We start from the raw sequence: 72,089 nt of genomic DNA on the forward strand, positions 1-72,089 counted from the left end.
CTCTCTGCAGACCTGGACAAAATCACAGACTGGGCAAACAAGTGGAACATGTCTTTCAATCCTGACAAATCTCACACTCTTACGATGTCTCTCCGAAAAGACTGACTGGACAACCCTCCCATCCACTTTCTGAATAATCCTCTCCAAGAAGTTCGGTCACTCAAGCTTTTGGGTCTCACTGTCTGCCATGATCTTTCCTGGGAAAACCACATTTCCAAGCTGGCCTCCAAAGCCAGTCGCCGACTGGGCATCCTCCGTCGTGCGAAGTCCTACCTTGGCACACCTGAGCTCCTCACCACATAAAAGGCTTTCATCCACAGCTCAATGGAGTACTGCTCTCCCCTCTGGGCTGGTGCTCCTGCCTCACACCTAGCTCGTCTTCACGCTGTTGAAACCAAAGCGTTCAGAATCATTGGAATCTCCCGCGATGAAGCTATCTCCAAGGGCCTTTCACTTACTCACCGCAGGCAGGTTGGTGGTCTTTCCGTCTTCTACCGCCTCCTCTCCGGCCTTGCTCCCCCAGCTCTCTCTTGGCTCTGTCCCCCAAATATTCCTACAGGTCGCACAAGATCTGCCTGAATCCCTCTTATGGTTAAACTGCCAAAATCAAGACTCTCTGCTCACCTTCACTCCTTCATTCCTCTTTTCTCCCACCTCTGGAACAAACTCCTCCACTATCTTCAATCCCACTCCTCCCTCCAGGTCTTTAAAACAGCTGTTCACCACCATCTCTTATCTTCCCCCATCCAAAACCTTGATCTTTTCTACCCCCGCTAATTTCACCCCAAATCCACTTTTTTGAAATACCAACTTCTTTCCTGGAAGTCCTTGGTGTCCTTGTGTTTTATACTTCTTCCACCCCCCTCCCCCTTCTCACGCCTCCTCCCCCCAAGCCCTCCCCCTCCCACACATCTCCCGATGTCCCTGCTCTCAAATGTTGTTTGTGTGCTTCCCCTTCTCTCCCCATCTTGTCTACCGCTCCTCTTTTTATATATTTTGTTTGTCTGTTTGATTTTTTTTTTTGGTGATAAATGTTAGCTCTTTCACATGCCTCGATTCTGTATACAAAAAAAAATGTCCGATTGAGACGAAACTTTCAGGGTCGGAGTGATACCCTTGCAGAATGTTTTTGTGATAATTGTGACGTCATGCTATCTTGGATTGCAGCTATCTTGGATTAAAAGTAAATAATTAAATAATTATTTATCAGAAAGCACTGAATGGGAAAATTTAAAACTTGGCACATTGTCAAGTACTCCCAATGGGGAACAAAAGCATGATAATGATGACATCATAGGTGAAGTGAATATACAAGGTGAATACCAGACAAAAATGTTTTTATCGAATTCCTCATCCTAAAAATATGAAATTGCATGCACATGATCGATGACCCATTTTGTATTGAAATATTAAATTTATGACATCATAGGTCACATGGTTTAGCAGCCATATTGAATTGAAGGAAAATATTAAATAATTATATCTCTGAAACCGCTCACCCAATCGATTCAAAATTTTACAATTATCATCTAACATATAGGTTCTCAAAGTGGTCCCTACCGCCCCCCAGTGGGTGCTGGGAACTTTCAGGGGGGCGCTCCAGAGTCCACGGGCGGTAGGGAGGCGCTGGCAATGATTTGGGGGGCACTGGCGATTTAGAGGAGCAGCGGCGATTTGGAGCGCTCATTGGGCTTCCTGCAGTCTGAACAGGTTACCCGGCGCCATTCGGCAAATTGGCTATCCAATCAACGACCACATTCTTTCCCCCTCCGCATGGTTTTTATGATCACATATTCACTGAGGTCGTGTAGGTATTTTCTTGTCCATACATGCTCACGCAACAAACATGATAGTGTATGACACCAGTGAAATACTATTGGCCGCTTCCATGACGGCCAATAGTAAAAACTATTGGCCGCCAATGCGACCAATAGTACAACACTAATTTTTGTCACGTGGTGCCATTTCAACCAATTGGCTTGCAATAATCTTTTTATGCGGGATATAATACACTCAATTCGTGCTGCACTATTCAACGTGCCTGGTTCAACTTTACAGCCTGGCCTGGCCAGCACAGACATTGGGCAAGTTATGAACAGACAGTGTTAGCGCTGGTGTTAGTCTTTCGACATTTTGGCGTGTTGATTTCGTTATTCAAAAAAGCTTCACGTCCGGTCGGCTTCAAGATGTCGGCCTCAAAGAAAAAGTGTCGTCAGTATTCCGTTGAATACATCAAATATGGATTCATTCCATCTCCGACGAACAAACAGTTACCGATGTGTTTGTTGTGTGGTATCACGCTGTCCAATGAAGCAATAACCATCTCGACTGAGCGAGCATCTGAGTAAAAAGCACAGTGATAAGGCTCGCGCAGAGGTCAGCTATTTCCAATCGCTGAAAGAGAAATTTGAGAAGCGATCCATTGTAACGACGATGTTCAAAGCCAGCCAAAAGCTCGTGGATAAAGGACTGGAAGCGTCGTATAAGCTGTCATTGCTCATCGCCAGATCTGGAAAACCGTATTCAATCGGCGAACAGTTGATCAAACCAGCTGTTGGGGAAGTGATAAAAACCGTTATGGGCCAGGATCCGAATCCAGTTCTCTCGTCGATTGCGCTCAGCAATGATTCCCTGGCCAGGCGGATTGATGAAATGTCATCAGATGTAGAAGATAAGCTGTATCGTGAGCTGAGAAGCACACACTTCGCCATCCAGCTGGATGAGTCCACTTTGCGTGACAGTGAAGCTCTGTTACTCTGCTACGTTCGCTTCATCCGTGATCAGGAAATGGTGGAAGAAATGTTGTTTGTCCGCTCTCTCCAGACCGATACGAAGGGTTCTTCCATCTTCCAAACGTTGGAGAAGTACTTTACTGATAAGAACATACCGATGGAGAACATTCTCGCTTGCGCGACGGACGGGGCACCAGCGATGGTTGGCCGCCAGCGTGGTTTTATTGCGCTTCTGAAGAACCAGGTACCGTCTGTGTTCGCCATTCACTGTGTCGTTCACCGCCAGCATCTTGTAGCAAAAGCTCTCAGCACCAGACTTCATACATCACTCCAAACAGTAATCAAAGCAGTGAATAAAATCAAGGTGTCATCTCTGCATGATCGGATGTTTCGTCAGCTTTGCCAGGAGAACGATGAGGCATTCAAGCGGCTCCTGTTGCATACCGAAGTTCGATGCTTGTCCAAAGGTGCTTGTTTGACCCGTTTCCTCAACAGTGGTCGAGTTCTGTTGGAAATTCATACGGAGCTATCGGAGAAAGTGAATGCGATTGAGCATGATGTGGCTTACCTCACGGACATATTCAGTATACTGAATGATGTCAACAAACAACTCCAGGGTGACCATATGACGCTCATTAAAGCAAAGAAAGTGATCGGCGCGTTCGTAACCAAGGCGACTCTGCACAGGGAAATCCTCGGCCGCAGAGATATGTACCACTTTCCCCGGTTGGCAAAGGAAACTGCTGTTTCTGATGAAGAGCTGCTCGTTTATTGCAATCACCTTGAGAAGATTCGTGGAGATATGGAGCAGCGTTTCAGAGACATGCTAGAACTGTCAGTGCCAGCATGGGTGATCAACCCATTCAAATGTGACATTCAAGATGTGAAGCGCGAATTACAGGATGAAACTATCAACCTCCACAATGATGATGAGGCGAAGGCAAGATTCTCGCAGCATGAATACGGCAAATTCTGGATTCTGGAGCGGGACGAATACCCCGCAATGTGGACAGAGGCAGAACTGCTGCTGATGGCGTTCCCCACATCATACCTCGTTGAAAGAGGGTTCAGCGCCGTGATGGTGCTGCTGACCAAGTATCGAAACCGCCTTGACATTACCAAGAGGGGCGATCTGCACCTCTACCTCACTGAGATGGAGCCAGACGTTCGTAATCTCGCAGCGAGTCACCAGGCCCACCCTTCACACCAACGGTATTTGGGCCTGTGATAACAGATTCCCAGTTTGCCTCACCTGGACCTGTTCTGCTGAAACATTGTAGGTCGTGCAAAATAAAATAAAAAGTAAAGTAAAATATTATTCAGAAAATATTTGGCTTCTGTTATTTTTGCTTCCTATCTATAGTCTAGTCAAATTTCTGGGAAACGTGAATTCATGAGGCATTTTTGAGTAAAAGCAAGCAAGCCACTTTTTCTGGGGTAGTTTTTCGTGCTGAATACGAATCTGTTGTTTGCCAAGCCCAAAAATGCGTAATTAGGTCACTAATCAAGGTCAAAGGTCAATGAGTGCAAAATTCAAAATTTTTGAAAAAATGTTTTATTTTACATCACCTATCTGTACATTTCAATTATTTTACAGTATTTTGTCTGGTAAGGTTACTACAGCTTTTCACAATTATGAAAGTAAAGGGAATTGTGAAGGGAAAAAATCAGATTTTTGTGAATATATCCGTAATGAAGCAACTTTTCGTTTTTTGACATACTGTTTTAATTCACTTGAATTGTTGCCTTAAATACCATCAGTGAAGTGGTTTACCTGAGTCCTATATAATAGCAAGATTGTTTTCTACACTAAATGTCAATATTTGACTAATTAGCCACTTAATTAAGGCTAACGGTCACAAGGCGCAAAGTGCACTTACATGGCACAAGGCGCAAAATGCACTTCATGGCAAACATGTTTGGAGTGCAGGCAGTTGATCATTATCACATGTATTCTTAATTAATCCTGAATCAATTGCAGTCTGTCAGACTGATTGGCTGGAAGGAGGAGCCATCCAGGGGAATGCCAATTAGCTTAACTGTGTAAGCTCTGACCCCCCCCCCCCCCCCTACTTTGGCCTGTTTCGACATGGTGTTTCACTGGCATTGCACTTGCAGGCCTCAGTGCAGAACTGTTTCCCCCACTTCCGACAAGAGCAACTATCAGAACTGCAACCTTTCTTGCAACCACACTGAGTAAGTTCTCGGCATCCCTTTGGAATTGACGGTAAAGTTGTAAGAACCGGTGACAACTTGTCATCAACGAGTTTCCATCCACAATCAATCGGCGGTGGCAGATCTGTCATTGGATTACTGGCCTCTCTCCAAATGAAACTTTGGTAGTTTGCACGCTCTATGTGGAACTTTGCTGCATCACTAGATGGAGGTAGGGTCTCCGTTGCATGGCATTTGTTGAACAGTTTAATGCGGGCTTGATTACAGTTCTCAGATGGTTCCTTGTAGATATGGCAAATGAACTTTTCAGCATCTTCTGTGACCTTCTTTGATGGTGTCGGAAACTGCTGTTGTTGGATCTTTTCAACTGCTGTTGGTATATCCAACGTTGACGTATTGGATGGTTTGATGTCTCCAAGACCGCTTTCAGCAGATGGCCCCCTCTGCCAGGCAGCTAACTGAGTAGCGTGAAATGTATTTTTGCCATCTAGGGTAGAGTCATTGATGTCAATATTGTCGCCAGAAAAATGCACAAATCGTCCCGAAACCAGGTTGCTGGTAACAACTGCCCCAGTTTCTTGATCAAGCGCTTTCAGAGTGTTTTCAGCCATGGCAGTGTCATACCTAAGAACCCGGTTATAGCTGATTATGTGCCCAGCATTATGGAATAGCTCAACTAATTTCTTTGATCGAGTTGACTGGTGCAGCGTCATACCCATTCCAACGTGTTTAGGCGGTGCCTTCTTGTCTCCACATACACCATAGACCATGTCTTGTCCAATGCTAAGGACCCTTCTCTTCTTCACCCAACCAGTTTCAGACATCTCACTTTCGTCAAACTCAGCATCGACACTACTTTGGCCTCCAAGCAAGATATTCACAAACATGAGTACAGATGGTGGTACACTTGCCAACTCTGCTTTTTCGCTTACATCGCAACCTTCGAATGCAGGATGTGACATGATATCACTGCGGAGTTGCAGAGCAACGTGCACTAAAGACAGAAAATGATCATCCTGTTGTCTAAATATGGGAATATAGTCTGCACTGTTCTGACCGCACACCATTTCTGAAAGAGGTATGTGACTGAAATGTCGTGGAAGAAGCAAAGTTTGTTTCTCTGAAGGCGCCAAATTTCTTAGCACAAGAAATTCATAAATGTCCCCAATGCAATTCGACAAAGTTTCTTTAAAAGTCCCCAGTCTACTAAGATACGATGTAGGAATTGTGCCGTCGCACTCACTGGCTAACTCTTTGTACCTCTCGAACACTGCAGATAGTTCAAATACGTGCCCTTTCTCAGCAGAGTGACGCAGCTCTTGACACAACCATGATATCGCCATGTCTGCTGATTTGCTTTCAGTTTCCGCCCTTTTGACATCCCTAAAGAATTTACTAAGACAGTTAACATGGTAACATGCCTCAGCTGAGATTAAATCATTCTCATTTGCAGTACGGACTAAGATGTTATGTACAAATTTAGCTTTTTCCGTAATTTCATTACTCATTTTGAAGGTTGTGACACGACTTGTCTTCTGCTTCTTGTCAAAGTTCTGGCAGAACATACACAATGTCCAGTTCATCTTAGTGAACGACACATCCTCACTCGAAAACGACACATCCTCACTACTGCGTAAAAACGGACATGCTTCAGCCGAAACACTCTTTCTTTCAGGATCTTTTTCGTTTTTCACTTGTTCCTTGGCTAGCTTAGCATTTATTTTCCCCTTGTGTGTGTATGCAGAGTAACATAGCTTATGCCATTTAAGTTTGGGGAGACTTTCTGGAGGCTCTGCAAAGAGAGTCGAAAGCCTGTCCACGGCTGATCGAAATTCATAGTGTCTAAGTTTGCATCGGAGCTCGGTCGCCTCTCTGATGGCAGCAATACCCTGGTTTGTCTGGTTGAAAATCGTATCTTTGACCTGGCTAGTTCCCTGACAAATGATACAAAGTTCAAACGACACATCCTCACGCTGTCGCTTGAGGCTGGCAATAGGTTCCATGGTTGGCCTGAGGGGAGAAACAGAAACCAAACTAAGCACCAGGCACGCATGTTCTGACCATGAAAACTACAACGTTGTATGATATACTGCAACAGCCCTTAAATGATCGAATAAGCGCAGGCAGTGTTGGCCCGGGTTTTAATCTTATTCTCAAAGACACAAAGTAAAGCTTCTTCAAGACAAAACATCTAACCGATATCACTAATTCATTAGTGGTAGATGCATTAGGCACTCATCGTCAATGCCCATGCCCTGCCTGTCTTTTTGCTACTGTTAGGTAAATGTACATGTATGTAGGCCTGCCTATGATGTGAGATGTCAAGCATACATTACACATTTGTATGTACATGTATCTCACCAAAGAAGAATGCATTCCTTTACTTTCATTTGATTTTATATTTCATTTTTTAACAATCTTAAAAAGACCCTTACCTGTACTCCTGAAATGTTTAATGCCTGATGCCTAGGGTACGAACTAGATGGCTTATGCTAGGCTATTAGATTCATTCTTCATCATTAAGGGTCTATTGAAGAACACCCTGCTCTGTCTGAATGGAAATGATTTGACAAACATGGCAAATGCATTGGGGTCAGAAAGATGAAGCCACTTTCACTGTTGAGTGAAAGGGATGGTTTCAAGTGCAAGTAACTGTTACGTCATTGCAAGACTTTCGCACTCATTGACCTTTGACCTATGTTGTTTACCGGTGACATTTAGATTCTGTCTTTATAAAATCTATCTCTAGACCATCAATAGGAGCATAAAAACTCTGCCCCATTGTGCATTTAGAGGTTAAACTGCAAGCAAATTACGCAAAAACGAATTGTCGCCCCTTACAGAGATAAAGGCAAATGAGCATAGATGTGTCCTCACGTTTTCCTTTAAAAATAAGATTTTGAAAAGCTTTAGCAACCTTACTAGACAAAATATTGTAAAATAATTGAAATGTACAGATAGGGGATGTAAAATAAAGCATTTTTTCAAAAAAATTGAATTTTGCACTCATTGACCTTTGACCTTGATTAGTGACCTAATTACGCATTTTTGGGCTTGGCAAACAACAGATTCATATTCAGCATGAAAAACTACCCCAGAAAAAGTGGTTTGTTTGCTTTTACTCAAAAATGCCTCAATCATTCTATAAAGGCACATTTTCAGATTTTTTGACTAGGCTACTACATAAATTCTGGGTGTCCGACCACGAACGATAGGACAAGGGGGGCATTGGGCTGGTCCAAGAGGGCAGAAGGGGGCAGTAGTCCAAAAAAGTTTGAGAACCACTGATCTAACAGCACTGTTGCATATTGTTTGAAAATGATGATGTCATAGGTCACGTGGTTTGGTGGCCATCTTGGATAGAAAAACGAACCGTATCCGATCAACACGAAACTTCACAAACGTGATCCCCTACCCATACATATGCAGAGTGATGGCATCTATCCGTTGTGGGACTATGCGGAGGCATATTGGCAACACAGTTGCATTGTTCTGGTTTTTTCTACATTTATGTGTTAATTTGTCGGTATATTACACGGTAAATTTCTCATTATACATGGGACATAAAATGGAAGAGTGCTGAACCTGCAGACTTGATTTCGCCAGGGAGGGGGGGTAAGGGGGGGAAGGAGGGGGGGTGAGGGGAGGGGAGGGGGGGAAGGGGAGGGGGAAGGAGGAGGGAAGGGTGGGGAGAGGAGGAAGGGGAGGGGGGAAGGAGGAGGGAAGGGTGGGGAGAGGAGGAAGGGGAGAGGGGAAGGAGGAGGGAAGGGTGGGGAGAGGAGGAAGGGGAAGCTCTTTTACGGAGAATTTAGATCTTAAAGGGGAGGAGGGAAGGGGAGGGAGAGGAGAGGGGAGAGGAGGAGGAGGATGGTGAGGGGAGTGGAGGGGGGAGAAGGAGGAGGGAAGGGTGGGGAGAGGAGGAAGGGAAGCAGTTAGAAGTGGAGGCTCTTTTACAGAGAATTTATATCTTAAACGGGAGGGGACGGGGGGGAAGAGGTGGAGAGGGGAGGGGAGGAGAGAGGGGGAAAGGAGGAGGGAAGGAGGGGGGAAGGGTGGGGAGAGGGGGGAGGAGGGGAAGGGGAGGGGAGGGGGGAGGCAGGAGAGGAAGGGGAGTGGCTCACGTTTGAGTGAATGTGACTCACGTTTCTGAGTGAATGTGACTCACATTTCTGAGTGAATGTGACTCACGTTTGAGTGAATGTCGCTCACTTTTCTGAGTGAATGTGGCTCACGTTTCTGAGTTAAGTGTGATGCCTGATCAGGAAGAAGAAGAAGAAGCGATACTACCAAATTCGTACACTTCCGGAATTGTTTGATTTGTTTGTATTAAAATGTCTGGTAATTGTCTTGTATTTATTTATGCGAATGTGTACTTGTATATAACTGTCATTCATTTAAAAAGGCTTCGGCACTATCGAGCGATTTTTTTTTTTTAACTCCAAAAAAACTAACTTTTTTTTTCAAATTTTTGTTTTTGGCCTAAAACACCCCCAGGCACTCACTGATGAACCTCTGGAAGTTTGATGAAGATACGTTCAGCCATCTCTGAATAAAACGCGGACACAGACAACTTGCGTTTATATATATATAAATCGGGATGTAAATTTAATTCAAAAATTGATCCAGACGTCTATTCTCTTTGAAACATTCAAACCGACAGAGGTAGTTATTTATCACAGCATCTGTAGAATTTTCACCTTTTCACTCAACTCCGTTTTGCTGTTATTTGGTGGAGCAAAAAGTCAACTGAGCTTTATAGATATTTAGATTCATAGCCCCGTTTATTTCAGCTTAAGTGGCGACAGTTTCTCTATGCAAATGTATATCGTGTAGTGCCGTTCTTGGTGGAAGTGGGTATTACAAGTCATCATCATCAAAAAATGCGCAATTTGGTGTCTGTCTGTCTGACCTTGTTTGACCATGATACATTCGATCGTTACTTATCCTATCTCAACCAAACTTGACAGGAGGACTAAGGGTCACAGGATGAAGGTTGTAGCGAATTCATTTGTCCCCTCCACAAGGGGGTTTTCCCCGCTAATGAACTGCGTGTTGAGGTGTATATCCATGTTGAGATAGCTTTATAGTGGCGTTTTTCCAAAGCCGCTTCTAATAACAAACATAACAACAACACTAAATATAATAGCACAATATTAATGTTATTACAAAACAATATTAATACTAACAAGTCAGGAGACGACGATGGTTCACGAGCGAGCGGTATTCAATGACAAAGGACGGACTATAACCGAAACAGGCCCGGACAGGCCAGGCCCGGAAATGTCAAAACGAAGGTTACTGACCTTGAAATGAGAGAGAAAATAATGTATAATCAGTTATGAGGTTAATTATCTACACAATACCGAAAATTCGGTGAAAAATGAAAAGTGAAAAATCGAGTTCTGTGGGGCTAGACACATGACATTGGCCGAACCAAATATCGAAATCCCTGTCAGATTCCACCAAACCCCTCGGAGAAGATGTAGCTTGAAATCGATTACCCCCTAAAAAGACATCTTTTTCGGGCGTGGCTCCGCCCAAAATGGGCGCAATACGCCCACTCTAGGCAGGACACAATTAGATCATGATATCAACCTCCCACCAAAGTTTCATCAAGATCAGATATCATCGGGTAGTTATGCTGTGGACAGACAGACACACGCACAGACAGACGCACACACATGACGAATATAGTGGTCACTTGATAACTCATGAACCAATAACATCTACCCTCCCCAAGGGGTGTTTCCTCCTTGAACAAACACCGTGTTAACGTGTATAAATAACTTATTGTGCCATTTTGGTGGGAGCACCCCTACCAGAAATAGAAATATTATAAAGTACAAACACGTATGATTACCTTTTGAAACAGTCACTAATGCTGTTTAACAATAAAGCGAAAGGGAGCAAATCCATGGTGTGTTCTGTTACCAGATAGTGAGTTAGTGCTTGCCAAGCCTGCTGTTCCATAACGATTTTGAATGGAGTGCTTGCTCGAATGTTTAAACCACTTGGCGAGCTCTCTGCAAGAAACTTGGTAAATGAACATACCCCCGATGTTATTGAGGCCCGACCCTAGATCTAGTATAATTTATATACCCCAGAGAGGAATGGTCCTTCCTGCCACTCCCGTATGGAACAGGTGTACTAGTCGTATAAAAACATGGTGAAGAAAGCCTCTCGACCCACGTAGATATACGTCTTAATAATTGCGTACTGTTTGAACGTCAGTTGCACCATGACTACGTCTATTAATTACGTATTATTAGAACGTCACTTATAAACCTCGAGACTGCTTAAACCTATAAACCCTTAATACCTGCAGACCCCTTTAGACCCTACATACTCCTTCAGACCCTTTTACATCATTTAGAACCCTTACCTGCTGTTGGAACATACCATTTAGTTTTGATATTTTATACCCAATACCCCTTCAGATCACTTAAACCCTTTTTCTTTTTTTTAGACCCCTTGATCCTTTTAAAGGTTTAATCCTTTTAGCCCCATTCACACCCGTTAGACCCTAACTACTATTGCAGCATACCCTTTAGATCTTTAGAACCCTTAGGCCTCTTGGACCTGTTGACCTTTTAAGAGCTTGAGACCTTTTTGACCCGAACCTCTATTGGAACATACAGTGCTTTCAGAAAGTATTCACACCTCTCAACTTTTTCACATTCTGTTGTTACAGCCTGAATAAAAAATGGATTCAATTTTAAATTTTTTTTGTCATTGATCCATACAAAATACCCCTTAATGACAAAGTGAAAACATTTTTAGAAATTTTTACAAATCAATTAAAAATGAAAAGCTGAAATGTCTCGAGTCAATAGGTACTCAACCCCTTTGCAATGACAATCCTAATTGAACTCGGGTGCATCCAATTCCTTTGATAATCCTTGAGATGTCTCCACAACTCCAGCCTCTAATCCCCATCTGAAACCTATATCTTTTCTACCCCCATTAATCCACCTCAAAACCACCTTCTTCAAATTCCGTTTTCTTTCCTGAAAGTCCTCGTCGTGTTCATCACCGTGTACCCCGCCCCAGCCCTTTTTCTTCCACAGATCTCTCGATGTCCCTGTCCCCAACTGTTGTTGTGCTTCCCTCTCTCCCCCCCCACCCCCCTCGTCACCCGCTCCCTTTATTATATGTTCTATGTGTTAGCTCTTAAACGAGCCTCGACGAAGTGTACAAAAAAAACAAAAAAAACCACGTCTCTCGCAACCTCTCCCCCAATTAGTCAACCAAATCCCCCCAGGATCCTCAGTCCAATTACCGTTTACGGGGTGACGGGCTTTCAACCGGGTTTCACGCCCTTGATGCAGGAGAGAAGAAATTACTTTGGGTTGTGAGGGTATTAATTGTGGAGGAGGTAATCGACTTGGCCCTCCCGTCTCTGCAATACGCTCTGCACCTTCTCGCCAGAATTCCGTTCCACCAGCCTCGTCCAACAGCTGGGCTCAGTTCAGCCTGGCTAAGTCACGTCTCTCCTCATGCACCGATGTCACCCCCTCCAGGATCCCCATGATCTGACCGTCTGGCAACCAAGGTCTGGTAAGCGCATTCTTGTAATCTACCCAGTATTCGATGACGACCACGTATTCCATGATGTGGAAATATTCTGAGTAGTCCTATAATAATTGTGAATAATTTGTAAATACAGTAATACTGGAGATGGATGTATTAATGTGGTTTAACTCCTTTTGTGTCCACATGCACACAGCGTAGTCTTAAAAGAACACACTTTGTCTTTTAGAATGCTCACCCTTCAGCTCACTGATAAGGGGACATCTGGACCTTCTTATCTGCTTCCTTGCAGTGGGAACGAACTCCCGACTCTGGTTCACAAGTAAAATATGCTTTCGCATTTCAAATATGTTTTCTCCAGAGTCCAGCACATTAATCTTCTTACTGTCTCGACTTTAATATCCCCTCTATGTTTCACTCCTCTTTTATCAGACCGGAGCCCCCAAAGGCATATCTGTTACTCATCAATTGCCCCAGTCTTGGAAGCAAAGTGTATATATAGTAAAGGCTCCAAGGACCAAATTCAGAATTCTCTTCATATGTAGCAGAGTGCATGTAGCAGTTTTCCGTGATCACGTATTTATCTTCCTTTTCATGTTCCAGCTCTGTGGTAAATAAATTTGTACTCTGAATCTACTTGAAGTGGTTCATCTTCTACAATGATGACCCGGTATTTGATGACGACGACCCGGGTTTCGACCACAACCTGGGAATCGACGACCACCTGCTATTCGATGACGACCACGTCTTCTATGCTGAACTCAAACTCGCGGTGGTTTATATAGCGGCTTGCGCTTTTACGATCATGCGGCTTTCAGGATATACCTCGGACTTTTAAGCCGGTCGCCTTACGGGAAATGCAGGTGGCATGGTCGTACCCAATGCAACGCACCGTAGTAGAGGATTACCACTGATTATGGTGGGAAATAGCCCTCCTGTCTTTCGTCTCGACTTCATAATTCTTAAGCAAAAGGGGGATAAAAGAGGGAAAATCCTAGCTAAACCCTCACAACACTGTGTCCTGTGGGACCCCATGAGACAAAGGTGAAGGACAATTTGAATGAATACTCAGGACATAACTAATCTCAGGCCCTGTATGTTGGTTGCAATTACCTTCAAGGCCGGTTCACAAAGCCGTGTGTGTGTGTGTGTGTGTGTGTGTGTGTGTGTGTGTGTGTGTGTGTGTGTGTGTGTGTGCATATATACAGTGCATTCAGACCCCTTCACTTTTTTTCACATTTTGTTATGTTGCAGCCTTATGCTGAAATCGTTTAAATTCATTTTTTCCCTCATCAGTCTACACTCAATACCAAAAACACGACTTTAGAAAGTTTTGCAAATTTATTAAAAATAAAAAACGGAAATATCACATTGACATAAGTATTCATACCCTTTGCTATGACACTTGAAATTTAGCTCAGGCGCCTCCCATTTCTCTTGATCATCTTTGAGATGTTTATACACCTTGATTGGAGTCCACCTGTGGTAAATTCAATTGATTGGACATGATTTGGAAAGGCACACACCTGTCTATACAAGGTCTCACAGCTGACAATGCATATCAGAGCAAAACCCAAGCCATGAGGTCAAAGGAACTGCCTGAAGAGCTCAGAGACAGGATTGTGTCGAGGCACAGATCTGGGGAAGCCTACAAAAAAATTCTGCTGCACTGAAGGTTCCCAAGAGCACAGTGGCCTCCATAATTCTTAAATGGAAGAAGTTTGGAACCAGGACTCTTCTTAGAGCCGGCCGCCCGGCCAAACTGAGCAATCGGGGGAGAAGGGCCTTGGTAAGAGAGGTGACCAAGAACCCGATGGTCACTCTGGCTGAGCTCCAGAGATCCTATGTGGAGATGGGAGAAACTTCCAGAAGGACAACCATCACTGCAACACTCCACCGATCTGGGCTTTATGGCAGAATGGCCAGACAGAAGCCTCTCCTCAGTGAAAGACACATGAAAGCCCGCTTGGAGTTTGCAAAAAAGCACCTAAAGGACTCTCAGACTGAGAAATAAGATTATGTGGTCTGATGAAACAAAGATTGAACTGTTTGGCCTCCATTCTAAGCGTCATGTCTGGAGGAAACCAGGCACCGCTCATCACCTGTCCAATACCATCCCAACGGTGAAGCATGGTGGTGTCAGCATCATGCTGTGGGGGTGTTTTTCAGCAGCAGGGACTTGGGGACTGGTCAGGGTTGAGGGAACAATGAACGGAGCAAAGTACAGAGATATCCTTTATGAAAACCTGAAACAGAGCGCTCAGGACCTCAGACTGGGCCATAGGTTCACCTTCCAACAGGACAATGACCCGAAGCACACAGCCAAAACAATGCAGGAGTGGCTTAGGGACAACTCTATGAAGGTCCTCGAGTGGCCCAGCCAAAGCCCTGACTTGAACCCAAACGAACATCTCTGGAGAGACCTGAAAATGGCTGTCCACCAACGGTCCCCATCCAACCTGACAGAGCTTGAGAGGATCTGCAGAGAAGAATGGCAGAAAATCCCCAAATCCAGGTGTGCAAAGCTTGTCGCGTCATACCCAAGAAGACTCGAGGCTGTAATCGCTGCCAAACGTGCTTCAAAACTAAGTACTGAGTTAAGGGTCTGAATACTTATGTCAATGTGATATTTCAGTTTTTTCTTTTTAATCAATTTGCAAAACTTTCTAAAATCCTGTTTTCTCTTTGTCATTATGGGGTATTGAGAGTAGATTGATGAGGGAAAAAAATGAATTTAAACGATTTCAGCATAAGGCTGCAACATAAAATGTGAAAAAAGTGAAGGGGTCTGAATACTTTCTGAATGCACTGTGTGCATATATATTGTTACGGAACCCCACGTCGGCCTCGGATCCCTTCTCGAGGGGGGGATTAGTCCCCTCGTTTGTGACTGACCGACGTGGTCCCTGAAGCTGCACAAGCTCCCTCCAGAGGCAGGTGAGCAGCTTCGTTCGCGACCGCGGATAAGATGTTAATTTGCCGAGCGGATGGCAGCCGCGGCACAAACCGTTAACAAAGACTAACCCGATCCTGAACGTTGGCCAAATCGTGCCACAGGTATTCAATGGGGAAAAGACAAAGACGGATGTGAAGAAGAAGAAGACGAAGGCAAAAGGTTGGAAATACGACTATTATTTATTATTACTATTTACACAATGAAAGAAACCAAGGAAGAAGGAAGGATAATAAAATAATGTAGAAAGGGGGACGGACCAGAAGGACACAGTGCAATTTCTAGCTTATACAGACTTACTTATAACCCAGGACAGAACACACAAAACAAACTCACATACACAAAAGGATGGAAGGACAGGAATCGTTTGGAGGGATGAGCAGGTGGAATCACAGGGCACAGCGAGCAGGTCCACTCCGGGCGGGAAGCGAGGAGCCGGCAGCTCCTTGTATTTGGCTTTACACCGCACACTGGCAGGGTCACTCGCTGCCCCGTCAGGGCTTCACACGGCTGGTTGAAACGGGGCTGGTTGAAACGGGGCTGGTTGAAGCGGCTCTCTGCAGAAATCAGCTGGGTCACGCATCTGCCGTATATCTGACGCAACTCTTCCAGAGGCTTCCGCGCGCGCTTATATCTCCCCCGGGCGATCAAACCGCCGGCCTCCAGGACACGCCCATCGGTGAGGTCGCCTCGGCCCTGATTGGTCGCGAGGGCTCACCGATCCCGCCCTTAGAGGAGGCGTTGGCAAGGCCACGCCTTGTTCCCGGCGCTGGGCCAACTCCTCCCACCTGCTCCGAGACGACCTCGTGGCTAATGGAGTCTTGCAGCGAAAACAACAACCCACAGCTGCAGCAGAATTCAGCGGACCGCTCAATGCAGTTGGCATTTGAGGAAAGGGGAATCCAATGGAGGTTCTGGGGAAATTGAAAGGGGATACTACCTTGTCTGGATTCGGTGCAATGGAGTGTCAATTAATGGAAGACACAGCCTTAATCTAATACACACAATAAGGAGATAACTACTGAACAGGGAGATCTATGATTTGGCTACGTGATTGTATATGACCTAACTAAGGGATGCCCTTTTGACCTTTATACACAACAACTGGAGGAAGGAGGGTGATATTTTACAACACAAAAAAAACACCATTCTCAAATTCATAACAATATATATACATATATATCCAAACAATACACAAGGGAAAATTAAGGAATCGAACCGATGTCCTCATGAACCCATGAGCCGTACCAGTGCTCTGTCCCTGTGCTGTCTGGGTGACCCCTGAGCAAGCACGTAATTTTCCCACATAGAATTACTACTCACATTTCGCCACTGCTTCCGGGGCTCTCACTGCAAACCATAGGAGCACCAACTACCTGTTCTCAAGATTTTAATGGGCCCAAAATATTAAGGAAGGCCCAATCTTTTAAGAAAATCTGAAAATTATTTGGGCTTGCCAATCAATCTCTTACGATTATACACAATTTTTAGAGCCAATCAACAATGATAATGGAAAGTGCAGCATTTATTGTTTAATCTCACAGAAAAAAAAACCTTTAAGAAAATGCTACAATTAACAATATAAAACAAAGTTAAAAGGAAGTCAAAACAATACAGGAGATGTTTTAAGCATTTTAATATACATTTCAAATTCAACAGCTATGTATTTGTAAACATTTGACAAAGTTCAAAAACTCCCCCTTCTGTGTTTGTTCCAACAGTCCATTCTGGATATATATACATCTGTTACGTGGAAATGTTATGTGTTACGTGGAAGGTGGAGGTGAGGGGGGGGGGTGGGGGGGGGCATCCATAGCTCAAATGTTATGGACCACGTTCTTGTATTACATATCTGTCAAAGGTAAGTCATATGGTAAAACCTGTGTGAACACATAATGTTCACAGGGGGCAGTTATTGTAAGCAAAGTAGTACACTGGGGTAAGATTGTATGGTGCAAAACCCTCCGATACAGACAGAACCAGGTAGAGGATTCGGGCACAAAAAACACGCGCCTCTTTTAATGGGACACCGTCATGAACTGCTTGGCTGGTGGACCACAAGCACCTCATCCTGTGCCACATCATTCTGCAGTCACAACCAGCTCGTGCCTGCCCTAAGTCTTCAACTGTGTTTCCCTTTCTTGGTTTGAGTCCGGTATTTTGGTGCCATAGCAGATCGTTTATTTCCTTATCCATTTAACAATATCACGTCTGTTCCCACCCCCCGCCCCCACCATTTTCATTCCTTTACTAACCTCCTTTAACGGTCAAATCCGTTCTGTATTTATTCATAGTCATGTCTATTCTTTCCCCCTTTATCAATGAAAATAAACATTTTCGCAATAAGAACCGTTTCCCTGTCTTTCGATCAACCGCCAATTTTTGGAATTGCATTTCGGCGATCCTTGGGGTTTTTGTAAATGGTAAAGAACGCAGTGAGAATTACGAGATAATTTCAGCAACTCACAGAAGTTGTATAAACTCCCGGCTCAGAACGCCTGCATTAGCGAGGTGTCTGACATGACAATACGCTTGTCAGTCTGTCTATCTATCTATCCCTCTGTCACATATCTCGATATGACGGAATCTCACACGATTGAATTCAACGTTGAGGACTTGGAAGAAGAGGAATTGAGGAATCAGGGGTTGGAGAAGGAGGAGGGGTTGGAGAAGGAGGAGGAGTTGACGACTTGGGATTGGAGGTGGAGTTGAGGACTTGGGGTTTGGGGAGGAAGAGGAGTTGATGACTTTGGGTTTGGGGGGGGGGGATTTATGACTTAGGGTTGAGGGGATCGGTGGAGGAAGAGCAGATGACTTGGGGTTTGAGTGAGGAGATCTGAGCGCTTGGTTTGGTGGTTGGAGGGATGATTTAATCAAGCAAAACTTTTAGGGAGCACATGGCTGGATGACATTAAATCAATATGATATTCAAATGTTCTTTGCATAATGTTATTGAAGTCACATTTTACATTACGCAGCATTTCCACAGGTCTGCTAATTGTGTACAATTGCAGAATATCAACATGGGGAAGCAACTCTGCTTCTGTCCCTCTGCTCTGCTTCTGTCCCGACCCCGACCCCTCACCCAAATAGTCATCTTGTTGGTAATTCATGTGACATACAAATACATCTCGTCAATCTCACATGGCAGGTAGTTGGGCTGTCTGGATAAATGGTGAGAGATCCACTTGCACAACAGTAAAGACTTCAGAGAGAAACCTTTGGGATCCTTTATTTGGATCAACAGTATCCTAAAGATTATCTCAATAGACTGTGCACCAATTGCTACCATCATTTGGCATGAGGCCACCAGTGATGAGCAGTACAAGATCAACGAACCACCAGATGCCCAGGCCTCCCAAGGTTAGCATCTTTCCCACAGCTGTACCCGTGTGGCCCAAGCAGAAGCGATCAACGGCAAAACATCCCAGGAAAAAGGAATACAGCAGAGTCGTCACAAAATAGTGTCCAGTGTATCTGCAGAGGAAACATGAGATAGAGAGATAGAGATAGAGATAGAGAATACATTGGGTATATTAGTCCCCCTCCCCAACCTTGCATTCCTGCATACACTGCAACAATCTATCTAGGAGAACCCCAAACCTCAACTTCTGTTTCCTGCCCTCCCATGTTGTTGATGTGAAGTAACTGAACTTGTAATAATCATCGGCCAATCACTTGAAGAGAAGAGTGTGTTACAGTCAATGCTGATCACGGGAAGATATTCAGCAAAGTAAAGTACTTTCGGGCATCCGCCAAACCAACGCATCCGCCAAACCATTGTGACACTCATACCTCCAGTAGAGTGCGTACCTCCACCATGTGGAACAGTTTACGTTTTGTATCCCACCGATAGGCTGGATCTGGACCTGAACCAAAATCTAAACTTGTCCTTGTCACCTAACCAACTCATCCACCCAGTTTTGTCATGACTAGTCCACAACTTTTGGAAAAATCATGATATATATCATATTTGACCCTATATCTCAATGGTGAAGAACCACTTTAAAACTTATTGGATCCAGATCCAGATCGTCACCAAAATTGAATCGATTCTTCCTTGTTACATACCAAACCTGTCTACCAGGTTTCATCCGAATCCGTCCACAAGTTTTTGAGATATCGCATTATGTATCGTTTTTGGCCCAAACTCAGTGTTGAAGAATCACTTTAAAATTATAGTATCCGGATCCAGATCTTCACCCAAATCTAATCATTTCGTTCTTGTCAGCCACTCAACCTATCCACCAAATTTCATCCGAATCCATCCACTACGTTTTGATATCTCCTGCTCACAGACAGAGACAGCGGTGAAAACATAACCTCCATCCACCTTCAAGGACAGAGGTAACAAGAGAAAAGTTTGAAACGGTTAATATTGAGATATTGAGACAGTTGTGGGTGTTGTCAAGGGTCAACTGTGTTAAAGCAACTTTGACTAAACTGCCCCCTGTTAAATGAATAGAATCCACATTTTGTGATTGTTGAGGTCCTGTTTGTAATTTACCTCTTCACCCCTCCTCAAAGTTTCTGATTAGGATTTCTTTATCGAGAGTACAATTAAATATGCCTCTCGCTGTGTGCAGGACCTCTACAAATGCTGTCCATTCCAGGGCCTTGGATACAATTTCAGCAAGCAACTCATAAGCCATCACAGGATGATGGGGGTCTGTCTTCTTCTGCCTCGTCAAGGTCTCCATCTCAACCTGTGCTGACCATGGTATCGGAAGACAGAAACGCCACAGACTGCTCTACCAACACTTTCTTCAATCGTCCCAAATCCAAGTATCCCATTTACTTCCACCAATTTGTGCTTCTTTTTTCCTCTTCTCTTCAACAAATTTTACGACTCGGTCGCATTCACTCATACTTCTTAAAGGGCCTTTGCACTGCCATCCCCTTTGTGAACTCAAATATTTTATTTTATTTCTACAAGCAAATGCTAGTTATTCACAATTGATGATGAATGTTAAGATACTGGCCGGGTTGCCCAGTTTTACCGCAAAGGAAATAGGGATAAGATGATGAAGTTTTGTAATGGTGCGGCACTAACAGAAACTGGCATTGTGAAAAGCAATGTCATTCTGACATAAGCTGCGATTTGTACTTTTGCAGTCATGCATACCACTTCCCAGGAGTTCTCTACCACATCATCTCCTCTACCTTCTTTTTTTTTTTTTTTGTATACTGAATCGAGGCTCGTGAAAGAGCTAACATTTATTTCACAAACAAATCAACCAGACAAACAAAATATATAAAAAGAGGGAGCGGAAGACAAGATGGGGAGAGAAGGGGAAGTACACAAACACAACATTTGAGAGCAGGGAGAAGTGTGGGAGGGAGAGGGCTTGGGGGGAGGAGGCGTGGGAAGAGGGGGGGGGGGGGGGGGAGAGGTATAAAACACAAGGGGACCGAAATTAGCGGGGGTAGAAAAGATCAAGGTTTTGGATGGGGGAGGATAAGAGATGGTGGTGAACAGCTGTTTTAAAGACCTGGAGGGTGGAGTGGGATTGAAGAGAGTGAGGGAGTTTGTTCCAGAGGCGGGAGAAAAGAGGAATGAAGGAGTGAAGGTGAGCAGAAAGTCTTGATTTTGGCAGTTTAACCATAAGAGGGTTGCAGGCAGATCTTGTGCGACCTGTAGGAATATTTGGGGGACAGAGCCCAGAGAGAGCTGGGGGGGCATGGCCAGAGAGGAGTCGGTAGAAGATGGAAAGACCACCAACCTGCCTGCGGTGAGTGAGTGAGAGGCCCTCAGAGTTAGCTTCATCGCGGGAGATTCCAATGATTCTGAACGCTTTGGTTTCAACAGCGTGAAGACGAGCTAGGTGTGAGGCAGGAGCACCAGACCAGAGGGGAGAGCAGTATTCCATCGAGCTGCGGATGAAAGCCTTGTAAGTGGTGAGGAGCTCAGGTGTACCAAGGAAGGACTTCGCACGACGGAGGATGCCCAGTCGGCGACTGGCTTTGGAGGCCAGATTTGAAATGTGGTTTTCCCAGGAAAGATCATGGCAGATAGTGAGACCCAAAAGATTGAGTGACAGAACTTCTTGGAGAGGATTATTCAGAAAGTGGATGGGAGGGTTGTCCAGTCGGTCTTTTCGGAGAGACATCGTAAGAGTGTGAGATTTGTCAGGATTGAAAGACATGTTCCATTTGTTTGCCCAGTCTGTGATTTTGTCCAGGTCTGCAGAGAGTGAGGAGGCTGCAGACTGCCGATCTGAGGGATGAGGAACGGAGCGACAGAGAGTAGAGTCGTCAGCAAAGAGATAGAGAGGATTTTCAAGAGAGTCAGAGAGATCATTTATGTAGACCAGAAAAAGCACAGGGCCCAGAACACTGCCTTGGGGAACTCCAGCCTGAACAGGAAGAGATGAGAGAAACCCATTCAGGGCCACACGTTGACTACGACCAGAGAGGACGTCCGCCAGCCATGCGTGGAGATTTCCATGGATACCAAAGGAGGAGAGTTTGGTGAGCAGAGCGGGGTGCCAGACCGTATCGAAGGAACGTGATATGTCAAGGGAGACAGCTCTAATTTCCTGTTTGGCGTTGAGGACCTCCATCCATTGTTGAGAAAGCATAAGCAGCATGTCCAGAGTTTCTTAACACTTCCTGTCCAATTTATATTCATGTTTAAGCCAGCAGTTTAAATTGCCAAGACCCTTTGAAGCAAAGACAGTGCATATTGCCAGGCCAAGAATATTTGTTTATAAGTTTTTTTTTTGATGGATAGATTCCTTTAGATTGATATAACATGAAGAGGTGAGAGCTCATCAAGGTAGAAATCAATGCAAGGATTTTTATGTGAAAAAACAAATAAATTAAAAACTTTTAACTTCTTTGACTAACCGATCCTACCTGATGCACGGAACATTTCCACGGAGGAATTTCCGGTCGCCCAAGCACTCGATCCCTGCGAGTGCTTCACACCACACCTTGGTGTGGTTCACATCCTTGTGTGCCTGCCCACCAAACTGTGGGATGCGCAAAGCAAAAAAAAACAAAAAAAAAACATCCAACTCCATTCATATAAAAAAACCGTACAGTATTTATAAAAGCCTTAATCACGGCACAAAATCAAATTTAAAATGTTTCCATTGATCTTAATCATTTCAAGTCACTGTATCGTCCTTGCTCAAAGGTCCTCCCCTCCCCCCACCCCATCCTTGGTCAATGCACATGACTAGTCGAACAAATATGTCCAAGTCAAAATTGCTTTTTTTTCCGTCCAGATCAGCGAACTCGAGAAATGCATTGTAAAGCATCTGGCCACGGTGTAGTAGCACTCGGAACAGTTTATACATGAGCCAGGAATGAAACCCAGACAGGAATGAAATCATTCTGTCGGACTGCAATGCAAATGTATGAAAGGAATCATCTTCTCTCCACCATCTACAGTGCCTTTAGAAAGTATTCACACCCCTTAACTTTTTCACATTTTGTTGAGTTATAGCCTGAACTTAAAAAGGAATAAATTGAGATAATTTGTCACTGATCTACATATAATACCCCATAATATCAAAGTGGACTTTTGTTTAAGCAATATCAACAAAATAATTAAAAAATGAAATGCAGAAATATCTCATTTATGTAAGTATTCAATTCCCCGATAAAATACTTCATAGAAGTGTCTTTGGCAGTGATTACAGCTTCGCGTCTTCTTGGGTATGTCTGAATTAGCTTTGCACATCTGGATTTGGGGAGTTTCTCCCATTCTTCCTTACACATTTGCTCAAGCTCTGTCAGGTTGGGTGGGGGGGGGGGGGGGGGGGGGCGTCGGTGAACAGCAATCTTCAAGTCTTTCCACAGATTCTCAATGGGATTCAAGTCTGGGTTTTGGCTGGGCCACTCAAGGACTTTCACGTTTTGTTTTCTGAAACCATTCCAGTGTTGCTTTGGCTGTATGCTTGGGACATCATTGTCCTATTGGAATATAAATCTTTGCTGCAGTCCAAGGTCTTTTGCACTCTGAAGCAGTTTCTCAAGGCTCACAGTGCTCTGAGGCCACTCCAGTGTTCCTTTGGCTGTATGCTTGTGGTCATTGTCCTGTTGGAACGTAAATCTTCACCGCAGTCAAAGGACTTTTGCACTAAATAAAGGTTCTTCTCAAGAATTTGCATGTATTTGACTCCATTCATTGTTCCCTCTATGCTTACAAGTCTCCCACCCAATCCATGCTGCTGAAAAGCATTGCCACAGCATGATGCTGCCACTACCATGTTTCACAGTCGGGATGATGTTAGATGAGGCATGAGCTGTCCTTGGTTTCCACCAAATGTAGCGCTTTGCGTTCAGGCCAAAAAGTCTGTATATGACACTTGACTCTCAGCATCGGACCCGAGTTTTCAACGAGAAAACGGAACAAAAGAATTAAAAGTGTAGATACTATTTTGTATTTTGCCACTTTGTATTTGCCATTTGTATTTTGTATTGTGTAGATACTATTGTATATTTGTATTAAAAGTGTAGAACAAAACGCCACAAACTATTTTGCCTCATGCTCTCAGAGTCTTTCACGTGCCATTTTGCGAACTCCAGGTGTGCCGTCAGGTGACTTTCTCAGGAGTGGCTTCTATCTGTCCACTCTTTCATAAAGCCAAGATTTGTGAATTGCTGCAGATGCTGCTCGTGACAAATTAATTAAATAAATCGAAAAATCATACATCTGCAGTCTGTCTGTACTATATATAAGAAGGCAGGTTTGCCTACCTAATATTGCATAACGCTTCAAAATTTAAACATAAAATCTGCAACTATTACATTAAAGACTAGAACGGGACTCAGCAGAGAGCATACCTCCCCCAGGTGAACAGTTTACGTTTTGTATCCCAGAGTAGACCAGAAAATCACAACACAGAATCACATTTAATCAAAATCATCCATCCACAACGTTTTGAGATATCCTGCTTTGTATCGTTTTTGGCCCGATCTCCCAATGGTGAAGAATCACTTAAAAAATTCTACTAGCCCGGCCCGGATCTTCATCAAAATTGAATCGATTCTTCCTTGTCACACACACAACCTGTCCAAAGAAGGTTCGTCCAAATCCTTCCACAACTTTTTGAGATATTTTGTTCACAAACGGACAGACAGACAAACAGACAGACAGGGGTGAAAACATAACCTCCATCCACCTTTGGTGGCGGAGGTAAAAATGCTTTAACAGTTTAATTATGTTAATGTTTTTGAAGTGTACCAATACATACAACAACAACAGCAGCAGCAGCAGCAGATTCAATGCTTTGGTGCACATATACATCAAGTGCAACATTGAGAGGGTAGTGGACATGTATGCAATAAAACATCCCCAAAAAGATGCAATTCATGAATGCTCTGATCAAATAGATTTCATCAGACAGTCGCAGTGACGTAACAAATCAACTTTATTGTCCTAATAGTCATTACCATTGCAGTTTATGTCAGAACAATTGATTTGTATTGATCATAACGTCATTTGTTGCATTATACGCAATGTCTGTGTGGAAGTGTAACTCATTGGTTGGGACCAGTAACGGAGCAGGTAGTCCAGGTGGTTCGTAAGAATGTCAGGAATGTATCTCAGAACATGGAACTTGGGAGTTCCTTTGTCCACCTTTATCACGGCCCCGGGCTAACACACATTCCCAAGCCCGTACTATTGTTTTGGACATCGTGATGCAAAGAGGGTGAAGGAACTCCCCAGCAGGGGGGCGAGCATGGATGACCTCGGAGCATTTAGCAGAGAGAGGATTAACACGAGTGTGCCCACATAAACGAGAACATACTTTGAGTCAGGACACTTGTCATCAGAATCTCTGCCCAAACGGAACGAACAAGTACGGAGCGAGGACAGCGCAGAAGGCCGAAGAAGAAGAACCAACGACTTGAATTACCAAATTCGTTATTGTATTGTAGTTCTTTATTATATTGAAACAAGTGAATTATTAGTTAATAAAGCTTTGCTTTTGTAAAAGCTGTTTGGCCATATCGGAGCCTCCTGTGTCCAGTACATTCCCGAACAATCTGGTGGCCCTTACGCGGATCAATTGGACACATCGGCAAGATCTTTCTGAGAGGTAAGCATGTTCTTGTTCTTGTCCAATATGATGTACGAACGTGGGAATAGTTATTCTGTATATACATGGAGGATGTGGTGTTTGGGCTCCTCCACGCACTATTGGTGCATGGAAGCCCTGATAAGGAAAATGTAGATGACTATTTGAGAATATTTGATAAATATTAGGATTTGTCAAAGAAAATGGAAGTTATGTCTTTGGAAAATTTTCAAAATTTGTAAGGGACCTTGCATGAGTCCAACAAAACAATTTTTCAGTTTAATGGTAGTTAGATTTTGTTTAAAAAAAAAAAAAAAAAAAAAAAAAAAAAAAACATTAAGGGTAAATTGACAAGTTTCTGATTGGATTAAGATATGAACATATGAACAATGATATTGTGATAATTGTTGAAATGTCACAAATTTATTTTCGGATTGTAGGTTATTTGAGGTCTAATGGGATTTTTTTTTTTTTTTTTTTACAAAATCCAACTACCATTAAACTGAAAAATTGTTTTGTTGGACTCATGCAAGGTCCCTTACAAATTTGATGTGTATGTTAGGAACATTTTGAAAAGAAATATGGATATATGGCATTACTAAAAAGAAACCAAGCAATTGAGAGTTCTTGGGTTAATGGGATATAAATAAATGCATCTACAAGTTGATGGTTTAATGACATTATAGGGTTCCAATGCAGAATGATTGCACGAACTTGGGAAAGAACTTTCAAGCCATATGGGATAAATTGGGTATTACAAGCAATGGAGTTTCAAAATTTAGCTGCTGGAAGGAATTTTACAGTCCCATTTCAGGACCCAATGAACTGGTTAATATCTGCCATCAATTTTGGCTGTCTCACGAATGAAGGATGAGTTGCCTTTAGTGGTTGCGTACAGAACAGTGATTCGTCAATTAACATGAGGTAGGCATCAGAGGTGACGACCGATGATTTTAATCTCGGTCAATATCAGCAAAGAAAGGGAAAGGGGAATATCAGCAATCTCGGTCAATATCAGCAAACCGATGATATCAATTATCAGCAAAGTCATGGAATCCATCATTGCTTCGGATATGAAATCTTTCCTCTTCTCCAACGGCTTGATCTCTGATCATCAATTTGGTTTCAGACCAGGCCACTCTACTCTGGACATGCTGCTTCTGCTGTCTCAACAATGGATGGAGGTCCTCAATGCCAAACAGGAAATCAGAGCCGTCTCCCTCGACATATCACGTGCCTTCGATACGGTCTGGCACCCAGCTCTGCTCACCAAACTCTCCTCCTATGGTATCCATGGAAATCTCCATGCATGGCTTGCGGACTTCCTCTCTGGTCGTAGTCAACGTGTGGCCCTGAATGGATTTCTCTCAACTCCCCTTCCTGTTCAGGCTGGAGTTCCCCAAGGCAGTGTTCTGGGCCCTGTGCTTTTTCTGGTCTTTATCAATGATCTCTCCGACTCTCTGGAAAATCCTCTCTATCTCTTTGCTGATGACTCCACTCTCTGCCGCTCCATTCCTCTGCCCTCAGATCGGCAGTCTGCAGCCTCCTCACTCTCTGAAGACTTAGACAAAATCACAGACTGGTCAAACAAGTGGAAGATGTCTTTCAATCCTGACAAATCTCACACTCTTACGATGTCTCTCCGAAAAGATCGACTGGACAACCCTCCCATCTACTTTCTCAACAATCCTCTCCAAGAAGTTCTGTCGCTCAAGCTTTTGGGTCTCACTATCTGCCATGATCTTTTTTGGGAAAACCACATTTCCAAGCTGGCCTCCAAAGCCAGTCGCCGACTGGGCATCCTCCGTCGTGCGAAGTCCTTCCTCGGCACACCTGAGCTCCTCACCATAATACAAGGCTTTCATCCACAGCTCAATGGAATACTGTTCTCCCCTATGGGCCGGTGCTCCTGCCTCACACCTAGCTCGGCTTCACGGTCGAAACCAAAGCTTTCAGAATTATTGGAATCTCCCGTGATTAAGCTATCTCTGAGGGCCTTTCACTCACTCACCGCAGGCAGGTAGGTGGTCTTTCTGTCTTCTACCGACTCCTCTCTGGCCTTGCACCCCCAGCTCTCTCTGTGCTCTGTCCCCCAAATATTCCTACAGGTCGCACAAGATCTGCCAGCAACCCTCTGATGGTTAAACTGCCGAAATCTCGGCTCTCTGCTCACCTTCACTCTTTCATTGCTCTTTTCTCCCGCCTCTGGAACAAACTCACTCACTCCCTTCAATCCCACTCGTCCCTCCAGGTCTTTAAAACAGCTGTTCACCACCATCTCTTATCTTCCCCCATCCAAAACCTTGATCTTTTCTACCCCCGCTAATTCACCCCAGATCCACCTTGTTTGAAATTCCAACTTCTTTCCTGGAAGTCCTGGCACTGTCCTTTATACCTCTCCCACCCCACCCCTTCCCATGCCCCCCCCCCCCAATGCCCTCTCCCTCTCACAGATCTCTCGATGTCTCCATGTCTCTCGGTCCCTGCTCTCAAAATAATGTTGTGTTTGTGTCGTTCCGCCTCTCTCCCCATCTTGTCTACCGCTCCCGATGTTATGTTTTATGTGTCAGTTTGTCTTTGTGTGATTAATGTTCGCTCTTTCACGAGCCTCGATCTTGTATACAAAAAAAAAAAAAAAATAGATGGATCTGTCCTGACATCATTGATGAAAATGATGATTTGAATGAATGATTTGAATGAATGATTCATGATTTGAATGAATCAATGAATGAATGAAAATGAATGATTGATGAAATGACTGATGGGGAAAGGGCTTGTGCAGGGAGTCATCTAGAGTGATTAATGTGATATTATTGATGAATATTGATAGATTAATTGAAATTGAATAATGGAACTGATGTAATTGAATTGATTTAATTGAATAAATTGATTGATTGATTGAGCAAAATGCGGTCTCAAGAAAGAAGCTTTGATATCTTTGTGAGATATTATCAGTGTGAAGACAACCTTGGAAAATTGAGCAAGATGGTGAGTCTATATATAGATATATATATGTGCGGTTACCATTGTGTGATTTTCCCTTCGACAGAGCGAGATACCTGTGGATTCACCCATTTCATACTGACCCGTTTAGCTCATCTACTGATCTGTGAGATTGGGTTGTGCAAAAGCCACAGGTGAGAGAGATTCTCTGGAGGTCACCGTTTGAATAGGTGGAGAGATCCTTCCTGGAGGTACAAGTGAAGCTTTAGAGGAACCTGGAACAAGCTACAACACATCCAACGCCACTTTGATAAAAGGTGGAACAGACCCCAGTAGATTTATTTATAGTATATATAGTACAGGTGTGTACAGGTGTATTCCAAAGCGCAGATCCTAGTAATCTACCTGGTACATTGAGGGAATACTGAGTGTTATTCACATACAGGCAGAATGGGAAATGGGGCCTGCAAGAATACACAAGGACAACCAGAGATTCCACAAAAAGGTACTTGTACATATCATATGTACGACCGTTATGGTGCCGAAGCTATAAGGCAGGTCGGGAATTGGTATTTGTGGACAAAGGGACATGCTGAGGAGTTTCCAAGAGATGGTACATTTGACCGAAGTCGATTGGAAAGATTAGGACAAAAATTGAGAGCCAGGAAGAGACAGAATCTAACGGTAGACTGGCCTGCATTCCATCTTTGGGATGGTGAATCCAGACAACGGGAACAGCAAGAACGGATAACGGACCTAGAATGTAAAAAAAAAAGGATATAGGATACAGCGGAGGAGATAAGTGCACAACTACCCCCGAAAATAGGAGTAGAAGTGACAGTTGTCCTATCTGATTCCCATTTGTCTCCCCAAAAAGGACGGTACAGAGAATTTTTTCGTGTTTCAGGAGATAACGAGAGATTGCAGTGGCAACTCAGGGATGTAGAGATGCAGCCCAGCAATACAAGTGCACAGGTGCACAGACCAGGCAACGACAGAAACCGGTGTTTCGAGTGTGGAAAGATGGGACATTGGAGAAGAAGATGTCCGTATGTCAACAGGAAGACAAGTTCATGGGGCAAACCAAGATCAAGGGTACCAGTGCTTACCGGTACCTCAGACAATGATTAGGCCTTCATTGCTGCAAATCCCAAATGATGATTGGCCTCAACAGATTCGATTACTGGACAAACATGAATAACTGTCGATGATTCTTGTGTCTGAAAAGTTTTCGGAGCAAGAATGATTCATTTTATTCTTTTTGCTTGTTAACAAATTAATAATTAATTGATAAATGCCAAAATTGGATCTTCTATTTTGGGCACAGCAATTTTAAATTTACAAAGTTTGGAACAATTGTGTTGCAAATTTTTTGAAACCAAGTGACAAGAGTCACATGATGATCAGGTGGGAATTTCGGACTATTGTTCCGCATGATCGATAGGTCAGTGGTCGACTGACATGTAAATGGGCGTATAGTCAAATTTCGATAAATTATTGTGGGAACTGAAAGGGTAATTTCAATGTGACATCATAGGGGTTTTCTAAGAATAAACTTTTTGGTCCATTTGTGTATTAGCATTTATAAAATTGAAGGACAAATTTTATGAAATTGAAATAAAAAACTGACACCCATCCTGATCTGTAAATAATGGTTCCAACGCAAACAAATATGCATAATGCATGCGTGTGTGTGTTTTGTGTATCAATGTTTGTGTTTGTTGTTGTTGTTTTGTGTATCAATCTTACAAGATTGTTGACACCGACAGTGTGCCTTGTCTGAAAATAGATAGTTCCATGGGGATGGGATCGCATATCGAGAGAATTCGTAAAATAAAAATAGAAATATAATTTGATTATGAAAATTATCACTTTTGTCAAGGGAGATGGAGAATAAAGATTTGATTTGCTGAGTCATGAGCAGCTATTCATTAATAGTAAAAATTGGGAGTAATCTTGGGATTCCATTTTTTGATAGAATTTATATGAGAATAACAGCTATTTATGGATATGAGCTTCATTAAAAAAAATGAGGGAGTACAAAATTAGTCAAATTTGGGAGAGGTCTTACACTGACTTCCCAGAATACATAATTTACACAGGGTAAACGAATTAATTTATCGTAGTGGATTGTTAACAGCAGCCTGAAAATGTCCTGAGAGGGTGCATCCATGTAATCGGGAAATCCCAGATTTGTTTTTCACAAACAAAATTTTGGTAGAGGTCTTGTGTGGACGAGCACTTGCTTGGTAGATAAAAAACGGTACTGCATGTTGGCAGCCATTTTTGCGGCCAGTTGGGCCAAACAAACTGAGAGGAAATTGTAGTTAAATACGTAATTTACACATGGCTATTTGTAAAAAAGGAAATTTGTTGAGATGGGAAACACTTTTCGAAGGTTTATTAAAGTGTAATAATATGACATGTGGCAAGGCAAACTATTGGATGGGAAAATTAGATCTGGTTATAGAAAAAATTTATTGACCCCTTGAAGTTAATTCTTCGAATCATTGTTTCACTGGCATTTTGAGTTCACATTGGAAATAGTTTGGTAGAGCTTTGGTTAAAACCTTTGGTTGCGGTATTTTGGAACGAACTGATAAACCATTGGAGATTGATAAGAATAGAAACAAAAAATGGACCCAAAGTAGAAAGTTGGATTCATGCCTCTCATTGCAAGCAAGCACATGGGGCTAAGGTGGACGATCCCACAGAAAATGAGGCTGCACCGAGCAGCCCAGCAGAACATTCAGTGGCGGATAAATGATAGTCGTGATTTACATTCATTTGAATTACATTTTAACACCCCTTGCATTGATAAACATTACATTTTCAACATGTGATATTCCTACTTGGGATAGTGACATTTATTTGCCTACATGACATACAATTACCTACTGATATTAATACAGCATGAGTGATAATGTATCACAACTACACTCATGATTAAGGGATTTAGTTCGACCCCAGGAGATAGGGGGATCAGGGTAAGACAAATAATCTGATTTATGCTACATATTAAGGGATTTTCTTTATTTACCTTTTCGGAAGCTTGTTAGTTTGGTATATAATGTTGAATGTCATTGACACATAATTATGTTATAGGTATGAACATATACAAGGGGTAGCTCACATGTCTTACAGATGGCTACAGGTGGGACAAGAGGGAGCAAGATACCACGATTATATAAAAGGAGGTGCCTTTGCATGGTTGGGAAACACATTTGGAGGAGTAGCAGACTTGTTTGTTGGTTTTTTTTTTTTTTTTTTTTTTTTGTATACAAGATCGAGGCTCGTGAAAGAGCTAACATTAATCACACAAAAAGACAAACCGACACACAAAACACAAAAAACAAGGGGAGCGGTAGACAAGATGGGGAGAGAGGGGGAAGGACACAAAAGAGAGGGGGAAGGCCACAAACACAACATTTGAGAGCAGGGACATCGGGAGGACTTGGGGGGAGGTGGGAGAGGATTAAAACATATGAACACTGCAACGACTCTGGGGTGAATTACCAGGGGTAGAAAAGATCAAGGTTTTCGATGGGGGAAGATAAGAGATGGTGGTGAACAGCTGTTTTAAAGACCTGGAGGGAGGAGTGGGATTGAAGGGAGTGGGGGAGTTTGTTCCAGAGGCGGGAGAAAAGGGGAATGAAAGAGTGAAGGTGAGCAGAGAGCCTAGACTTTGGCAGTTTAACCAGAAGAGGGTTGCAGGCAGATCTTGTGTGACCTGAAGGAATATTGGGGGGACAGAGCACAGAGAGAGCTGGGGGAGCAAGGCCGGAGAGGAGTCGGTAGAAGACAGAAAGACCACCAACCTGCCTGCGGTGAGTGAGTGAAAGGCCCTCGGCGTTGACTACATCGCAGGAGATTCCAATGATTCTGAAAGCTTTGGCCTCAACAGCGTGAAGCCGAGCAAGGTGTGAGGCAGGAGCACCAGCCCAGAGGGGGGAACAGTATTCCATTGAGCTGCGGATGAGCTGCGGATGGTTTAGTAGTTATATTGACAATTGTTTTAGTGGTGGCTTGCTTGAAAGCCTTAGTGACGGTGTGTTTGAATAAGGTAACCAACAACACTATGATAATGCATGAAGTGACGAATGAGGAAGGAAATGTGGAACTGTAGCGACCCATGGGTCCCCCAAGCAAGACCAGCATCAGAATCTCCTTGCTCCAGCCGGTGACGTCACCGGCGGGGATCCACGGCGCCAGAGTGGCTGGTCACGTGACCACCAAAGCGTGCCGCGCGTGCGGGTATAATCAGCTACACCTGTTGATCACGTGACCACCGAAGCACGCCTCGCTTGAGAGGCGTGGCTTTCGGTTTCGGTTTCTGGTTGTGCTTTATAATGCAGCCCGATAAACGGGCTTTTCAGTGTTCCCAAGTTGGTTTGACGAATAAATATCTTCTCGGACGAGTTTGTGCCTTGCCATCCTTTTGTCCGTATTCTGCTGGAGCCCGGACTCCTTCAGAACCACAAGAGGAAGACTTTTATGGTGACATAAATACCGAGATTAAAAGAATGAATCAAGTGATGTTGCAAATGAATACAGTAGAGTTAAGATAAGGGCATAACAAAAAATGTTGTGAATTGTGTCAACCGGTGAACTTCTATCACGACAAGTTACACACTGTTTGAAAAAAAAAAAAAAAAAAAAAAAAAAAAGAAGAAGTGGGGAGAAATTATGATAATAATACATTATGCTTAATTTGTTGGTTTGCAAAATTTGTTGGGAATTAGATATTCCTGTTTGTGATTGTAATCACATACACTTATTATAAATGCATTTATTTTCTTTGAGTAGTGCTAAAATACCTGCACGAGTTAATTTTTGAACTATATTAACCTGAAAGCAATTGTGGATGCTATTCTTAGTTTAGTAGTGAAATACATACCTGATTGAATATTATTTGTGTGACGCATATAAATGAATATAACTTTTTGAATGTGTTAAGGAAAAAACAACAAATTGTTGAATGTGAAACTGTCGGAAGATATACATGATTATGCTGATTTCATGGTAAGATGTACCCTATCTGATTCAGTGTGTGTGGAAAGCAGATTCAGATGTGACTGAGCATAAGGAAAAGACGAGATCACATTTTGAAGGGAGTGCTAACGGAATTGGGAAGAAGTTCGAGAAAGAAAATTTGTGGCTAAAAATGAAGTTAATCGTGGCATACACCCTCTTTCTCAAAGAATGATGAAGACATTCTCCTGTGTAACTTGGAGATGGATGCTTACCTTCACCAAGGAAATTTATGTGACCATTTGCCTGGATCACACTGCAACATATGAAAGAAAGGCGATCACTTACTCTTGTTCGAAGGCTTGGAACATTCACCACATCAGAAGTTGTAGGACAACAACATTTTACCTGCAACCCCTACGAAATGCGGGGACATATGATATTACTTCACCAACTTCCGGGGAGCCAGCATGGAGCTGCAAACAAACGGCTGTGCCTTTTCACAACAGCTGTGCACGATTCTGCTGGTTGCTCCTGGTATGGACCATGGATGACCTGAACAACATGGTCCCAACATCATTGTGGATGCATCCGGCATCCCTGTTCCACATTTTGCTGGCCAATCAACATCACACCAATACTTGCTGCCCACTCATAATGAGGGAGGAGGCAAGTCGACTACAACTGGGCGAAGGCCTTGTTCAGGAATCATTATGGTTCACAGCAAGAGTGGCAAGAATGCTACATGGAGAGCAGGGTCAGTCTATGACTCCGCACTGTTACCACAACAGTGAAATCCTACACGAAGTAGTGCAGGTGTTATGAAGACAGAAGAAAATCTTTCATACCTGAATTCAAACACAAGTGATCAGCCCTTCCTTTCAAACAAAGAATCAACATTTGTTTGGAGGCAAACGTTTTTGCCAGATGTTGCAGATGCTTTATAAAACTTGAAAATGGTGAAGTGAAATTGTTGTATCTTGGTGATGGTGAAGTGTTGTTTTGCAAGGATATTTGTGATGCAAGTGAAATAGATTGAATTAACAATATGGAAGGAGTCAATGACCAACGAAATGTTTTGTGATTCTTGCAGGGTGATGGTGTATGCCTAAGGGGATTGATTGTTTACTTATATTGATGTTTACTTGTAGTGATTGATTGTTTACTTATATTGATATTTACTTGTAGTAATTGATTGTTTACTTATATTGATGTTTAGATTAATGGTTAATATAAACAAAAACAAAAAGATGAGGGAATTGTGGAAGTGTAACTCATTGGTTGGGACTAGTAACGGAGCAGGTAGTCCAGGTGGTTCGTAAGAATGTCAGGAATGTATCTCAGAACATGGAACCTGGGAGTTCCTTTGTCCACCTTTATCACGGCCCCGGGCTAACACACATTCCCAAGCCCGTACTATTGTTTTGGACATCGGGATGCAAAGAGGGTGAAGGAACTCCCCAGCAGGGGGGCGAGCATGGATGACCTCGGAGCATTTAGCGGAGAGAGGATTAACACGAGTGTGCCCACATAAACGAGAACATACTTTGAGTCAGGACACTTGTCATCAGAATCTCTGCCCAAACGGAACGAACGAGTATGGAGACAGCGCAGAAGGCCGAAGAAGAAGAACCAACGACTTGAATTAGCAAATTCGTTATTGTATTGTAGTTCTTTATTATATTGAAACAAGTGAATTATTAGTTAATAAAGCTTTGCTTTTGTAAAAGCTGTTTGGTCATATCGGAGCCTCCTGTGTCCAGTACATTCCCGAACATCTGCTTTTCATTCAATTGGATTTCCATGATGAGACAATTTTTTTAAATGTTGAGTTTTGAGCAAAAGATTTTTTCACCAGAGTACTTATTTTCAACATCAAGTGTATTAGAGCATTCTTTGTCTAGATTTAGAATAGTCTTTAGAATTTATGACGAGAAGAAACACCAATAAAAATAATATTTTTCAGTGCAATGTAAATTTTTGCACGCACCCCCCCAACCTAAAATCATGGATCCATGCCTGATGACAATTGATGGTGGAGCACGACTTGCTTGAAGCCCTGGAGCGAAAGGTGCAACAGAACAGCCTCTGGAAGGCGCTTTCCTAGACGAGAGAAGCGAGGAATAACAGAGTTGAGGCGTGGAATCAGACTATTTTGGAGGTTTAAGCAGGAGGGGGTTACTGGATCCTGGAGTAGATAGTGAAGGTTGGACGACCGAGAGAGCAGAGGGAGCAATATTGAAGAATAGACGGTCGAAAACAGACACCACCAACCTGCCTGCAATGTGGTGATGGTGGTTCGTATGCAGCCTATGGCTGATTGGCTGCATCATTTTCTGGGGGCGGCCATGCCGCTGATGCAATACCCCCCATTACCAGTAAGCTGGTGCTCATTTTCCCGACCTTAGAAAGATGACAGGCTGAGTCAACCGACCTGGTGTTAATTCAACAAGTTGACAAGATCTCAATCCAGCCACCTTACCTGTTGAGCCAACACCAAGCTGCCAACACCAAGTGTGATAGAAACAGACCTCTAATCTGCCCCATCCCGTTCGCTTTCCAACAACTTCGTGACACGCAAAATAATTTCCCCGAAACATTATTTTCCCCCAAACCTTTGCAACAGCATCATCAGTTCAGTAAACGAATTATGGAAGAACACAAATTATACAATCATGATTTGTAAGAATAACATTCCTACAACTCCCCAACCACCACAACATTATATGCACAAAACAATTCAGCCCAAATTATACTCCCTTCTCATCTCAGTGACTCTTTACACAATTACCTTTACACAGCCGTAGCCAGACTCCTTCTGAGCAGTCTCATTTCCATTCCAGTCAACTGGCTCGTTACAATCTACAAATTCATCGGGTCTAGAATCAAAAAAAGGAAGAAAAAAGGAAAACAGGAACAATTCAACAAAAGAAAAAGAAGGATCAAAGATTAAGCAGACCGTAATAATTTAAGATATTTTTTAATATTGTTTTTTTGCAACTTCCTGTTATCTCATAAATATCCCTTGGGGGACATGCTAAGCAGCCCCTATATTGCTTGTTATGACGCTCAAAGACTGCAGACATTGGACAGCCATCGGACAAAGTCAGTCCTCAGAGCGAGGTGAGGGTCACGGCAAGAAGGGAGCTTTTGTTTTTTGCGAGAACAGCCTTGGGAGGAAGCAGGTTCACCCCCCTCATAGTCAGGTTCACTATGTTAACAAATATAATTTCGTTCAAAATTTTGGTAGATTAGCAAAACTATACATTTTTGGAATATTCAGAGCATGAGGAATCCAAAAATTAATGTTTACATTTGCATAGACACCTTTGCGAAAATGACACTCAGGACAGTGATGAAGATAGTCAGGTTCACTATGTTAACAAATATAATTTCTTTCAAAATTTTGGGATGAGCAAACCTGTACATTTGTTGGAATCTTCAGAGCATGGAGAATCTGAAAATCAATGTTGGCATTTGCACAGACACCTGCATGGCCGCCATTTTGGATTTTGAAAATGGCCGCCATAAAATACCTATTTTGCGCGATCTCGGCTTCTAGTCAACCTAGAGACTTAATTAAATATGCTAATCCTATGTTTTCTGGGTCAAGGAATCCAATAAAGGCCTCAAAATAGTGCTCAGGATTACAGAAAAGCAACAAACAAAGGTAATTGAAAACCATTGTCTTTATATTTGTGATATAACTGTATTACATAATACATGATATTGCAAGTCCTTTGAAGTTATAGGTTGTTATAGGAAGTTATAGGTAGTATCAGATTGAACTATAAGTCCTATACACAGGATCTACGAGGTCTATACCGTTCAGGAATATGCTTTTACAGATCTTCATCACTGTCCTGAGTGTCATTTTCGCAAAGGTGTCTACGCAAATGCCAACATTAATTTTTGGATTCCTCATGCTCTGAATATTCCAAAAATGTATAGTTTTGCTAATCTACCAAAATTTTGAACGAAAAAACATGGTGAACCTGACTATCAAGCGCGGTCGGTCTTTCCCATTACACGGCGTGTGAACACAAGTTGTGGATATGCTTGGTGCTATAGATCTTTAAGGCATATTCATAAAGTGTGTATTCATTTCTCCATTTATTGTCAAGTATATATTTTGCTTGGGATTCTTCATTACACTTGTTTCATCCTTAGAAAACAGGTCCACCTTATTCTCACCTCACGCGCACGCGAAACATTTCAGCATTTTCGTAATCCCTTGGGGTAGGAGGAGGTGGGATCTAATTTAGGATGATAACCTGTTTGTAGAGATTGATGGGATTCAGATTTCATCCAGAGAAGGAACTATGTGTGCTTTTACCTTGAGTCGATAAAATAGCATGCAACGGGACGGCGACCTTCGCTATCCGAGCTTTTCCATTTAATTTTGGGAACATGTAGCACCCTACCTGTCTTTTGTATCGAGAAACACCATATCATCAGGTTTCAGGAGCTTGTCGTCAAACCCAAGCCAAAATGCATCAGAAAAGTCAAAGCAACATTCCCAGGATCTTGCTGATGAAGATGCCAATGTATCTAGAAACACCAATACAAAGTTCGCCATCTTGCTCCAGTCTATATACGCCACAATATACATTGTCTCGTGGATAGCAACCACCCGAATATATGCGTTTTCACTGTATAGGCATGGGGTACCGACCTCACTGGAATGGTTGACGTTGTTCGTATTCCATGCCCATTAACACGCTGGTTCCCAAATCCAAGAATATCACCAATGGGTCGATGCCGCAGCGAGGGCGATGCCGCAGCGTGGGCGATTCCGCAGCGAGGGCGATGCCGCAGCGAGGGCGATGCCGCAGCGTGGGCGATGCCGCAGCGTGGGCGATGCCGCAGCGTGGGCGATGCCGCAGCGTGGGCGATTCCGCAGCGAGGGCGATGCCGCAGCGAGGGCGATGCCGCAGCGTGGGCGATGCCGATGCCGCAGCGTGGGCGATGCCGCAGCGTGGGCGATGCCGCAGCGTGGGCGATGCCGCAGCGTGGGCGATGCCGCAGCGTGGGCGATGCCGCAGCGTGGGCGATGCCGCAGCGTGGTCGATGCCGCAGCGTGGTCGATGCCGCAGCGTGGTCGACGCCGCAGCGTGGGCGACGCAGCAACGTGAGCGACGCCGCAACGTGGGCGACGCCGCAACGTGGGCCATGCCGCAGCGTCGGAGATGCCGCAACGTCGGAGATGCCGCAACGTGGGCCATGCCGCAACGTGGGCCATGCCGCAACGTCGGAGATGCCGCAACGTCGGAGATGCCGCAACGTCGGAGATGCCGCAACGTCGGAGATGCCGCAACGTCGGAGATGCCCGCAACGTCGGAGATGCCCGCAACGTCGGAGATGCCGCTACGTCGGAGATGCCCGCAACGTCGGAGATGCCGCAACGTCGGAGATGCCCGCAACGTCGGAGATGCCCGCAACGTCGGAGATGCCGCTACGTCAGAGATGCCCGCAACGTCGGAGATGCCCGCAACATCGGAGATGCCCGCAACGTCGGAGATGCCCGCAACGTGGGCGATGCCGCAACGTGGGCCATGCCGCAACGTCGGAGATGCCCGCAACGTCGGAGATGCCCGCAACGTCGGAGATGCCCACAACGTCGGAGATGCCCGCAACGTGGGCGATGCCGCAACGTGGGCCATGCCGCAACGTCGGAGATGCCGCAGCGTCGGAGATGCCGTAACGTCGGAGATGCCGCAACGTGGGCCATGCCGCAACGTGGGCGACGCCGCAACGTGGGCCATGCCGCAACGTCGGAGATGCCGCAGCGTCGGAGATGCCGTAACGTCGGAGATGCCGCAACGTGGGCCATGCCGCAACGTCGGAGATGCCGCAACGTCGGAGATGCCGCAACGTCGGAGATGCCGCAACGTCGGAGATGCCGCAACGTCGGAGATGCCGCAACGTCGGAGATGCCGCAACGTCGGAGATGCCCGCAACGTCGGAGATGCCCGCAACGTCGGAGATGCCGCTACGTCGGAGATGCCCGCAACGTCGGAGATGCCCGCAACGTCGGAGATGCCCGCAACGTCGGAGATGCCCGCAACGTCGGAGATGCCCGCAACGTGGGCGATGCCGCAACGTGGGCGATGCCGCAACGTGGGCGATGCTGTGGTTGTGTGTCCTGTGCCACTCCGACACAAGACACTCAAATGCCTTATTCCTCCAGTAAGCTGGTGCTCGTTTTGCCAAACCTCGGAAGGATGACAGGCTGATTCAACCCACCTGGTGTTAATTCAATGCAAGGACGGGGTTTGGTCTCAAGACCCTAACAGTAAGAGTAAGCTGTTCAGCCAGCCACCTTAACCGTTAAGGCACCACCAGGTTATAACTATAAGCAGGTAGACTAGGATCAGTGTTGAGGAGCTGTCCCTGCAGGATAACTTGTAGGGCAAATGGGGGCATTAAGCTCCAGGGGGCATTAGGCTCCACTACATTGTAAATGCATTTTATAATAACTTCCTGTACAAGAAAAACTCATTCTGATTGGTTCTCGAATCACTTGAGAACATGGCTGGTGTATCATGAATAAAATATAATCCAATTTCAATGTAGTGGAGCCTAATGCCCCCTGGAGCTTAATTCCCCCCTTTGCCCTACGTAATATATGAAAATCAATGACTTGAGGAGGGTTGTCTCTTTTCATGCAATACAAGGGTATAATAGGGGAATGTCATATCAAGGCGACACGATTTGAACCTGGGGTCACATGACAGGGCAAGTTGAACCGATGGACATCATAAACATGGACATTTGTAGCTGCGATGACCTTTGGCTCTTCCTTACGAGTCCGTTATATACTCACAAAAAGCTGCAGAGGACGAGAGGTGACAGCGGATCGTAGTCCGCCTCGAATAGCAACACGGGCTCAGGACTTGGGGTCGGGCTCGTCTCGTTGTACGAAGGTGCGTCCAACTCCCTCTGTAAACTCACACCAAGAAAACACTGCGAAACGAAGAGGACGCTTAACAAGGAGCGCGGCCCGATGACGGCCATGGGGAAACCGAAACGGGAAGGAATCGCTCCTCCTTCGGCTTGGCCGATAGCATAACCCGATGTACCCTCCTTCGGTCCGCTGGGCCAAAATCGACAACAATCTCTCAGACTTGGTGCAGATTTCAAATGGCGATCAAAAGGTAACGGAATCCGTTGTACATATCAATACAATCTCATGTCAATAAATGGACAGGAAGTTCAATTACCCGGAAATAATATTTAAAAATAATTCATTTCATTTGTCTTATACACCGCCCATTGCAGAGAGAATGAATGCAAACCTTTCGAGTTGATAAATAATTAAACACTTTCTTAAATTTCAATATATATATATATATATATATATATATATATATATATATATATATAATACCTCTTAGCCTTTGGAGTGTTTGCTTGAGTGCTTAGGCCACTTGGCGAAAGTGGAAACTGAACACACCCCCTGGAAGAAATATCGGTACATCAATAGTTATACACCGCTCCGGTATACGAGTACTGTAAGGTATCTTGACAAACTACGATTGATTGTAGCACACGTTTATTGACCCTGCCGATACAGGCCCGATTAACTGCAGCGCCATCCGAGCTGGGGCGTAGGGATACAATGCGGTCACGGTGTAGGGATAAAACGGTGAATATTTGCAGCTTCATACATGACATCCCTTTAAATCCAAAATTACCAAGAGCAATACGTGCTAGATTTCCAGAATTGACATTTCAAAAGCAACATTTCCAAAACATGTGAAAATATGTGTGCAAACGATTATGAGAATAATGAAAATACGTGAAAATAGAACATGTGTCAACGTGAAATTAGAACATGTGTCAACGTGAAAATAGAACATGTGTAAACGTGAAAATAGAACGTGTGTCAACGTGAAAATAGAACGTGTGTCAACGTGAAAATAGAACATGTGTCAACGTGAAAATAGAACTGTGTCAACGTGAAAATAGAACATGTGTTAACGTGAAAATAGAACATGTGTCAACGTAAAAATAGAACGTGTGTCAACGTGAAAATAGAACGTGTGTCAACGTGAAAATAGAACATGTGTCAACGTGAAAATAGAACGTGTGTCAACGTGAAAATAGAACATGTGTCAACGTGAAAATAGAACATGTGTAAACGTGAAAATAGAACGTGTGTCAACGTGAAAATAGAACGTGTGTCAACGTGAAAATAGAACATGTGTCAACGTGAAAATAGAACGTGTGTCAACGTGAAAATAGAACGTGTGTCAACATGAAAATAGAACATGTGTTAACGTGAAAATAGAACATGTGTCAACGTGAAAATAGAACGTGTGTCAACGTGAAAATAGAACGTGTGTCAACGTGAAAATAGAACGTGTGTCAACGTGAAAATAGAACATGTGTTAACGTGAAAATAGAACATGTGTCAACGTGAAAATAGAACGTGTGTCAACGTGAAAATAGAACTGTGTCAACGTGAAAATAGAAAGTGTGTCAACGTGAAAATAGAACGTGTGTCAACGTGAAAATAGAACGTGTGTCAACGTGAAAATAGAACTGTGTCAACGTGAAAATAGAACTGTGTCAACGTGAAAATAGAACATGTGTAAACGTGAAAATAGAACATGTGTCAACGTGAAAATAGAACGTGTGTCAACGTGAAAATAGAACATGTGTCAACGTGAAAATAGAACTGTGTCAACGTGAAAATAGAACATGTGTTAACGTGAAAATAGAACATGTGTCAACGTAAAAATAGAACGTGTGTCAACGTGAAAATAGAACGTGTGTCAACGTGAAAATAGAACATGTGTCAACGTGAAAATAGAACGTGTGTCAACGTGAAAATAGAACATGTGTCAACGTGAAAATAGAACATGTGTAAACGTGAAAATAGAACGTGTGTCAACGTGAAAATAGAACGTGTGTCAACGTGAAAATAGAACATGTGTCAACGTGAAAATAGAACGTGTGTCAACGTGAAAATAGAACGTGTGTCAACATGAAAATAGAACATGTGTTAACGTGAAAATAGAACATGTGTCAACGTGAAAATAGAACGTGTGTCAACGTGAAAATAGAACGTGTGTCAACGTGAAAATAGAACGTGTGTCAACGTGAAAATAGAACATGTGTTAACGTGAAAATAGAACATGTGTCAACGTGAAAATAGAACGTGTGTCAACGTGAAAATAGAACTGTGTCAACGTGAAAATAGAAAGTGTGTCAACGTGAAAATAGAACGTGTGTCAACGTGAAAATAGAACGTGTGTCAACGTGAAAATAGAACTGTGTCAACGTGAAAATAGAACTGTGTCAACGTGAAAATAGAACGTGTGTCAACGTGAAAATAGAACGTGTGTCAACGTGAAAATAGAACGTGTGTCAACGTGAAAATAGAACATGTGTCAACGTGAAAATAGAACATGTGTTAACGTGAAAATAGAACGTGTGTCAACGTGAAAATAGAACGTGTGTCAACGTGAAAATAGAACGTGTGTCAACGTGAAAATAGAACATGTGTCAACGTGAAAATAGAACGTGTGTCAACGTGAAAATAGAACGTGTGTCAACGTGAAAATAGAACATGTGTCAACGTGAAAATAGAACATGTGTTAACGTGAAAATAGAACGTGTGTCAACGTGAAAATAGAACGTGTGTCAACGTGAAAATAGAACGTGTGTCAACGTGAAAATAGAACATGTGTCAACGTGAAATTAGAACGTGTGTCAACATGAAAATAGAACATGTGCCAACGTGAAAATAGAACATGTGTCAACGTGAAAATAGAACGTGTGTCAACGTGAAAATAGAACGTGTGTCAACGTGAAAATAGAACATGTGTCAACGTGAAAATAGAACGTGTGTCAACGTGAAAATAGAACGTGTGTCAACATGAAAATAGAACGTGTGTCAACGTGAAAATAGAACGTGTGTCAACGTGAAAATAGAACGTGTGTCAACGTGAAAATAGAACGTGTGTCAACGTGAAAATAGAACATGTGTCAACGTGAAAATAGAACATGTTTCAACGTGAAAAAAATATCTTCAGAGATTCAACCGGTCGGGTGCTTTTCTCTCACGCATTGAGCGTCGCGGTGTACCAGTGGATACAGAGTCCGAGGTGATTCCTTTGGGTGGCGGTGTACCAGGGGATACAGAGTCCGAAGTGATTCCTTTGGGTCGCGGTGTACCAGTGGATACAGAGTCCGAGGTGATCCCTTTGGGTCGCGGTGTACCAGTGGATACAGAGTCCGAGGTGATCCCTTTGGGTGGCGGTGTACCAGTGGATACAGAGTGCGAGGTGATTCCTTTGGGCTCCACGAAGGGTGTAGCGTTCGCAGAGGTTTTCGGGGCATCCACGCTGGGTGGAGCGGCCACGACGATCTCCGGCAGTGGTGGGTCGAACTGTTGTTCTGACTGTGACGATGCTGCAGGCTCTATCGACTGACAGTGACGGTAGGTTATGTGGTCCTGATGTCGACGAATTTCGCGGCCGTCCTGCAGGCGAATCACGCAGGAGAGTGGACCTGGCTTCTCGATGATGTCCCGCGGAAGCCACGTCGCACCTGCACCTACACTTTGGGCAAACACTGGATCTCCGATGTTGATACAGCGACTGTTGGACGACTTATCGTGGACCAACTTTTGATTAAGCTGGCTCTGATAAACGTTTGATGATATGTCTGGTTTGAGATTGTCAAGTGTCGATCTCAAGTGTCGTTTCATCAATAACTCAGACGGAGCTGCACCGGTTGTTGATTGTGGCGTGATGCGGTATTTGAACACGAGACGAGACATCTTTGTTTCCAGGGTTCCCTCCTGAAGTTTCTGCAATCCAGATTTGATGATTCCCATGGATCGTTCGGCCAAGCCATTTGAAGCCTGGTGATGTGGGCTGACAAACTTATGTTTGATGCCATTCCGACGTGTGAACTCGGCAAACTCGGAACTGTTAAAACATGAACCGTTATCACTCACGATCATCCTGGGCAGACCATGAGTGGCGAAACAGCGTCAGAGTCTTTCGCTGACAATGGCTGACGTAGTACCACACGTCACATAGGCATCAATCCATTTTGTGTGCACGTCCGTAATTATTAGAATCATGCTGCCGCTACTAGGCCCGGCATAATCGAGATGTAGGCGATGCCATGGTTCGTTGGGCCATTCCCAGGGATGCAGTGGCACTTTCGCAGGTGTATTCCGGGTGCTCTGGCAGGGGTAACAATGTTGAACATGATGCTCGATATCAGCATCAAGATTCGGCCACCACACATAGTTTCTGGCGAGTGACTTCATCTTCACAATCCTGCGGTGACAGTCATGGATTTCATCCATGACCCTGGAACGCAGATTTTCCGGGATCACGACACGACATCCCCAGAGTAGGCAACCATTTTCCACGCTGAGTTCGTATTTACTTGCTTTAAAAGCCGCAAAAGCTGGGTCACCCTCAGGTAGCAAATGCCATCCAAGCTGTACAGCCGGGACAGAATGGGGTCTCGTCGAGTATGAGTGTGGATCTGGCCGGAATCGACAGCACAATCTTCCAGATGATCCATCAGTGCGATAATGGATCCTGGTGTAGGCGAATCATCAACGGATTCTGGAAGGGGTAACCGACTCATGGCATCTGCATTTGTGATAGACGAACAGGGCTAATAACATATGGTGTAGTCATAAGCAGCGAGAAACAGGGACCATCGGATGATCCTGGGCGGTAGTGTGACAGACGTCGCCTTAGTTGAACCAAACAGACTGATCAGCGGCTTGTGATCAGTGCGAATCGTGAAATGATGTCTAAGAAGGTACTGGCGAAATTGCTGAAGCCGAAAACGATTCCCAATCCTTCCTTGTCAAGTTGGGAATAGTTCTTCTCTGCCGGAGACAACGTTCTGGAAGCAAATGCAACAGGTCTTTCCCTACCATCTGGCATCACATGTGATAATACACTCCCCACTCCATACCGACAGGCATCGCATGTCAACACAAGATCCTTCTCTGGATCAAAATGAACGAGAACATTGGACGATTTGAGCAGATCCTTGGAGGTCTGGAATGCTGATTGTTCAGTGGACCCCCAGCTCCAGGAGCCTCCTTTCCTCAAAAGCCGATAAAGAGGGCCCAAAACGTCAGTTACATTCGGGATGTAACGACCATAGAACTGAAGCAAACCGAGGTATGACTTCAATTCGGTTACGTCTCTTGGAGCAGGAGCATCCTTGATAGCTTGTACTTTGTCATCTGTCAGGTGTAGACCCTCGGCATCAATCGTATGACCCAGGTACGTGACTGATGGCACCATAAACTTGCACTTGTCTCGACGCAAACGTAGGCCCGGCCGGAGTCCGAAATCTTCTTCAGAACTCTATCCAAGTTTTGTAGATGTTCCGCATCCGTATGACTAGTAACCAGAATATCATCCTGGTAACAAACGATGTTGCGTTCAGCGGCAAACAAACTGTCAATGACACGTTGATAAATTCCAGGTGCAGATTTCACTCCAAAACTGAGTCGGTAGTACCTGTACAACCCACGATGCGTGTTGATGGTAAGATACTGTTTCGAATTCTCGTCCAAGCAGAGCTGTAGATAGGCGGATTTGAGATCGAGTTTTGTAAAAGTCTTGCCTCCCGTGAGATGAGTGTAGAGGTCTTCGATCCTCGGGATTGGATATTTATCCAATGAAGAACACTTGTTCACGGTCATTTTATAATCTCCACATATGCGGATGGACTGGTCCGATTTGATGACCGGAACGATGGGCGCCGCCCATTCGGCATACTGGATTTGCTCGATGATGCCCAGATTTTCAAGATGATCCAGTTCCTTGTCAATCCGCTCCTGCAGGGCGAAAGGGACTGGGCGAGCTCTGCAAAATATAGGATTGGCATCCCGGTCAACACTGAGTTTAGCCGTATGTCCTTTCAAGGTTCCAAGCTCATCCATGAAGACATCCAGGTACGTATCCAGCACATTTTTGAGTGTGTAGGCCTATGCTGCGGTAGCAGAAACTTTGGCTGCCCGGAGTTGATGAATGCTTTTCCACTTCAGTTGAATTATGCTCAACCAGTTCCTGCCGAGTGAGGAAGGGCCCTTTCCAGGAATGACGATCAGGGGTAGGTGAAACTCGCGGTTATTGTAGCCCACCGTGACGTCACATGTACCGCAGGGAACAATCTTCTCACCTGTATAGGTGGAGAGTCCATAGGTAGTAGGTTTCAGATGGGGTCGGTCAGCATCACTCCACAGGTTTGTGAAAACAGCATGGCTGATGAGCGAGACGGCCGCACCAGTGTCGACCTCCATTTGCAATGGTCGAACGTTTTGGCTGATCATGATCCAACCGATTCACAGCAGGGCTGGTACCAGACGAGCGAGTGGCACCGATGCTTGAGCATTGCGGTCAGCACTTTCCATGGAAATGGCGGTGTCTCTGGCATTTTGGAACGTCAGTCTTCTCTCAGCAAGCAGGCGTCCACGAGTGCGGTCATCGGACATGCCAACCACCAGCAAATCACGGAGCATGTCGTCAATCGTGTCCCCAAACTCACACAGATGTGACAGTTTTTTGAGGTGTGCAATGAAGTCTGTGATCGACTGACCTTGCTGCTGTCTGCACATGTAAAAATTAAACCGACACAGGATGGCTGCAGGAGATGGATTACAATGTTCCTTCAAAGTGGCCTTGAGCTCTGCATACGTGAGCTCCTGGATTGTCCGAGGAGGAATCAGGTTTTTAACAAGTGTAAACGTCTCACCCCCGCAAACGGACAGGAAGACGGCCTTCATCCGGGCTGCGGTCGCGATGCCGTACGCCTCGAAGTAAAAACACAACCGCTCAGAATACGTGTCAAAATTCCCCTCATGAGGGTCGAATTCATCGATATGGCCGAAAGAAGTCATGGTCTAGATGTTTATCCTCGTCGCCATGTAAGGTATCTCGACAGACTACGATCGAATGTAGCACACGTTTATTCACTCTGCCGATACAGGCCCGATTCACCTCAGCGCCACCCGAGCTGGGGCGTAGGGATACAATGCGGTCACGGTGTAGGGATACAACGGTGAATATTTGCAGCTTCATACATGACAAGTAGGTTCTGCGAATGAACCAATGCGAGATCCAACAATACATTTACGATATATTACTCATCTCATCACCACTCTAAACATCATACACTGTGTTCCAATGTCATCCTGTCTATAACAATTTTATTAAACCTGGCACTATTTCCCCTGTGGTGGTCTGATCATTGCATTCAAAGTTCAAACCCCTTAATAAACTGAGCTTCCTTCATTTTTTGCAAAGAAGAGTGAACTTGCATCGTTGTCTGAAGAGAAAGTACTCCTCCATGTTAAATGAGACGCTGGAGATGGTTGCACACAACAGGGTGGTGAATCTGCTTCAGGATGAGCGAGGTGTAGTTTGTGCGGTGAAGCCGCTTCAACATTGTGGTATGTCCTTCCTTCCTTCCATCCGTCTGTCAAAAATGATCCTTTATAACACATCGTGTTTAATTCTAAAGGGATCGAAAGTGTAATTAAAGAGGATTCTTGAGGGTAATTTCAATGGGTTCTCGAGGGTGATTTTAGAGGGTAATTCTAAAGGGTAATTCTAAAGGGTGATTCTCAAGGGTAATTCTAAAGGGTAATTCTAAAGGGTGATTCTAAAGGGTAATTCTAAATGGTGATTCTAAAGGGTGATTCTAAAGGGTGATTCTAAAGGGTGATTCTCAAGGGTGATTCTAAATGGTGATTCTAAAGGGTGATTCTAAAGGGTGATTCTAAAGGGTGATTCTCAAGGGTAATTCTAAAGGGTAATTCTAAAGGGTAATTCGAAAGGGTGATTCTAAAGGGTGATTCTAAATGGTGATTCTAAAGGGTGATTCCAAAGGGTGATTCTAAAGGGCGATTCTAAATGGTGATTCTAAAGGGTGATTCTAAATGGTGATTCTAAAGGGTGATTCTCAAGGGTAATTCTAAATGGTGATTCTAAAGGGTGATTCTAAAGGGTGATTCTAAAGGGTGATTCTCAAGGGTAATTCTAAAGGGTAATTCTAAAGGGTGATTCTAAATGGTGATTCTAAAGGGTGATTCTAAATGGTGATTCTAAAGGGTGATTCTAAAGGGTGATTCTCAAGGGTAATTCTCAAGGGTAATTCTAAAGGGTAATTCTAAAGGGTGATTCTCAAGGGTAATTCTAAAGGGTGATTCTAAAGGGTGATTCTAAAGGGTAATTCTAAAGGGTAATTCTAAAGGGTGATTCTCAAGGGTAATTCTAAAGGGTGATTCTAAAGGGTGATTCTCAAGGGTAATTCTAAAGGGTAATTCTAAAGGGTGATTCTCAAGGGTAATTCTAAAGGGTGATTCTAAAGGGTGATTCTCAAGGGTAATTCTAAAGGGTGATTCTAAAGGGAGATTCTAAATGGTGATTCTAAATGGTGATTCTAAAGGGTGATTCTCAAGGGTAATTCTAAATGGTGATTCTAAATGGTGATTCTAAAGGGTGATTCTCAAGGGTAATTCTAAATGGTGATTCTAAAGGGTGATTCTAAAGGGTAATTCTAAAGGGTGATTCTAAAGGGTGATTCTCAAGGGTAATTCTAAAGGGTGATTCTAAAGGGTGATTCTAAAGGGAGATTCTAAATGGTGATTCTAAATGGTGATTCTAAAGGGTGATTCTAAATGGTGATTCTAAAGGGTGATTCTAAAGGGTGATTCTCAAGGGTGATTCTAAATGGTGATTCTAAAGGGTGATTCTAAATGGTGATTCTAAAGGGAGATTCTAAAGGGTGATTCTAAAGGGTGATTCTCAAGGGTAATTCTAAAGGGTGATTCTAAAGGGTAATTCTAAAGGGTAATTCTAAAGGGTGATTCTAAAGGGAGATTCTAAATGGTGATTCTAAATGGTGATTCTAAAGGGTGATTCTCAAGGGTAATTCTAAATGGTGATTCTAAATGGTGATTCTAAAGGGTGATTCTCAAGGGTAATTCTAAATGGTGATTCTAAAGGGTGATTCTAAAGGGTAATTCTAAAGGGTGATTCTAAAGGGTGATTCTCAAGGGTAATTCTAAAGGGTGATTCTAAAGGGTGATTCTAAAGGGAGATTCTAAATGGTGATTCTAAATGGTGATTCTAAAGGGTGATTCTCAAGGGTAATTCTAAATGGTGATTCTAAAGGGTGATTCTAAATGGTGATTCTAAATGGTGATTCTAAAGGGTGATTCTCAAGGGTAATTCTAAATGGTGATTCTAAATGGTGATTCTAAAGGGTGATTCTCAAGGGTAATTCTAAATGGTGATTCTAAAGGGTGATTCTAAATGGTGATTCTAAATGGTGATTCTAAAGGGTGATTCTCAAGGGTAATTCTAAATGGTGATTCTAAATGGTGATTCTAAAGGGTGATTCTCAAGGGTAATTCTAAATGGTGATTCTAAAGGGTGATTCTAAAGGGTAATTCTAAAGGGTGATTCTAAAGGGTGATTCTCAAGGGTAATTCTAAAGGGTGATTCTAAAGGGTGATTCTAAAGGGTGATTCTAAAGGGTGATTCTCAAGGGTAATTCTAAAGGGTGATTCTAAAGGGTAATTCTAAAGGGTAATTCTAAAGGGTGATTCTAAAGGGAGATTCTAAATGGTGATTCTAAATGGTGATTCTAAAGGGTGATTCTCAAGGGTAATTCTAAATGGTGATTCTAAATGGTGATTCTAAAGGGTGATTCTCAAGGGTAATTCTAAATGGTGATTCTAAAGGGTGATTCTAAAGGGTAATTCTAAAGGGTGATTCTAAAGGGTGATTCTCAAGGGTAATTCTAAAGGGTGATTCTAAAGGGTGATTCTAAAGGGAGATTCTAAATGGTGATTCTAAATGGTGATTCTAAAGGGTGATTCTCAAGGGTAATTCTAAATGGTGATTCTAAAGGGTGATTCTAAATGGTGATTCTAAAGGGTGATTCTAAATGGTGATTCTAAAGGGTGATTCTCAAGGGTAATTCTAAATGGTGATTCTAAAGGGTGATTCTAAAGGGTAATTCTAAAGGGTGATTCTCAAGGGTAATTCTAAAGGGTGATTCTAAAGGGTGATTCTCAAGGGTAATTCTAAAGGGTAATTCTAAAGGGTGATTCTCAAGGGTAATTCTAAAGGGTGATTCTAAAGGGTGATTCTCAAGGGTAATTCTAAAGGGTGATTCTAAAGGGTGATTCTAAAGGGAGATTCTCAAGGGTAATTCTAAATGGTGATTCTAAATGGTGATTCTAAATGGTGATTCTAAAGGGTGATTCTCAAGGGTAATTCTAAATGGTGATTCTAAAGGGTAATTCTAAAGGGTGATTCTAAAGGGTGATTCTAAAGGGAGATTCTAAAGGGTGATTCTAAATGGTGATTCTAAAGGGTGATTCTCAAGGGTAATTCTAAATGGTGATTCTAAAGGGTGATTCTAAAGGGTGATTCTAAAGGGTGATTCTCAAGGGTAATTCTCAAGGGTAATTCTAAAGGGTGATTCTAAAGGGAGATTCTAAATGGTGATTCTAAAGGGTGATTCTCAAGGGTAATTCTAAAGGGTGATTCTAAAGGGTGATTCTAAAGGGTGATTCTAAAGGGTGATTCAAAAGGGTGATTCTAAAGGGTGATTCTCAAGGGTAATTCTAAAGGGTAATTCTAAAGGGTGATTCTAAAGGGTGATTCTCAAGGGTAATTCTAAAGGGTAATTCTAAAGGGTGATTCTCAAGGGTAATTCTAAAGGGTGATTCTAAAGGGTGATTCTCAAGGGTAATTCTAAAGGGTGATTCTAAAGGGTGATTCTAAAGGGTGATTCTCAAGGGTAATTCTAAAAGGTAATTCTGAAGGGTGATTCTAAAGGGTGATTCTAAATGGTGATTCTAAAGGGTGATTCTCAAGGGTAATTCTAAAGGGTAATTCTAAAGGGTGATTCTAAAGGGTGATTCTAAATGGTGATTCTAAAGGGTGATTCTAAATGGTGATTCTAAAGGGTGATTCTAAAGGGTGATTCTAAATGGTGATTCTAAAGGGTGATTCTCAAGGGTAATTCTAAAGGGTAATTCTAAAGGGTGATTCTCAAGGGTGATTCTAAATGGTGATTCCAAAGGATGATTCTAAATGGTGATTCTCAAGGGTAATTCTAAAGGGTGATTCTCAAGGGTGATTTTAAATGGTGATTCTAAAGGGTGATTCTCAAGGGTAACTCTAAAGGGTGATTCTAAATGGTGATTCTCAAGGGTAATTCTAAAGGGTGTTTCTCAAGGGTGATTCTAAATGGTGATTCTCAAGGGTAATTCTAAAGGGTGATTCTAAAGGGTGATTCTAAATGGTGATTCTCAAGGGTAATTCTAAAGGGTGATTCTCGGGATGATTCTAAATGGTGATTCTAAAGGGTGATTCTCAAGGGTAATTCTAAAGGGTGATTCTAAATGGTGATTCTCAAGGGTAATTCTAAAGGGTGATTCTCAAGGGTGATTCTAAATGGTGATTCTCAAGGGTAATTCTAAAGGGTAATTCTAAAGGGTGATTCTAAATGGTGATTCTCAAGGGTAATTCTAAAGGGTGATTCTCAAAGGTGATTCTCAAGGGTGATTCTAAAGGGTGATTCTCAAGGGTAATTCTAAAGGGTGATTCTAAATGGTGATTCTCAAGGGTGATTCTAAATGGTGATTCTAAAGGGTGATTCTCAAGGGTAATTCTAAAGGGTGATTCTAAATGGTGATTCTCAAGGGTAATTCTAAAGGGTGATTCTCAAGGGTGATTCTCAAGGGTGATTCTAAAGGGTGATTCTCAAGGGTGATTCTAAAGGGTGATTCTCAAGGGTAATTCTAAAGGGTGATTCTCAAGGGTGATTCTCAAGGGTGATTCTAAAGGGTGATTCTCAAGGGTAATTCTAAAGGGTGATTCTCAAGGGTGATTCTAAATGGTGATTCTCAAGGGTAATTCTAAAGGGTGATTCTCAAGGGTGATTCTCAAGGGTGATTCTAAAGGGTGATTCTCAAGGGTGATTCTAAAGGGTGATTCTCAAGGGTAATTCAAAAGGGTGATTCTCAAGGGTGATTCTAAAGGGTGATTCTCAAGGGTAATTCTAAAGGGTGATTCTCAAGGGTGATTCTAAATGGTGATTCTCAAGGGTAATTCTAAAGGGTGATTCTCAAGGGTAATTCTAAAGGGTGATTCTCAAGGGTAATTCTAAAGGGTGATTCTCAAGGGTGATTCTCAAGGGTGATTCTAAAGGGTGATTCTCAAGGGTGATTCTAAAGGGTGATTCTCAAGGGTAATTCTAAAGGGTGATTCTCAAGGGTAATTCTAAAGGGTGATTCTCAAGGGTGATTCTCAAGGGTGATTCTAAAGGGTGATTCTCAAGGGTAATTCTAAAGGGTGATTCTCAAGGGTGATTCTCAAGGGTGATTCTAACGGGTGATTCTCAAGGGTAATTCTAAAGGGTGATTCTCAAGGGTGATTCTAAATGGTGATTCTAAAGGGTGATTCTAAAGGGTGATTCTAAAGGGTGATTCTCAAGGGTAATTCTAAAGATTGATTCTCAAGGGTAATTCTAAAGGGTAATTCTAAATGGTGATTCTAAAGGGTGATTCTAAATGGTGATTCTCAAGGGTAATTCTAAAGGGTAATTCTAAATGGTGATTCTCAAGGGTAATTCTAAAGGGTGATTCTCAAGGGTAATTCTAAAGGGTAATTCTAAATGGTGATTCTCAAGGGTAATTCTAAATGGTGATTCTAAATGGTGATTCTCAAGGGTAATTCTAAAGGGTGATTCTCAAGGGTGATTCTCAAGGGTGATTCTAAAGGGTGATTCTCAAGGGTAATTCTAAAGGGTGATTCTCAAGGGTAATTCTAAAGGGTAATTCTAAATGGTGATTCTAAAGGGTGATTCTCAAGGGTAATTCTAAAGGGTAATTCTAAAGGGTAATTCTAAAGGGTGATTCTCAAGGGTAATTCTAAAGGGTAATTCTAAATGGTGATTCTCAAGGGTAATTCTAAAGGGTGATTCTCAAGGGTGATTCTCAAGGGTGATTCTAAAGGGTGATTCTCAAGGGTAATTCTAAAGGGTGATTCTCAAGGGTGATTCTCAAGGGTGATTCTAAATGGTGATTCTAAAGGGTGATTCTAAAGGGTGATTCTAAAGAGTGATTCTCAAGGGTAATTCTAAAGGGTGATTCTCAAGGGTAATTCTAAAGGGTGATTCTCAAGGGTGATTCTCAAGGGTGATTCTAAAGGGTGATTCTCAAGGGTAATTCTAAAGGGTGATTCTAAATGGTGATTCTCAAGGGTAATTCTAAATGGTGATTCTAAAGGGTGATTCTAAAGGGTGATTCTCAAGGGTAATTCTAAAGGGTGATTCTCAAGGGTAATTCTAAAGGGTGATTCTAAAGGGTGATTCTCAAGGGTAATTCTAAAGGGTGATTCTAAAGGGTGATTCTCAAGGGTAATTCTAAAGGGTGATTCTCAAGGGTAATTCTAAAGGGTGATTCTCAAGGGTGATTCTAAAGGGTGATTCTCAAGGGTGATTCTAAATGGTGATTCTGAAGGGTGATTCTCAAGGGTGATTCTCAAGGGTAATTCTAAATGGTGATTCTAAAGGGTGATTCTAAAGGGTGATTCTCAAGGGTAATTCTAAAGGGTGATTCTCAAGGGTGATTCTAAATGGTGATTCTGAAGGGTGATTCTCAAGGGTGATTCTCAAGGGTAATTCTAAAGGGTGATTCTAAAGGGTGATTCTCAAGGGTAATTCTAAAGGGTGATTCTCAAGGGTGATTCTCAAGGGTGATTCTCAAGGGTAATTCTAAAGGGTGATTCTAAATGGTGATTCTCAAGGGTGATTCTAAAGGGTAATTCTAAAGGTTGATTCTAAATGCTGATTCTAAATGGTGATTCTAAAGAGTGATTCTAAAGGGTAATTCTAAAGGGTGATTCTAAATGGTGATTCTCAAGGGTGATTCTCAAGGGTGATTCTAAATGGTGATTCTGAAGGGTGATTCTCAAGGGTAATTCTAAAGGGTGATTCTAAATGGTGATTCTCAAGGGTGATTCGAAAGGGTGATTCTAAAGGGTGATTCTAAATGGTGATTCTAAATGGTGATTCTAAAGGGTGATTCTCAAGGGTAATTCTAAAGGGTGATTCTAAATGGTGATTCTAAATGGTGATTCTAAATGGTGATTCTAAAGGGTGATTCTAAAGGGTAATTCTAAAGGGTGATTCTAAATGGTGATTCTCAAGGGTAATTCTAAAGGGTGATTCTCAAGGGTGATTCTAAAGGGTGATTCTCAAGGGTAATTCTAAAGGGTGATTCTCAAGGGTGATTCTCAAGGGTGATTCTAAAGGGTGATTCTCAAGGGTAATTCTAAAGGGTGATTCTCAAGGGTGATTCTCAAGGGTGATTCTAAATGGTGATTCTAAAGGGTGATTCTAAAGGGTGATTCTAAAGGGTGATTCTCAAGGGTAATTCTAAAGGGTGATTCTCAAGGGTAATTCTAAAGGGTAATTCTAAATGGTGATTCTAAAGGGTGATTCTCAAGGGTAATTCTAAAGGGTGATTCTCAAGGGTGATTCTAAAGGGTGATTCTCAAGGGTAATTCTAAAGGGTGATTTTCAAGGGTGATTCTCAAGGGTGATTCTAAATGGTGATTCTAAAGGGTGATTCTAAAGAGTGATTCTCAAGGGTAATTCTAAAGGGTGATTCTCAAGGGTAATTCTAAAGGGTGATTCTCAAGGGTAATTCTAAAGGGTGATTCTAAAGGGTGATTCTCAAGGGTGATTCTAAAGGGTGATTCTCAAGGGTAATTCTAAAGGGTGATTCTAAATGGTGATTCTCAAGGGTAATTCTAAATGGTGATTCTAAAGGGTGATTCTAAAGGGTGATTCTCAAGGGTAATTCTAAAGGGTGATTCTCAAGGGTAATTCGAAAGGGTGATTCTAAAGGGTGATTCTCAAGGGTAATTCTAAAGGGTGATTCTAAAGGGTGATTCTCAAGGGTAATTCTAAAGGGTGATTCTCAAGGGTAATTCTAAAGGGTGATTCTCAAGGGTGATTCTCAAGGGTGATTCTGAAGGGTGATTCTCAAGGGTAATTCTAAAGGGTGATTCTAAAGGGTGATTCTAAAGGGTGATTCTCAAGGGTAATTCTAAAGGGTGATTCTCAAGGGTAATTCTAAAGGGTGATTCTAAAGGGTGATTCTCAAGGGTAATTCTAAAGGGTGATTCTAAAGGGTGATTCTCAAGGGTAATTCTAAAGGGTGATTCTCAAGGGTAATTCTAAAGGGTGATTCTCAAGGGTGATTCTAAAGGGTGATTCTCAAGGGTGATTCTAAATGGTGATTCTGAAGGGTGATTCTCAAGGGTGATTCTCAAGGGTAATTCTAAATGGTGATTCTAAAGGGTGATTCTAAAGGGTGATTCTCAAGGGTAATTCTAAAGGGTGATTCTCAAGGGTGATTCTAAATGGTGATTCTGAAGGGTGATTCTCAAGGGTGATTCTCAAGGGTAATTCTAAAGGGTGATTCTAAAGGGTGATTCTCAAGGGTAATTCTAAAGGGTGATTCTCAAGGGTGATTCTCAAGGGTGATTCTCAAGGGTAATTCTAAAGGGTGATTCTAAATGGTGATTCTCAAGGGTGATTCTAAAGGGTAATTCTAAAGGTTGATTCTAAATGCTGATTCTAAATGGTGATTCTAAAGAGTGATTCTAAAGGGTAATTCTAAAGGGTGATTCTAAATGGTGATTCTCAAGGGTGATTCTCAAGGGTGATTCTAAATGGTGATTCTGAAGGGTGATTCTCAAGGGTAATTCTAAAGGGTGATTCTAAATGGTGATTCTCAAGGGTGATTCGAAAGGGTGATTCTAAAGGGTGATTCTAAATGGTGATTCTAAATGGTGATTCTAAAGGGTGATTCTCAAGGGTAATTCTAAAGGGTGATTCTAAATGGTGATTCTAAATGGTGATTCTAAATGGTGATTCTAAAGGGTGATTCTAAAGGGTAATTCTAAAGGGTGATTCTAAATGGTGATTCTCAAGGGTAATTCTAAAGGGTGATTCTCAAGGGTGATTCTAAAGGGTGATTCTCAAGGGTAATTCTAAAGGGTGATTCTCAAGGGTGATTCTCAAGGGTGATTCTAAAGGGTGATTCTCAAGGGTAATTCTAAAGGGTGATTCTCAAGGGTGATTCTCAAGGGTGATTCTAAATGGTGATTCTAAAGGGTGATTCTAAAGGGTGATTCTAAAGGGTGATTCTCAAGGGTAATTCTAAAGGGTGATTCTCAAGGGTAATTCTAAAGGGTAATTCTAAATGGTGATTCTAAAGGGTGATTCTCAAGGGTAATTCTAAAGGGTGATTCTCAAGGGTGATTCTAAAGGGTGATTCTCAAGGGTAATTCTAAAGGGTGATTTTCAAGGGTGATTCTCAAGGGTGATTCTAAATGGTGATTCTAAAGGGTGATTCTAAAGGGTGATTCTAAAGAGTGATTCTCAAGGGTAATTCTAAAGGGTGATTCTCAAGGGTAATTCTAAAGGGTGATTCTCAAGGGTAATTCTAAAGGGTGATTCTAAAGGGTGATTCTCAAGGGTGATTCTAAAGGGTGATTCTCAAGGGTAATTCTAAAGGGTGATTCTAAATGGTGATTCTCAAGGGTAATTCTGAATGGTGATTCTAAAGGGTGATTCTAAAGGGTGATTCTCAAGGGTAATTCTAAAGGGTGATTCTCAAGGGTAATTCGAAAGGGTGATTCTAAAGGGTGATTCTCAAGGGTAATTCTAAAGGGTGATTCTAAAGGGTGATTCTCAAGGGTAATTCTAAAGGGTGATTCTCAAGGGTAATTCTAAAGGGTGATTCTCAAGGGTGATTCTCAAGGGTGATTCTGAAGGGTGATTCTCAAGGGTAATTCTAAAGGGTGATTCTAAAGGGTGATTCTCAAGGGTGATTCTAAAGGGTGATTCTCAAGGGTGATTCTCAAGGGTGATTCTCAAGGGTGATTCTAAATGGTGATTCTGAAGGGTGATTCTCAAGGGTGATTCTCAAGGGTAATTCTAAATGGTGATTCTAAAGGGTGATTCTAAAGGGTGATTCTCGAGGGTAATTCTAAAGGGTGATTCTCAAGGGTGATTCTAAATGGTGATTCTGAAGGGTGATTCTCAAGGGTGATTCTCAAGGGTAATTCTAAAGGGTGATTCTAAAGGGTGATTCTCAAGGGTAATTCTAAAGGGTGATTCTCAAGGGTGATTCTCAAGGGTGATTCTCAAGGGTAATTCTAAAGGGTGATTCTAAATGGTGATTCTCAAGGGTGATTCTAAAGGGTAATTCTAAAGGTTGATTCTAAATGCTGATTCTAAATGGTGATTCTAAAGAGTGATTCTAAAGGGTAATTCTAAAGGGTGATTCTAAATGGTGATTCTCAAGGGTGATTCTCAAGGGTGATTCTAAATGGTGATTCTGAAGGGTGATTCTCAAGGGTAATTCTAAAGGGTGATTCTAAATGGTGATTCTCAAGGGTGATTCGAAAGGGTGATTCTAAAGGGTGATTCTAAAGGGTGATTCTCAAGGGTAATTCTAAAGGGTGATTCTAAAGGGTGATTCTAAAGGGTGATACTCAAGGGTAATTCGAAAGGGTGATTCGAAAGGGTGATTCTAAAGGGTGATACTCAAGGGTAATTATAAAGGGTGATTCTAAAGGGTGATTCTCAAGGGTAATTCTAAAGGGTAATTCTAAAGGGTGATTCTCAAGGGTGATTCTCAAGGGTGATTCTAAATGGTGATTCTGAAGGGTGATTCTAAAGGGTGATTCTCAAGGGTAATTCTAAAGGGTGATTCTCAAGGGTGATTCTCAAGGGTGATTCTAAATGGTGATTCTGAAGGGTGATTCTAAAGGGTGATTCTCAAGGGTAATTCTAAAGGGTGATTCTAAAGGGTGATTCTAAATGGTGATTCTCAAGGGTAATTCGAAAGGGTGATTCTAAAGGGTGATACTCAAGGGTAATTCGAAAGGGTGATTCGAAAGGGTGATTCTAAAGGGTGATACTCAAGGGTAATTATAAAGGGTAATTCTAAAGGGTGATTCTAAAGGGTGATTCTCAAGGGTAATTCGAAAGGGTGATTCTAAAGGGTGATACTCAAGGGTAATTCTAAAGGGTAATTCTAAAGGGTGATTCTCAAGGGTAATTCTAAAGGGTGATTCTAAAGGGTGATTTTCAAGGGTAATTCTAAAGGGTGATTCTAAAGGGTGATTCTCAAGGGTAATTCTAAAGGGTGATTCCAAATGGTGATTCTAAAGGGTGATTCTCAAGGGTAATTCTAAAGGGTGATTCTCAAGGGTGATTCTAAAGGGTGATTCTCAAGGGTAATTCTAAAGGGCGATTCTCAAGGGTGATTCTCAAGGGTAATTCTAAAGGGTGATTCTAAAGGGTGATTCTCAAGGGTAATTCTAAAGGGTGATTCTAAAGGGTAATTCTAAAGGGTGATTCTAAAGGGTGATTCTCAAGGGTAATTCTAAAGGGTGATTCTCAAGGGTGATTCTCAAGGGTGATTCTAAATGGTGATTCTGAAGGGTGATTCTCAAGGGTAATTCTAAAGGGTGATTCTAAAGGGTGATTCTAAAGGGTGATTCTCAAGGGTAATTCTAAAGGGTGATTCTCAAGGGTGATTCTCAAGTGTAATTCTAAAGGGTGATTCTAAAGGGTGATTCTCAAGGGTAATTCTAAAGGGTGATTCTAAAGGGTGGTTCTCAAGGGTAATTCTAAAGGGTGATTCTAAAGGGTGATTCTCAAGGGTAATTCTAAAGGGTGATTCTCAAGGGTAATTCTAAAGGGTGATTCTCAAGGGTGATTCTAAAGGGTGATTCTCAAGGGTAATTCTAAAGGGTGATTCTCAAGGGTGATTCTCAAGGGTAATTCTAAAGGGTGATTCTAAAGGGTGATTCTCAAGGGTAATTCTAAAGGGTGATTCTAAAGGGTGATTCTCAAGGGTAATTCTAAAGGGTGATTCTCAAGGGTGATTCTCAAGGGTAATTCTAAAGGGTGATTCTAAAGGGTGATTCTCAAGGGTAATTCTAAAGGGTAATTCTAAAGGGTGATTCTAAAGGGTGATTCTCAAGGGTAATTCTAAAGGGTGATTCTAAAGGGTGATTCTCAAGGGTAATTCTAAATGGTGATTCTGAAGGGTGATTCTCAAGGGTAATTCTAAAGGGTGATTCTAAAGGTTGATTCTAAATGCTGATTCTAAATGGTGATTCTAAAGGGTGATTCTCAAGGGTAATTCTAAAGGGTGATTCTCAAGGGTGATTCTAAAGGGTGATTCTAAAGGGTGATTCTAAAGGGTAATTCTAAAGGTTGATTCTAAATGCTGATTCTAAATGGTGATTCTAAAGAGTGATTCTAAAGGGTAATTCTAAAGGTTGATTCTAAATGGTGATTCTAAAGAGTGATTCTAAAGGGTAATTCTAAAGGTTGATTCTAAATGGTAATTCTCATGGGTTTCATCCGTTTCTCGGCTTTACTTATTTCATATTAAAAATGCCAAATGAAAACCGCTTCCTTCGGACACGGGGACGATTATTCATATTTCTACGTAACATTTGGGGGAAAACGAAGATTGTCAACATATCATTTTGGTCAAGTCCCAAGTCATTTCCAAAGTCCAAGTCAAGTCGCAAGTCAAAATAAAGTGACTCGACTTAACGCCAGGGAGATGGTTGTGGTAGTTTTATTTTCAGAAATTAATCCAAATTGTTGTGACAGGAACAATCATCACTGGTTTCAAAATAAGATAATTGCAACACTTACAGTCACGTGAAAAAGTAAGTACACCCCATGTAAAGTTTTGACTTTTTCAACATATTTCAACATACAGCTATTTGATCTTCATTTCAACAATATTGATAGATAAAGGTGATATAATCTATCTATAATTCCAGTAATCTCTGTGTGTGTGTGTGTGTGTATGTGTGTGTGTATGTGTGTGTGTCTGTGTGTTTGTCTGTGACCGCTGTTTCTCGACAACCACGGGTCCGATATACTTGAAACTTGCCAGGTATATTGCTGGGGACCCGAGGATGTGCCTTTTCAAGGTTTGAAATTAATCGGACAAGTGGTTCCCAAGGTATGGTCACCGTACTCGCAAGCCGTTCGCTTTGGCTTTGCGAATGGACCAAACCATTTCATGTAAATAGAGGGGGGGGGGGTTCTACCGTACTCGCAAGCCGTTCGCTTTGGCTTTGCGAATGGACCAAACCATTTCATGTAAATAGAGGGGGGGGGGGGGTTCTGTGGTCGTTTACTGCCACGTGGTTTCAAAGTTTTTTTTTGTTGTTGTTGTTTGCACGCATGTTTTTTTGCACCCACGTACGGGCACGCCCTAGTCTATCTATATAATTCCAGTAATCTCTGTGTGTATGTGTGTGTGTCTGTGTGTTTGTCTGTGACCGCTGTTTCTCGACAACCACGGGTCCGATATACTTGAAACTTGCCAGGTATATTTCTGGGGACCCGAGGATGTGCCTTTTCAAGGTTTGAAATTAATCGGACAAGTGGTTCCCAAGGTATGGTCACCGTACTCGCAAGCCGTTCGCTTTGGCTTTGCGAATGGACCAAACCATTTCATGTAAATAGAGGGGGGGTTCTACCGTACTCGCAAGCCGTTCGCTTTGGCTTTGCGAATGGACCAAACCATTTCATGTAAATATAGGGGGGGGGTTCTGTGGTCGTTACTGCCACGTGGTTTCAAAGTTTTTTTTTGTTGTTGTTGTTTGCACGCATGTTTTTTTGCACCCACGTACGGGCACGCCCTAGTATAACAAATATCATGAAGCGTTTACATTTTGTAGTCCATTGTATAATTTAAATAAACATAAATGCAAATTTCGCATGTGGAAAAAGTAAGTACACCCTTGGCTCTAATAGGTGGTATTGCCCCCTTTCGCAGAAACAACCTCAAGTAGGCGTTTCTTATAACTGTCTACCAGTCTCTGACATCGACTGGGAGAAATTTTTGCCCACTCCTCCATGCAGAATTCTTTCAGCTGTGCGATGTTTGAGGGGTTTCTTGCATGCACAGCTCGTTTCAAATCCCCCCACAACATCTCGATGGGATTTAGATCCGGGCTTTGACTTGGCCATTCCAGAACCCTCCATTTATTTCTTTTCAGCCATTCCTTGGTTGATTTACTAGCATGTTTAGTGTCATTGTCATGTTGCAAGGTCCACCTTCGGTTGAGCTTCAACTCTCTGACAGATGGCCTCACATTATCCTCAAGCACCCTCTGGTACAATGAAGAATTCATAGTGGATTCTATGATGGTGAGCTGCCCAGGCCCTGATGCAGCAAAGCTGCCCCAAATCATAATATTTCCACCACCAAGCTTTACAGTTGGTGTCAGGTTCTTGTGGTCAAATGCTGTCTTTGGTTTTCACCAAACGTGTCTTCTGGTACTGTGACCAAATAGCTCTACCTTTGACTCACCTGTCCAGAGCACATTGTTCCAGAAGTGCTGGTCTTTGCCGAGGTGTTCATTGACAAACTTTAGTCTTGCCCTGATGTTCTTTCTGGACAGCAAAGGGTTCCTCCTGGCACACCTCCCATGTAGATCAAATTTGTGCAGCCTCTTTCTCATGGTAGACTCGTGCACTTTGACATCAACAGTGGCAAGAGCTACCTGTAGGTCCCGTGATGACATTCTGGGGTTCTTAGAGACTTCTTTCAGCATCTTGCGGTCTGCTCTCGGGCTGAACTTGCTGGGGCGGCCTGGCCTGAACAAGTTGGCAGTTGTTTGGAATCTTCTCCACTTGTAGATGATCTAACGGACAGTCGAATGATTGATTTCAAATTGTTTGGAGATATTTTTAAATCCCTTCCCAGACTCGAAGGCATCTATGACCTTTTTTCTGAAGGCCTCAGAGAGCTCTTTTGATTTCGGCATGGTGACGCCGCACACTTCAACAACAAAGAGCAAACCAAATTAAATGTTTGAGGTTTAAATAAGACAGGTTCCTCCAAGATCCTCTCCAACGATGTTCTAATCATTTGCACCTGAGGTGGTGCACCTGATTCTAATTTTAGGTATTTGAAGTAATGATAAATGTAGGGGTGTACTTACTTTTTCCACATGCGAAATATGCATTTATGTTTATTTAAATTATACAATGCACGACAAAATGTAAATGTTTTATGATATTTGTTATATTATATCACCTTTATCTATCAATATTGTTGAAATGAAGATCAAATAGCTGTATGTTTAAATATGTTGAAAAAGTCAAAACTTTACATGGGGTGTACTTACTTTTTCACATGACTGTTTTGTCCGCATTGAGGAAGTTCCAAAAATATATTTATATTTGTACAGAATGATTTATATTGGTGATTTGTAATAGTCAAGCTGCATGTCGGATCCAACGAGCTCACGCAAGCTAAAAACCAAACCAAATTGCTTGCCCAAAATTCTGGTTCTGCGATCAGACAGCATCAACAATCATGAATATGCAAAAACCTTGGGAACTAAAAAAGAGGAAAAAAGTTTTTATTCTTAGTACATGACCCATTTAGCATTCCATTGTATACAACATGCATTTTAAAGGCCATTTTCCCTGCTAGAGCGGGGGTTAGCCTTGCGGTCCCCATGACAATCTTCTCCATTTTGCCCTATTTTCTGCATCTCTCCTTGTTAACCCCCTTGCCCGCATTTCTTCTTCCACCATCTTTAGCCAAGTCTTTTTCGGTCTTCCCCGTCCTCTGCTTCCTTCTACATTCATTTCCATCACTCTTCTCAACCAGTCACTTTCATCCTTCCTCAACACATGACCAAACCATCTCAACCTGTTCCTCTTCACAGCATCAATCACAGGCTCTATTCCCATCATCTTTCGCAATTCATCATTTGTCTTCCTCTCTCTCAACGATACTCCACACATCCACCGAACCATTCGCATTTCCACCCTTTTCAACCTTCGTTGCTGCTCTACGTTTATTACCCATGTCTCGCTCCCATAAATCATAACACTTCTCACACATGCAGCATACACCTTTCCCTTCAGCTTCAACGACACTCCCCTCATCATCAGCACGCCACCCAGTTCCCGAAACTTCTTCCATGCACATCTCACTCGAGCAACCGTTGCCGAGTCTGATCCACCTTCTCCATTCAGCATGTCTCCGAGGTAGCAAAATGTTTTCACACCTTCCAGCTTCACGCCATCTCCAAGATCCAACTCAACATTTCCTCCATCTGCAGCTCCCTCTGTGCACACCTTACATTTGAATGTAGCTGCCACACTGGTTAATGACCCTCTCAGACCACTACATTTTTGATGAACCCACTCAGCGCACATTGTACATTGAATGGAGTTCACTCCGACACCCTTCCTACACACAGCACAGGGCCACTTCCCAGTTCTTTCCACCTCACCACATGCTTTACCACTTGCCATCACCTTCGTCTTTCCGATATTCACCTTCAGACCTTTTGTCTCCATACATTCCTTCCACGTGTTCATCTTTTCCTTCAGTCCATCCATACTTTCCGCAATCAACACCAGATCATCTGCATACAACAACTCCCACGGTAAACCCTCCTTTACGTTCTGAGCCAGCACCTCCATCACAGCTACAAATAGTAATGGACTTAGTACCGACCCCTGATGCACTCCCACCTTCACCTCAAACTCACCACTGTTCCCGTCCTTCGTCCTTACAGCTGTGCGCGCTCTTTTGTACATTGCCATCACTACTCTGATCAACCATTCCTCCACTCCTAACTTCCTCAATGCCCATGTCAATACTTTGCGTGGTACCCTATCGAATGCTTTCTCCAGATCAACAAACCCAAGAAACAACTTCTTCCTCTTCTCCATGTACTTCTCCTGCAACTGCCTCACAATGAAAAGCGTGTCTGTCGTTCCTCTTCCTGGCATGAATCCAAACTGCATTTCGTCGATCTTCACTTTCTTCCTTATCCTCCTCTCCAACACCCTTTCCAATACCTTCATTCCATGCTCCAATAACTTTATCGCTCGGTACGAGCCACACTCCAGAGGGTCACCTTTCCTCTTGTATAGAGGGATGAGGGTACTCAGTTCCCAATCCACTGGAATGCGGCCTTCTTTCACCACCAGATTACAGATCTCTGTCATTCTCTTCACACCCCAACTTCCTGCTGCCTTCAGCATATCTCCCACAACTCCCGTCGGCCCTCCCGCTTTTCTACCCCTTCATTGCTTTTATCGCTTCCTCAACTTCCTTCTCAGTTATCTTCTCTGCCGGTCCTAAAACAGGGTTACTCTCTATGTTGCCATCCCATTCATTCTCTGTATTCAACAGCATTTCCATATATCTTTTCCATCTTCCTTTAATTCCATCTGGGTCGACAACGATTTGTCCCACTTCATCCTTCAAGCAACTCACCCCCATCACATCACACCTCTCTTTCGCTATCTGCTTTGCAGATATAAACATCAAAAGTAAATATAATTCTACTCAAGTGAGACAATGAGTACTCATACAAAAATGAGACAATGAGTCAATGTCAATGACTCCTTTAATAAAATCACGACAAGTAGGACATTGTAGTTATAACAGCAATTTGATGCCAAAGTATACAAAGGCATGTATTAAATGAACTTTCAAGTAAATACATTGCAAGTACACAAGAACCTATGAATAAGGCAAGAAATATCCTAAAGTAGGAAGCTTTGTAGCACCACATTTGCACTCTGCTGCAACAACAATAACAACAAAAAAAGAGATCCCAGGAAAAATTGCACAATAAATGCAAAAATCATACATACAATATACCATGGCTTTTAGTGCAAGATAAAGTCATTCCTGCAAGTTTATGATACAATAATGGAAGAGACAAAAAGTTATTCGAACTTTGCACCAACGTATGCGACACATGACTGCAGGTAGCATCATTTTTCTGGGGGTGCAGCTGTGTCGTTGCTGCAGTGCCCCCTGTAAGATAGAGCAGAAACCCGGAATTTGGTTCAGGGTGCCGGGGATAGCACACCTACACTTCCCGAAGGACACCGTCTGGTAATTACTGTAATAAGTTTTAAAGACAAGTACAAAACTTTCCATGAAATGTATGCTCTGTGTTTGAGCTATATCTGCTAAACATGGTATATATATATATATATATATATATATATATATATATATATATATATATATATATATATATATATATATATATATACGTATATATATATATATATATATATATATATATATATATACAGTATATATATATATATATATACATACATATATATATATATATATACATACATATATATATACATATATATATATACATATATATATATATACATATATATATATATATACACAAAGAATTAAGTTAAGCACCCCTACACAAAGAATTAAGTTAAGCACCCCCTAATCCTGTCCTGAACCTGAACCCCCTCGAGCACGTTTGGGACATGTTGGGACGACAAATTGCGAAGATGGTCCCTCCAATAGCCAATCTGGATGAATTGGAACGTGCATTACATCGGGAATGGAACAACCTGCCACAGCAACGCATACGACGGCTTACAGGGTCTATGAGACGTAGGGTTGAGTCAGTGATCCGATCACGTGGGTCCTACACACGTTATTGACGCAAAGATCGCTAGAGGTCTTCTCAGAACAATGACTGTACGTTAGAAAACATAAACGTCATCCACACTGTCCGTGATGGACCTATAGCTCCATACTTAAATTGAGGTGAAAATATGCCTAAAATTCCCAAAAAATTTCACCTTAAATTATTCAGAATAAAATATTGAAAACGGCATGATTGTTATGTTTTTATGTGACCATAATGTCACTTCTCCAGAAAATATAGCAATATCATGGGTATATTACACTGTTTTGACGACAACAAACTTGTAATGTGCGAGGTTGTAAAAAAACGGGGGGGGGTGCTTAACTTAATTCTTTGTGTATACATATATATATATACATATATATATATATATATATATACATATATATATATATATATATATACATATATATATATATATATATATATTATATATATATATATATATATATATATATATATATATATATATATATATATATATATATATACATATATATATATATATTATCTTTGAAAAGTAAATTCAGTACTTTTGGCCACTGCGTGAGCAGAAATAGAGATGTTTCGTGTTCAGTTTATTCATTGTGGAATCATAAGCCATGACTCCTAATTCCTATTTGTGCATACCGTTATACTTGATACTAAAGTTATTTTATGAGTAAACAGTTTGTTTTGCAAAGAAATTATAATAATGTCGAGGTATATATGATTAGCACAACTCTTATGAAACCAACCTTTATTCCTGTGTAAGACTTTGCCATTTTGGTTTTATATAGTTTTCCATGCAGATGACCATCTGTGATGATCATTGGCCATAAACAACTCACATTATGGTTGTTGATCATACTAGTTAAGAAGTTACAGATTTAATAACGAGAGTTTTTAAGTTAAAATTATTGCAAAAACCCTCTCATGAAGTTGAATTTAAAACAAAGGCTTTGAAAGAATCAGGAAATTACTTTTTCTCACCCAATATCTGTAAAGGTATGTCATCTTAGATTACTTTGTATCATATTAATTATATGGCATATAGACGCAAGATATTTGGATTTGGTTTTGGGCTGACTTTTCAGACCTGAAATTGATACATTTTCCTCATTAGTCTGAATGTTTCGCATTTAATGCGCTATCAATTGATTAACTTGACACCTCTCATCCATGTCAGCCTCCACCACGGTTATATCAGAACGAGCTGATTTGTCACACAGTCACGGATTGTTTAACTCCAATATGGGGCCATTCAAAAATTATGTAACGCTATTTTTTAGGGTGCTGACGGGATTGATTTAACCTTACTAATAATTTTTATTCGACATTGATTCGATTTTTCAGGATCCCTCATCCCGAGTAATACTTGACCCAAACCAGGCCAATGGAAATCTGATGTAACAAACCCGGGCAGTGTATAATCAGCAGAGGCCTACAAGCCTGATGTCTTAGGCCCATGCTATTTTTTTTAGGGAGGCACGTACCGTGCATGCTGACAGGCTTGATTAAACCATGCTAATAATTTTTATTTGCCTACAGGCCTGATGTCTTAAGCCCACCAGAAAACCAAGATGGCGGCCATATTATTTTGTCTGGGTGCCACGGTGGGTGGATCGTCAAGCGACAAATGCAGGTGGGGTCTGGCAGCTATCTGACCAATGGGTGTACATTCCAAAAATCGAGCTCTAACAACAACCACAACAAGAGCAAGGACAACCATGTGGAGCTCTTGTAAACTTGTGACATGTCGCAGGTAAAAGGTTAATTAAAAGGAAGCACATTCCAATTTGGAGGTGGGTACGTTTTTCTCTGCAACAGTGCATCCTGGGAGGGTGTAAACATTCCTGTGTTGTTTCATACCACTTAAGTTTCCCATTTGGGTTTTTCTACCAGGATGATCCTCCATGTAGCACTTGTACTTTTGACTTTTTAAGACTGTTAAGAAATTTGGCTGGGACATCTATACCCAACTTACTTTGATGTTAAAGCCTCTGACAAAGGCCCCACCCCCTGGAGGAGTAAGGCCAAGAGGCCAGGGGGCCTAAAGGAAATGTAATAAATAATTTTTTCAAATGTCGTTACACGTTACCACAAGGGGCGAATTTTGTGGTTGCGTAGCCATGAACTGGCTGAAGTATCTTCATCTTACTTTTTACAAGGAACTCCAATGCAGGAGGAAGCCAATAGGCCCATCAAGCCTGTGCAAACATGTCTATCAAACATATCATGTCTTAAACATATTTATGAAACGCATCATTAAAAACAATTCCATTTCCTTTGACGTCATCATTTTCCAACGGAAACAATTTACGCACAATAGAAAATGCCTCTCTTCAAGCCTCCGAAACCACGTGACAGCACTATGATCTTGTGAGGTTGCAGCGGCACCCGATTCCGACAGAAAATGAGTAATTTACATGTGATATAACTCCGAGAAACATCCTCGTCTGGATTTGCTGATGTGCAAATGTTTTCTGCTGAGATCTTGGATCACATCCCTGACAATTCTGGCTGGGTCGGTGTGGATACAAACTCTGTATTACAAATAGCTAGGCCCAATTGAACTTCATACAGGTGCCAGGTGAGTTATGGAATACGTATAAAGTATGTATTTCGTACAATTAATACATTATGTAAAATGTTTCAAATAAATAGATTCTTTGTTTTTGTACAATATTTTGAAAATGTACACGATTATTGGTGTACTAGCATTGCAAAGTGTTTTGGAAATACCAGCAATTTACTTAATAGTAATTATACACACCTTGTATAAAACAATATTATCAAGGCTCCAATAATACACGGTGGCACAGGTAATTGTGTTGAACTTGGTAGTATGGCAAACCTTAGAGCAGCCTGGGTATCTTAGGATTCTGAGGGTCTCAACCTGACTCAAAAGACCTAGCTTTAAAATCCCATGCTCTACATTACTATAATAATTATTTTATTTTGCTATGGCTTTTTTCCATTGTGAAATATATGTACAAGGCTGTTCATGAACGAAAGGGAAAACGTGAAAAATAAAGATTTAAATTTTCAAACAAGATTACTTCCACCACATTACTTCATCTGACGTTTCATCGCTCACAGGACTGCTCTTGGAGGTGCTGTGATCCCGATGACAATATCGTTCACCGTGATGTAATGTAATTGGTCATCTCACTGGAGTAATGCTCAAACAACTCTTCAATTTCTGCACTGAAAGCATCACCTGAAAATAAGCAAGAAGAAAAAGATGTAAAATGTCATAGTTTAATGTGTTTCTAGTAATTTTATAATTTTTAGTAATCCAATTGCAATTTTAGTAATTTACAAAACCCCGTGGTTTTAGTAATTTTGCTATACAGAGTTAAAGGCCGTCAGTCGGCCATACTACTTTGGCAAACTACAAAACAAAATCTTCTGCATTATTTATACTAGCAATGGTACCCACCCTACGGGTGGGGCTTCAATTGGGAGGCCCAAATGAAAAGGTAAAATATCAGAAGTTGAAGGTTTTTTATTTTAAACGATTCATATAAACATCCGTTAAATCATATCACACGCAAATCATCAAAATCTATACAGTACATGGCGCTCATTTTGAAAAAAAGATTGAATTCTGCAAAACAGAAGCGGCCGCTACACGTCTTTCTCAGTCGCACGTTTATGTGTGAAGAGTGCGCAACGAATCTGTAACACGGAAGCGGCCGCTACACCTGTTTCTCAGTCGCTTTGCACACGCTGCCATGTTACTTCGGTGCCGCACGTTTATATAGGAAGAGTTCGTCAAGAGTCGATATACTCTCTCCTGGTACGTAGAATAAACAGTATTTGTATAATTTCATCAAAAGCCACATCACTGTTCATATCGGTAAATATTATTCCATCGTGTTTGGAAAAACTGGAAAATTGCAAAATTGGAAAACTTGGAAAAACAATATAGCCTATTTTACTCCAAGGGGTCCCAGGAATACCCACCCAAAATATTGTTGCGATCGGTTCAGCCGTTTTTGCGGTACCTTCGAACAGACAGACGGACATTTAGTGAATTATTATTTATATACATGTATATTATTATTATTATTATTATATACATACATACATACATACATACATACATACATACATATATATATATATATATATATATATATTTAAAGCTAGGTCATGTAACCCATCATTCATTTCCTGTGTGCCAAGTTTGAACAAGATCGGTAAATGCATGCCCGACAAATGGTTGAGGACGTGCTCAATATCAGTTTTTTTTTCACAACTAAAATGGCCGCCAGTCATCCAGACAGCCATCTTAGATCAGATCACAAAATAAAGTGAGGTGCATGTGTATGCCATCATGTACTGTGATTGTGCCAAGTTTGAACAAAATCAGACCATGCATGTTCAAGAAAAGGTTGGGGACAGGTTTAAGTAACAAAGTGGCCACCAGTCAGCCATCTTGGATATGATCTCAAAAGAAAATGACGTGCATATGTAGGCCATCATTCATTATCTGGGTGCTAAGTTTGAACAAGATCGGTAAATACATGTCCAAGAAATGGTTGAGGACGTGTTCAACATCGTTTTTTTCACAACTAAAATGGCCGCGAGTCAGCCATCTTTGATCGCACCACGAAACAAAATGATGTGCTTATGTATGCCATCATGCATTGTCTTTGTGCCAAGTATGAACAAAATCGGTCCATACATCTGCGAGGTATGGTTGCAGACGGACGGACGAATGGACGGACGAGACCCAATCCATAATCCCCCGTTTTGGACTAAGTCCAGCGTGGGCTAATAATCAGAAAATATACAAAATATATAAAGTGAGCACTGTGATTGCAGTTAATTTTAAACCATACAGTCGTGGCCAAAAATATTGGCACCCTTGCACATTTTGCAAAAAACACAATTTTCTCGAAAAATAAGTTGAAATTGACAAAAGTATTTGGCCTTCACAATTCTTTATATCACTGTTAACGTTACAGAAGCTTTGTTGAGTCAGAACTTAATATATCCTTTTAAATAGGAAAATAAAAAGAAATGGCATTGATAAAATTATTGACACCTGAGACGTAATATTTGGCAGCACAGTCTTTGGACAAAATAACTGCAGTCAAGAACTTCCTATAACCATGAATGAGCTTCCTACACCTCTCCACTGGCAGTCTGGCCCACTCTTCTTGTGCAAACTGCTCCAGTTCTCCCAGATTTGAAGGGTGCCTTCTCCCAACTGCTGTTTTCAGATCTCTCCACAGGTGTTCAATGGGATTTAGATCTGGACTCATTGCTGGCCACTTCAGAACCATTCCAGAATTTTGTCTTGAACCATTACTGGGTGCTTTTTGAAGTGTGTTTGGGGTCATTGTCCAGCTGCAAGACCCATGACCTTCAATGGAGACTCAGCTTTCTGACACTGGGTTGAACATTGTGCTCCAAAATGCCTTGGTAATCTCCTGATTTCATGATGCCATGCACACATTCAAGGCACCCGGTGCCAGAGGCAGCACAGCAACCCCAGAAAATCAATGGACCTCATCCATGTTTGACTGTAGGGAAGGTGTTCTTTTCTTTGAAGGCTTCATTTTGTTTTCTGCAAACATCGTTTTTTTTTTTGTTGTTTTTTTTTGTATACTGAATCGAGGCTCGTGAAAGAGCTAACATTTATTTCACAAACAAATCAACCAGACAAACAAAACATACAAAAAGAGGGAGCGGAAGACAAGATGGGGAGAGGCGGGGAAGCACACAAACACAACACCTGAGAGCAGGGAGAAGCGTGGGAGGGAGAGGGCGATGGGGGAGGAGGCGTGGAAAGGGGGGGGGGGGGGGGGGGGAGGGAGAGGTGTAAAACACAAGGAGACCAAGGACTTCCAGGACAGAAGTTGGTATTTCAAAAAAGTGTAGGATTTGGGGTGAAATTAGCGGGGGTAGAAAAGATAAAGGTTTTGGATGGGGGAAGATAGGAGATGGTGGTGAACAGCTGTTTTAAAGACCTGGAGGGTGGAGTGGGATTGAAGAGAGTGAGGGAGTTTGTTCCAGAGGTGGGAGAAAAGAGGAATGAAGGAGTGAAGGTGAGCAGAAAGTCTTAATTTTGGCAGTTTAACCATAAGAGGGTTGCAGGCAGATCTTGTGCGACCTGTAGGAATATTTGGGGGACAGAGCCCAGAGAGAGCTG

General features: G+C 42.4%; 3 protein-coding genes across 6 annotated transcripts in view; 1 reads left to right on the forward strand and 2 right to left on the reverse strand.

Moving 5' to 3' along the window:
• The first annotated feature begins 2,652 nt into the window (after positions 1 to 2,652).
• Positions 2,653 to 12,438, forward strand: LOC137424110 (protein FAM200C-like). Its single transcript, XM_078773636.1, has 7 exons — positions 2,653 to 3,291; positions 9,698 to 9,757; positions 10,780 to 10,844; positions 11,139 to 11,153; positions 11,374 to 11,422; positions 11,546 to 11,557; positions 12,169 to 12,438. The coding sequence occupies exons 1-7, from the start codon at positions 2,653 to 2,655 to the stop codon at positions 12,436 to 12,438; spliced, it is 1,110 nt and encodes a 369-aa protein (XP_078629762.1).
• A 4,571-nt stretch (positions 12,439 to 17,009) lies between these two features.
• On the reverse strand, positions 17,010 to 40,568 carry TM2D2 (TM2 domain containing 2). Its single transcript, XM_068109779.2, has 4 exons — positions 40,165 to 40,568; positions 36,130 to 36,217; positions 22,249 to 22,364; positions 17,010 to 18,867 (listed from the first exon to the last, which is right to left on the reverse strand). Exons 1-4 carry the CDS (start codon positions 40,353 to 40,355, stop codon positions 18,654 to 18,656), a joined length of 609 nt encoding a protein of 202 aa, XP_067965880.2. The 5' UTR covers positions 40,356 to 40,568; the 3' UTR covers positions 17,010 to 18,653.
• A 24,269-nt stretch (positions 40,569 to 64,837) lies between these two features.
• The window catches only part of LOC137423018 (lysyl oxidase homolog 2), a 182,483-nt gene continuing 175,231 nt past the window's right edge, over positions 64,838 to 72,089 (reverse strand). The window contains exons 14-15 of one of the 4 annotated variants that reach the window (XM_068109783.2): positions 69,021 to 69,143; positions 64,838 to 65,042 (exon numbers count right to left, since the gene is read on the reverse strand). In XM_068109783.2, coding sequence (XP_067965884.2) covers positions 69,064 to 69,143 — 80 coding nt within the window. In that variant the 3' untranslated portion in view covers positions 64,838 to 65,042; positions 69,021 to 69,063. Of the gene's footprint in view, positions 65,046 to 66,464; positions 68,444 to 68,996; positions 69,144 to 72,089 lie in introns of those variants that run through there. The other 3 variants (XM_078774763.1, XR_010983617.2, XM_068109781.2) reach the window with 3 other exon arrangements.

This window comes from Myxine glutinosa, chromosome 3 (genome assembly GCF_964187855.1).
Source record: "Myxine glutinosa chromosome 3, kmMyxGlut1.1, whole genome shotgun sequence".
Lineage (NCBI taxonomy): Eukaryota > Metazoa > Chordata > Myxini > Myxiniformes > Myxinidae > Myxine > Myxine glutinosa.

Coding starts and splice junctions, on each gene's coding strand:
- TM2D2 (XM_068109779.2), bottom strand. CDS start 40,355: ATGGCCGTCATCGGGCCGCGCTCCTTGTTAAGCGTCCTCTTCGTTTCG. Junction 22,365..36,129: donor CTGGCTACGGCTGTGTAAAG/GTAATTGTGTAA, acceptor CGCATCCCACAG/TTTGGTGGGCAGGCACACAA. Junction 18,868..22,248: donor GGAAATGTTCCGTGCATCAG/GTAGGATCGGTT, acceptor TTTCCTCTGCAG/ATACACTGGACACTATTTTG.
- LOC137424110 (XM_078773636.1), top strand. CDS start 2,653: ATGTCATCAGATGTAGAAGATAAGCTGTATCGTGAGCTGAGAAGCACA. Junction 3,292..9,697: donor TGAATGCGATTGAGCATGAT/GTGGCTTACCTC, acceptor CGTTTATTTCAG/CTTAAGTGGCGACAGTTTCT. Junction 9,758..10,779: donor TAGTGCCGTTCTTGGTGGAA/GTGGGTATTACA, acceptor CTTTTGAAACAG/TCACTAATGCTGTTTAACAA.